At 50.3% G+C, this 71,360-nt stretch overlaps 1 protein-coding gene across 7 annotated transcripts; it reads right to left on the bottom strand.

Annotated features, from left to right (window-relative positions):
- Positions 1-42,007: 42,007 nt before the first annotated feature.
- ACTR3B (actin related protein 3B) lies at positions 42,008-71,059 on the bottom strand. Of its 7 annotated transcripts, none has more exons than XM_066385757.1 (12): positions 70,984-71,059; positions 66,740-66,795; positions 60,192-60,316; positions 59,466-59,576; positions 56,147-56,242; positions 55,226-55,333; positions 53,356-53,499; positions 52,339-52,512; positions 50,875-50,967; positions 44,727-44,852; positions 43,295-43,378; positions 42,008-42,496 (listed from the first exon to the last, which is right to left on the bottom strand). In XM_066385757.1, exons 4-12 carry the CDS (start codon positions 59,535-59,537, stop codon positions 42,401-42,403), a joined length of 993 nt encoding a protein of 330 aa, XP_066241854.1. In that variant the 5' UTR covers positions 59,538-59,576; positions 60,192-60,316; positions 66,740-66,795; positions 70,984-71,059; the 3' UTR covers positions 42,008-42,400. The 7 variants fall into 7 exon arrangements, with proteins under 7 accessions (XP_066241854.1, XP_066241847.1, XP_066241848.1 ...); XM_066385750.1 differs by lacking the exon at positions 70,984-71,059 and adding an exon at positions 70,893-70,977; XM_066385751.1 differs by lacking the exon at positions 70,984-71,059 and adding an exon at positions 70,893-70,977 and having other exon boundaries at positions 42,008-42,481.
- Between the last annotated feature and the right edge of the window lie 301 nt (positions 71,060-71,360).

Raw genomic sequence — 71,360 nt, 5'->3', positions numbered from 1 at the left:
ATGTCTGTGGACAGGCCACCAAGCAGTCCCCCAAGGGCCCAGCTCTCTCGTTCGGGCTTCTGAGCGCCCTGTCAACCCACCCTGTGCCTGGTGCCTTGAGACAGCAACCCTGGAAGCCAGTGATCCCCCACCTACAGCTGGGACTGTCCCTCCCCTGCACCCGGAACTGTTCTCCCTCTGGCGGGAGAGTGGGTGTCCCGAAGATATGTGCCCAGTCCTTACGTTGCCTGTGTCAATGACGGGGACCCGCAAGACGGGCATCCGCCCCCCTCCCAGTCTCCGTGGTCGCCCTCGGAAGCCTCTAAAATGAGGAAGAACCCGGTGGAAGTTTCCACAAGGCTCCATCCTGTCCCTGTTGTAGATGAGTCTCACCTTGCACCAACTGTTCCCTCAGTCACGATAAAGCGAGGCTACACTAAGTCACAATGATGACAACAACAATTCCAAAATCTCATTTGTTTACCCCACAGAAATGCATCTGCCTTCCACATCACATCCTCTGTGACTGTGGGTGACAGTCCAGGAGACCCAACAGGCAGCTCCGGCTTGGGCGGGGGGGAGGGGGACTCAGGAATCTCAGCTGCTGCTCCCGTCTTGTCCCACCCATGAGGCATGAGACCCCAGTGCCCCACGGGGTCCCAGCCCGCAGTCCGGCGGTCCCAGATGAGGGGTGACAGGCAAGCTCTGGGGCAGCTGCGTCCGGCTGGAAACAGCTCGTCCCATGGGCTCACAGCTCATTGACTGGGGTCAGTCACGTGCCCAGCTGCGAGGTCTGGAAGGCTGATCTTCCAGGGGCCCGGGAAGGAGAGCGATGAGTGGCAGTTGTGCTGGCAACGAGAGCCGAGAAGCTGAGAGCAGCATGACCCATCCAGCCCGCCACGCATCGAAGGGTCTATATAGAATACATGCCTCCCGGGCACTGTGAGTCCCCAAAGGTTCCCGACATGAACTGACCATCCCACTGCTTTCTCCCCCCCCACACACACACACACTGTTTCTGCCTGGGGAGTGTGGCTGAGGTCTCTGGACAGAGCCCTGTTCTCTCTGCAGTGATGGTCACCCCAAGAACAGATGTTGTATAAATCAACCCCGGATATAAACTACTCCAAGTCCTCTAGGGCTGGTGCCCGGGCCCTTGCACTGGGCACGGCATGATACCATTGGCCTCCATACCAACCCCACATTAAGACAGTGCATAGGCCTGACCTGTGGTGGCACAGTGGATAAAACGTCAACCTGGCCCTGGCCGGTTGGCTCAGCGGTAGAGCGTTGGCCTGGCGTGCGGGGGACCTGGGTTCGATTCCCGGCCAGGGCACATAGGAGAAGCGCCCATCTGCTTCTCCACCCCCCACTCCTTCCTTTCTGTCTCTCTCTTCCCCTCCCGTAGCCAAGGCTCCATTGGAGCAAAGATGGCCCGGGAGCTGGGGATGGCTCCTTGGCCTCTGCCCCAGGCGCTAGAGTGGCTCTGCTCGCGGCAGAGCGATGCCCTGGAGGGGCAGAGCATCGCCCCCTGGTGGGAGAGCTTTGCCCCTGGTGGGTGTGCCGGGCGGATCCCGGTCGGGCGCATGCGGGAGTCTGTCTGACTGTCTCTCCCTGTTTCCAGCTTCAGAAAAATACAAAAAAAAACACACGTCAATCTGGAATGCTGAGGTCACCGGTTCGAAACCCCATGCCTGCCTGGTTGAGGTATATACAAGAATCTAGTTGATGCTTCTTGCTCCTCACATACCCCCTTGTCTCTCTCTCTCTCAAATCAATAAATAAAATCTTTTTTAAAAAAAAGAAGAGTGCTTTGATGAGTGAAAAATTACCATACTCCCACAGATTGGGAGAGCCTGTGCTTTCCTTTCAGGGCGCTCTGTAAGTTTTGTATCTGAATCTCCAAACACCTGGAGAGACTGGCCAGGCATTGCAGTTGCCGCAGAAACAGAGCTGGGGTGTGGTCACTTAGCAGGGACGTGGTCAAGAGCAGGCCAAGGACACAGCGCCTGAAATGCTCACCTCCTGGTCCCAGCTGGGCCCGCCTGCATGGCATCCTGCATGGCGTGCCCAAGGCCCCCCAGCAATGCAGTGAGGATGATCCATACCATAGACCATCCCATGGGGGAGGCCCAGTATGAATTCATCTTGCTGCTGTTCTTGTTTTGGTTTGGAGGACACCTGAAGCAGAAACATGTCCAGGAAGGTGTACCAGGAAGCCTCGGGGAATGGTGGGATAAGCCTCTCCAACAAACATGGATCACCTCTGACCCCTGCCCTCGGCCGGCTCTGCAGAGTGGGCAGGCCCACCCCCCCACACACACACACACACAGTCCTCCTTTCTTTCCATCCCTGTGAGTCCCCCTTCACTGCTCCTGAAAGAGGACGGTGCCTCCGAGCTTCCGGAAAATGCTGGCCGACTGCTATAAAGCACGGTGCCATCTAAGGGCTGGTGGAATTTACGGAACGCCTTTTATGAAGCTATCCCCAAAGGGTTCAGGATAATGGCCATCAAACTGTGAAACACATGGTGGAACAGATCTGATGTTTAAAGAGGCTGAGACTATAGATTAATGACTTGCCATCATTATCCCTCTAATCATGGGTCTTCAGGAATACTGATAAAATGACTCCCCTGCAATCACTCCCATCCCAGTGATGTCTCGTGGAATTCAATCTGAGCTGATGGCGTGTAATTGGCCAATCAAAATAATGTTTCCAAATAGAGGGGAGTGTTTCAGCTTACGCCGTTCATGTCATAGTCACGGACTACTTGTATGAACTAGTTTGGTATACGCAGCGGAAGAATACACAGTAACACGCCCTCTGAGCAGGAGAGTTGGCGCCCTGGCACCCTTACTTACCTCCGTCATTTTGGACTGTTAAAAGCACAAGTGTTCTGTCTGTGTTGCTTTGTTTGGTGACTTTTTGGCCCTTATCATGGCTCCTAAACGAAAGTCAAAGATATAGAACACATATTCCAAAAATTTATATAGAACCAAAAGGGAACACGGATAGCCTCAGCAATCTTGAAAAGGAAGAATAAAGTGGGAGGTATCACACTTCCAGATATCAAGTTATACTACAAGGCCATTGTACTCAAAACAGCCTGGTACTGGCATAAGAACAGGCATATAGATCAATGGAACAGAACTGAGAACCCAGAAATAAACTCACACTTTTATGGTCAGCTGATATTTGACAAAGGAGGTAAGAGCATACATTGGAGTAAAGACAGCCTCTTCAAAAAATGGTGTTGGGAAAATTGGACAGCTACCTGCAAAAAAATGAAACTAGACCACCAACTTACACCATTCACACAAAAAAACTCAAAATGGATAAAAGACTTAAATGTAAGCCGTAAAACCATAAGCATCTTAGAAGAAAACATAGGCAGTAAGCTCTCTGACATCTCTCGCAGCAATATATTTGCCAATTTATCTCCACAGGGAAGTGAAATAAAAGACAGGATAGAGCCTGGCCTGTGGTGGCGCAGTGGATAAAGCGTCGACCTGGAAATGCTGAGGTCGCCGGTTCGAAACCCTGGGCTTGCCTGGTCAAGGCACATATGGGAGTTGATGCTTCCAGCTCCTCCCCCTCTCCTCTCTCTCTCTCTTTCTCTCCCTCTCCTCTCTAAAAAAAAAAAAAAAAAAAAAAAAAAAGACAGGATAAACAAATGGGACTATATCAAACTAAAAAGCTTCTGCGCATCGCCCCTGGTGGGCGTGCCGGGTGGATCCCGGTCGGGCGCATGCGGGAGTCTGTCTGACTGTCTCTCCCCGTTTCCAGCTTCAGAAATGAAAAAAAAATAAAAAAATAAAAATAAAAAATAAAAAAAATAAAAAGCTTCTGCACAGCTAAAGACAATAAGAACAGAATAAAAAGACAAACTACACAATGGGAGAACATATTTGACAATACGTCTGATAAGGGGTTAATAACCAAAATTTATAAAGAACTTGTAAAACTCAATACCAGAAAGACAAACAATCCAATCAAAAAATGGGCGAAAGAAATTAATAGACATTTCTCCAAAGAGGACATACAGATGGCCAATAGGCATATGAAAAAATGCTCAACATCACTAATCATTAGAGAAATGCAAATTAAAACCACAATGAGATATCACCTCACACCAGTCAGAATGGCGCTCATCAACAAAACAACACAGAATAAGTGCTGGCGAGGATGTGGAGAAAAGGGAACCCTCCTGCACTGCTGGTGGGAATGCAGACTGGTGCAGCCACTGTGGAAAACAGTATGGAGATTCCTCAAAAAATTAAAAATCGAACTGCCTTTTGACCCAGCTATACCACTTTTAGGAATATACCCCGAGAACAACATAGCACTGTTTGAAAAGAAGAAATGTACCCCCATGTTTATGGCAGCATTGTTCACAATAGCGAAGATCTGGAAACAGCCCAAGTGTCCGTCAGTGGACGAGTGGATTAAAAAGCTTTGGTACATATATACTATGGAATACTACTCAGCCATAAGAAATGATGACATCGGATCATTTACAAGAACATGGATGGACCTTGATAACATTTTACTGAGCGAAATAAGTAAATCAGAAAAACTAAGAACTATATGATTCCATACATAGGTGGGACATAAAAATGAGACTCAGAGGACATGGATAAGAATGTGGGGTTACGGGGTGAGGGGGAGGAGAGGGAGAGGGTTGGGGGAGTGGAGGGGCACAAAGAAAACCAGTTAGAAGGTGACGGAAGACAATTTGACTTTGGGTGATGGGAATGCAGCATAATCAAATGTCAAAATAACCTAGAGATGTTTTCTCTGAACATATGTACCCTGATTTATCAATGTCACCCCATTAAAATTAATAAAAAAAAGAAAGCAATCAATAAACAACTAAGGTGCCGCGATTAAGAATTGATGCCTCTCATCTCTCTCCCTTCCTGTCTGTCCCTATCTGTCCCTCTCTCTGTATTTCCCTCTGTCTCTGTCACACACACACAAAAATCTGCTTCTTGGCATGGACTTAACCAGGTGTCCCCAGGGAAGCAGAGCCAAGAGAGACACATGTGCTAGCTGGCCAGGTAGTTGTTGGCCTCTGTTGGTGTGGGGACTGATAAGTCTGATGTCTGCAGGGCTGGAAACCCAGGCAGGAGTTGATCCTGTCGTCTCAAGGTGGGATTCCTCCTTCTCAGGGAAACCTCAGTCTTTGCCGACTGTGTGTGTCTCCACGATATCTGTATGTAGAAGCCCTTGCCCTCCATGCAAAGATATTTGGAGACGGGGGCGTTCGGGAGATAACGAAGGTTAGATAAGGTCGTGAGGGTGGGGCCCTCACAATGGGGTTAGCGCCCTTGTTAGAAGGGACACCAGAAAGCTTGCTCTCTCTGCCACGTGGGGACACAGTCAGAAAGCAGCCATCTGCAAGCCAAGAAGACAGCGCTCACCTAGGAACTGAATCAGCCAATCTTGGACTTCCCAGCCTCCGGAATGGTAAGAACAGAAGTCTATGGAATTTGTCACAGGGCCCTCAGCAGACTGAGACATACTCATAGGCCGTCAGCTGATTGGATGGAGCCTACATACAGTATGGAAGCTCATCATATAAAATAAAATCTCCTCTTTAAAGCCAAATGGTTTTAGATGTTCGCCGTATTGAAAAACACCTCCACGGCAACACCTAGATAGCAGCTGATCACATCACTGGGTGCCACAGCCAGGCCACACTGGCCTCCAACACAAACCATGAGAAAATGCCCTGAGGATGTCTGGGGACAGCCCTGGCAGGTGAGGGGTACAGGGTCATGCAGTCAACCCAGTCAGGAAGGTCCTTGCCATGACCCTAGCTCCTCTGACTTCCAGTGGGACTGCAGGCAAACCCAACCTCTCTGCTTCCACCTCTATAAACTTCCCAAACCGCCATGCCTTGATGGCATATGTAGAGAAGAATTCCAACAAGTACAATAAAGGTGATCGCGTAACAACGCCTCCCACGTACAAAGACACTGCCCTGAACGCTTAGGCTCAACAGCTACCTGGGAGGAAGAAGACACTGTTGTCTTCATTTCACAGGTTAAGGAAATGATAACAACAAGGTTTAAGAATGTGCCCAAGGTTTAGAGAGCTAGTGAGAGGCTGGGAAGACGTATGAACCACTCTGTACACTTTTTGTTCACTTTCAAACTATCCCTCCCTTCTTAAGTCAGCTTGGGCAGATGGAACAAAAAACACCGTAGACTGAGTTGCTTAAAGAACACTTATTGGCCCTGGACAGTTGGCTCAGCGGTAGACCGTCGGCCCAGTGTGTGGAAGTCCCGGGTTCGATTCCCGGCCAGGGCACATAGGAGAGGCACCCATCTGCTTCTCCACTCCTCCCCCTCTTCCTTCCTCTCTGTCTCTCTCTTCCCCTCCCACAAGCCAAGGCTCCATTGGAGCAAAGTTGGCCTGAGTGCTGAGGACAGCTCCATGGCCTCTGCCTCAGGCGCTAGGATGGCTCTGGTTGCAACAGAGCAACACCCCAGATGGGCAGAGTATCGCCCCCTGGTGGGGATGCCGGGTGGATCCTGGTTGGGCACATATGGGAGTCTGTCTTGACTGCCTCTCAGTTTCTCACTTAGGAAAAATACAAAAAGAATAGACACTTATTTCTCACGGTCCAGAGGCTGAGAAGTTCATTATCAAGGTATTAGCCAATTTCGTTTTCTGGTGAGAGCCCTTGTCCTGGTTTTCAGACAGATACTTTCTCCCTGTGTCCTTATATGGTAAGAAGGGACAGGGAAAGAGAGAGGGAGAGAAGGGGGAGAAGAGAAGAGAGGAGGAGAGAGAGGAAGAAAGAGAGAGAGGGAGAGAGAGCTCCAGATTCTTCCTCTTCTTACAAGGACACAAATCCCATCCTGGGCATCTCACCTGCCTGACCTTATCTAAATCCAATCGCTTCCCAGATGGGTTCCTCCTGAGTCTTCAGAAAGGAACGCTTCCTGCTGATACCTTCATTTCAGTGTGTGGAACTTCTGACCCGCGGACACATTGAGATAATAAGTCTGTGTCATTCGGTGCTGCAAACGGTGCAGTTTGTTGGAGCAGCAAATGAAGACCAAGGCTGTCCCCAGGGCAGCTCCAGGAAAGCTCCAGGCCCACATCAGGGATTTGGAGCTCTGGGCCTTTCCGTCCACGTCCAGTTTTTAGCTGGTCTCTCTCTCGGCCCTTCTGAGGGTTCCGTTAGGGGTCTGTCCTGTCCCCACATTACCTCCTCACCCTGTAGGTCTGTTCTTGAAGAGCTAGGATCCTGGCTCGGCTGTGTCTGACTTCTCTGTGAGGTCATCATCCTCACCTTCTCTCCTACACCAGGTCTTGCCCACCCCAGTGAAGGCGTCTCCAGGACAACAAGGCTCACGATGCTTCTGGTCACAGAAAGCTCCTTGGAGGAGGTGAACTTCGACCTGAAAACACTCAGAGGGAGACCCCACCCGCACGGGAAATGGCCTGAGCAACGGCGTCCAGGAGGCGAGATCAAGATGGAAGCAAAGTGGCTCCCATCTCTCTTGGGAAAGGGGAGATAGATGGACCTTAGGAAGCTTGGGGGTGACCAGATTTGTGGGGTGCGGGGGCTTCTCTAGGTAGAGGCAGGGTAAGAAGGTCACCCACCTGGCCAGCTAGAGTGAAGGGCTTACTTCCGAGACACAGACATGGAAAGTCAGAAGGGAAAGCACTTCACGCAGGAAGCACAACAGATGCAAGGCTGGGCGGGCTGGACTGAACAGCAGAGGAGGTGACCTGGGCACATGGAAGACAGGCAGATAATAAATAGGGGCCCTGGCCCTGGCTGGCTGGCTCAAGTGTAGAGCATCGGCCCAGCGTGTGGAAGTCCCAGGTTCGATTCCCAGTCAGGGCACACAGGAGAAGCGCCATCTGCTTCTCCACCCTCTCCTCCCTCTCTTCTCCTTCTGCAGCCAAGGCTCCATTGGAGCAAAGTTGGCCCGGGCTCTGAGGATGGCTCTGTAGCCTCTGCCTCAGGCACGAGAATGGCTCTGATTGCAATGGAGCAATGGCCCAGATGGGCAGAGCATCACCCCCTGGTGGGCGTGCTGGGTGGATCCTGGTCAGGCGCATGCAGGAGTCTGTCTGCTGCCCGCTTCTCACTTCAGAAAAAAAATGGAAAAAATAAAAAGAAGAAGTAGAAAGACGTACAGAATTAAAAGGGAAAGTTACATTTAGCTGAACACCTGCCGCGCTGGGTGTTGCTCCTGTTCTCGTTTGGTCCTCCTAACCTCACACTGCAAGGTGGACAGAACTGCTCCTCCTTCACGAGCAGGCTCAGGGTCGAACAGCTCCGCAGAGGCCAGGCCAGGAGAGGGAACAAGAAAAGCAAAAGAAAGAGAATAGGAAACAGCTTTAGGGATGTATAGTCAAGGAGAAAGTAAAGAGAACCATAGCTGAGTCCTCACGAGGTACACACTTCCTGCCCTGTCCTGCTACGCAGTGTCCCAACCTGCCCCTTGACTCACAGCCATCTGTAGCTTTGCTTCTCCCATCGATATGCATGCACACAAACACGCACCCACAAGCACGCACACACAGGCACTCCCACCCAGAAAGCCTGGGTGGTCCATGGTCTTGTAAAAACTAATTATAGTCGCTTATGAGACGCTTATCACTCACACCTAATTACCAAGTAGCATAAAAGCCATGTAGCATATCATCAATTGCATGTCTGATTAGCTTTGCGGTGAGCCTCACTTACCGTGGACGCTGAGTTCTGCTCCGTGAGCTCGGTCTGTTGCCAGGAGAGCAGCGGGTCAGAAAGGGCTAACATTCCGTCCGGCAGGGTCATGGCCACAGAGACACCCGACGGCAGACAGAGCGGCCAGATGGAGTTTACGGACAGAATTGAGGGGCTAGGCGCAGACCTGGACATGGGGGAGCAAAGCCAGGGCCTTGGGAAGCAGGGCGGGGGGGACACAGGAACAAGGAGGGGAACTGAGCGAGGGCCTAGCTGGGTGGAAAGCACCCCCCCCCCCAGGGCAGGGCAGGGCAGGCAGAAGGGGAGGCCCAAGCAGGGCCAACACGGCCAGGGCACCTGGTCAGCAGGTGGATGTTTAAGAAGCCAAAGGCGATACTGGATCCACAGGACAAACAACGCATTTGAACAGGTTCGGAGGCGGCCCGTGTAGCCTTCGAGCATCGACACTGATGGAACGCACACCTATATCCGCAGCCCTAACGTTCCCGAGAGACAGTGACCCAGACGCCCTTCGGTGAATGAGTAGATACACAAAACATGCTCTACTCCTGCAATGCGATGTTCTTCAGCCTAAACAAGAAACAAAGTCCTTCCTTTCCCCCACCATGAGAACCCCTCATTAAACGTCTCCCAGCAGGCTGACCTATGGTGGTGCAGTGGATAAAGCGTAGACCTGTAATGCTGAGGTCGCCGGTTCAAAACCCCAGGCTGACTAGGTCAAGGCATATAGGAATGGTTCTCCCTCCTTCTCCCCCCAGCCCCTAAAAATCAATAAATAAAATCTTAGAAAAAGAAAAAAACCCACATTTCCCAGCATACCCCTAGAGATTTTACTCTAAATGCACAAAAGAGGAAGAGGATGTTTCAGAAGAAGACAGTGAGTTCAGCTTCAGACTTCAGGGGTGACGGTGCTTCACGACCAGTCAGTGCCCAGTCCCCTTGGGAAAAGGCAGCAGTCCTCACTGGATGATGCTCGTCGTCTTCGGTCCAGGAGGACACAAGGAGCGACCTGGACCCACCTTCGTTTGGGTTCTCCCCTTGTGGTGGCTTCCCTCTCTCAACACCGCCCTTCAACAGCATCAAGGCATGCCTGGCACACAGTAGGCTCTTCGAGGTGCTCTTCTGAATGACGGGGATGCCCTAGGGTTACAGGACATGTGGTCCGCACATGGAGAAGGGTCAGAGGTGACGCAGAAGCACGAGGGACTCCCAGCCTGGCGCCCCCAGCAGCCGCGGGGCTTGCTCTGGGTCGACTTGGAAGCCAGCAGGCCGCGGACTCAGACGTGGCCCCACATGGGTGCCACTCCCTAATGAGGTCCCCCCACAGGCACACATCCGTCACTGTCCCCCCAACAGCGGCTGCACTTCATGCTGGGAGAGAGGATTAAGTTAACGGGAACACATTAAGCGCTGGTGTAAATTAAAAGCCAAATCACTCCGTAATCAAATAGTCATTATTCCAGAAAGGAATGACTCACTTGGGGATACTTTCATCAGTATTTATTGCTCTATTATATGAAAATAGGCTATTTAAGAATAAAAAAATACATTGTATTAAGGAGAAGCCAGTGTTTGGTTCAGACAGGACCACCGAGGTCCTGTGTATATTTCCATCCGCCCCACAGATTCATTCCTCGTGGACCTGGTTTGTACCTTGCCCTCATCTGCAGGAACTGTTAGGGACACAGAGATAGATCAGCCCGCCCCCATGAGGACCTAACAAGCCCACTGTAAACCGGGCATTATTCTCTGCTTTACTCGTTGAAATCAAATGTCACTCCTTGCGTACACCCCGCCTCTCTGAGTCTCAACTCCACCTGCCAAGCTCACTCAGCTTGGTGGCAAGATTCCACTCCTGACGGGCCAGGACTGTGTCCCCGGCACCTTGCTGGCGGCTGGCTGGAAGCCACCCTAGGTTCCCTGTCATGCGACCTCTCCTGATGTCATCTCGTCTGTCCGGGTCTGTCCATGGGGAGAGCCCACGGAGGTCTGCCGGCAAGACAGAAGTCAGATGCTTCTGAAATGGTGTCAGGGAGGTGGCATCACACCATTCTAACTGTGAGAAGTGGTCATGGGGAAGAATCACACCAGCTGTGAGTACCGGGAGGTGGGGAGCGGCCACCACAACGTCCAGCAAGGCAGCTCCTAGGAAACAGCCCATGTCCACTTAAACCACTGATGGCCGGGCAGAAGCCCTAGTCTGCAGCGTCTGTGTGCATTGGCTGAACGCATCCTGCCCTCTCTCTGCACCCCTTTCTCAGCCCTTGGAGCAAGACCCACGGATTGGTGAGCGGGAGGCGGGACGCACAGCTGTGCCTCCTGTCGAGGCCCCTGTCCCACCTCGTGCGAGGTCCTGCTCTCAGCACCGAGGACACATAGGTCAGTAAGACTGTCTTTGAGCCCTGAGGTTGAGCTGGTGGATTTCAGGGAGGAAGATGGTCCACGTCACTGGGCAATCTGTATTTGCTGATTGGCACATACTGCACATGGGCTTCTACCCTTTCCCAGAGACCGGGAAGTAAGGGTGTGATCTTTCCAGATTTTTCAAGGGGATGGCTCCCTGCCCCTCCTGGAAAGACAGGCTCAGGCTGTTAAAGTGGCCAGTGGCTGGGGGGCTCACATCTCAAGGAGCAGAGAAGGAATTTACAATTAGAAGCTCTCAGGACAAGGGGACAGTATTCCTCACCCTGCAATGAGGCAGCAAGCCGTCCAAAGCCCACTTTATCGGTGAAACCTGGACAGTTCGACAAACCATGTCACCCCAATAAATGTTTTGAATTACTTAATTAGTAATTAAAAAAAAAATTTTTTTTCTGAAGTTGGAAACGGGGAGGCAGTCAGACAAACTCCCACATGTGCCCGACCGGGATCCACCCAGCATGCCCACCAGGGGGCGATGCTCTGCCCATCTGGGGCGTCGCTCTGTTGCATCCAGAGCCATTCTAGCAGCTGAGGCAGAGGCCATGGAGCCATCCTCAGTGCACAGGCCAACTTTGCTCCAGTGGAGCCTTGGCTGCGGGAGGGGAAGAGAGAGACAGAGAGGAAGGAGAGGGGGAGGGGTGGAGAAGCAGATGGGCACTTCTCCTGTGTGCCCTGGCTGGGAATCGAACCCGGGACTCCTGCACGCCAGGCCAATGCTCTACCACTGAGCCAACCGGCCAAGGCAAGTAATTAGTAATTTTTTAAAAAATGAAGCTTGGTTAAGTTGACGGGAATGGGAAGGCCTTCTTGAGCTGGACCTCCCGAATCAGATCTATGCCAACGGGCCCGGGACATTGTGTTTGGACAAGTTACCCAAATGTTTCCAGAAGGTACCCCAACTCCCAATCCTTAGATCGAATACTGTACCCTCGATAGCTAGGGACCCGGTGATACAATGGACCGAGCTTGACCGGAGGTCAGTTTTTGGATGAACTCGCTTCCCCCACGAAATAGAGCAGGCCAGGGGAGAACCCGGTAGGGGGACCTCCACTGTCAGAGAACAACATTCTATCGCCTTCTTCGGCGACTCAGGAGTCAGGCAGCATCTCGCCTAGTGACTGGAAGGATGCTCAGAGGTGTTCACGCGGAGTGGGAGGGTTTTCACAAGTAGAGGAGTGGGGCAAGGATGTTGTTTATCCAGCCGAAGAAGAGACGGTTTCAGGCAGGACATATTTGCAGGGAAAGAGACCTGCCTGGTGTAATATCACACAGGCGACCTCTCTAGTGCTAACCGGATGTTTCAGACAGACTGTTTGAAGGTCACATTCTTGGGACAGGCTGACGACTGCCATCCAGTCTCAGTTTGCTGCCCTCGTAGGGAGAAATGACTTCATTCTGGGTAACAGGTTTTGTTTCTTAAATACTGTTAGCTTTCAGAAGATAACACCAAACCAGGAATTCAGAGGAGCCCTAAGTGGGTTTTTTATTATTATTATTATTGTTTTTATTTTTGCTTGTTTTGTATTTTGTTTCAATGAGAAACCACCCAAGAAAATTTATAATCCTTCAAACAGGGACCCTGGATGCCCACACATTGGTAAAGGCATTTTTTTTTATAGAGACAGAGAGAGAGTCAGAGAGAGAGAGGGATAGACAGGGACAGACAGGAATGGAGAGATGAGAAGCATCAATCATTAGTTTTTCATTGCGCATTGCAACATCTTAGTTGTTCATTGATTGCCCTCTCATATGTGCCTTGACCGCAGGCCTTCAGCAGACCAAGTAAACCCTTGCTCGAGCCAGCGACCTTGGGTCCAAGCTGGTGAACTTTTGCTCAAACCAGATGAGCCCGCACTCAAGCTGGCGACCTCAGGGTCTGGAACCTGGGTCCTCAGCATCCCAGTCTGATGCTCTATCCACTGCGCCACCTCCCGGTCAGGCAAAGGAGAGGGGAAATGGTGGAGAAGCAGATGGGTGCTTCTCCTGTGTGCCCTGACCGGGAATCAAACCCAGAACTTCCACATGCCGGGCCAACGCTCTACCGCTGAGCCAACTGGCCAGGGCTATTTTTTTTTAATATTCTGTGTTCCTCTTAGTACATTAAGGGTATGACTTCCCGGGCAGAACAGGAAGATGCTCTTTACAGGCCCAGTAAATCACAGGGTAAGAACTAATTGAAACTTGCCTGCTGCACTTTAGTGGGCTGAGTCTTGCACCAGGAAAGCAATTGGCAGGCAGGCCGGCAATTAAAATGCTAATGCAGGGCTCACCCCTGCTGGTAGCTCTTGCCAAATGCAATGAGAAGCTTCAGCAGAATTCCTAACAGCCAGGCTGGGACTGGACTTAATAAGGAAGCTATATATCCATCATTTATCTATCTATCTATCTATCTATCTATCTATCTATCTATCTATCTATCTATCTATCTATCTATCGGAGCTGCTAGTAACACCAGGGAGACAGAACTAACAAAAACAGTAATAATAATAAAAGAACTGACTTACAACACAAACAAAAGAGACATAATTGTAGAAGCCATCCATTTATCAAAGCTGCAAGTAACACTGTAGAAAAATAATTTTATAATACATGTGTATGAAGCCATGATGCTGGATAGGCTAAGCTGACACGGAGCTGTATGTCAATTTTATCTCAGCTAAACTGGAAATAACACCATAAGAGATGTTTTGCCAATGGGAAAGGACAACCACAAGGATAATAATGAAGGAACTTATCGTTACGATGCAAACAAAGTTCTTCTCAATGATCTGAGGGTCATCAGCTCAGTTGTTTAGAATTTACTGCAACAAAACCAGTGCTGCCTGACCAGGCGGTGGCACAGTAGATAGAGCATCAACCCAGGATGCTGAGGACCCAGGTTTGAAACCCTGAGGTCAACGGAGTGCGGGCTCAACAGGTTGAGCACAGGGTCACTAGCTTGAGCGCAGAACCATCGACATGATCCCAAGGTCACTCACTGGCTTGAGCCCAAGGTCGCTGGCTTGAGCAAGGAGTCACTGGCTCAGCTTTAGCCCCAGGGTCAAGGCACATATGAGAAAGCAAGCAACGAACAACTAAGGTGCCACAACTATAAGATGATGCTTCTCATCTCTCTTCTCTCCCTCTTCCTATCTCTTTCTCTAAAATAAAAAAGAAAGAGAAAGACTTCAGTCTTGACTCTGTGGTAGCGCTTAGTAAACATTTGAATGAATGAATGAGTGAATGAGTGAGTGAATGAATGAATGAGGCAGGTGGTCAGAACCAATCATATGTTACCTACCTGTGACCGTGGGGACCTCATCAAAGTGTAAGGATTTCTACCACAGTCACCGAAGCTCAACTGTCTCACCAGCAGAGCTAGAAACTGTTTTCCTACCCGTCCAATCCACAAAAGTCTCTCCCTCTAGAAACTCTTCCTGGTCACCGGGCGCCAAGAGGAGTCCACCATTTGTTCCATAAAGTTTTCTGGCCATGGTGGGGGTAGGCCATCCTCAAGGTGCCCATTCCACTCTCTCCAGCCCGCTGTCAAATAATGGCAAACTGAAACCACCTCTCTGCCTCCATGCCACCTTCACCTCCCCAGTCCCCACCATACACAGTTACATGCCCGACACATGCTTGAGCAGACATGAGAGAATAAATCCCAGGAGCACTCCCAAAATGATCACCTCACAACCTGGCCCATACTGACAGCGTAATCGGTGGCTCACGGGGATGCTGGACACAGATTTAATACTGTACCATTGGCCCTGGCAGGTCAGCCTGGTGTATGGATGTCCCGGGTTCTATTCCTGGTCAGGGCACACAGGAGAAGTGACCATCTACTTCTCTCCCCCTTCTCTCCCTCTTCCCCTCTTGCAGCCAGTGGCACTGAGGATAGCTCAGTTGGTCCCAGCACATCAGCCTCAGGTGCTTAAAATAGCTCAGTTGATTCAAGCATCGTCCCCTAGTGGGCTTGCTCGGTGGATCCTGGTCGGGGCGCATGTAGGAGTCTGTCTCTCTACTCCCCTCCTTTCACTTAAAAAAAAATAAAATAAAACTGTACGATCTTAGAAAAGGCAAAACATTCTAGAAATGCCAACAGGTACATGTTTTTTCACATCTTCGCCGCACCAAGATTGGGATTTCTTACAGACCTATTGGGGTTTCTTACAGCTGCTGGAACAAACAACCACAGACTCAGGATTTAGAGCAACGCCAATTCTCATATGGTTCTGGAACGTCAGAGGTGTCTACACTGGTGTCGTGGGACCATAGCTGGGGTAGTGGCAGGGCACACACTGTCTGTTCCAGCTTGTAGGGCCGCCTTCCTCACATTCTCTGACTCACGGCCCCTTCCGCTCATCCTCAAAGCCAGCAGTGTAGCATCGAGGGCCACAGGCCCAGCTTCTCTAACCAAATCTCCTGTTGCCTCCCTTCAGTAATAATGACACACACGGTGATGACAGGTGGGACCCCGTCAGAAAATCTGGGACAAACTCCCCAACTTCAGACCCCCTAGTCATCGCATCTGCTAGCTAAGTCTCCTTCACAATAGAATAGTCACAGGACCAGGACCCCTTTGGGGGCCGCTACTGGGTTGACCGTACTGTCCAATGCGACAATGAGCTCCTTCAGACTCTCCACTGTGGGGAACTTGTCCAGAGCCTGGTAATGTGAACAGAGCTCAGCGAAGTCGGCCAAAGGAACGAATGATCAACCTACCCCACATCGGCAGTCACTCCTGAGTTGCTGTGGCTACTGCTGGACCACTCTTTTCATACGAATGTATCCTCCTTGCTTTAGACCTTGTTTTGCGCAGTTGCTTTTACAACAGCAAGGTGTGCGTTTTCATCTCAAAGTTCCCCTTAAACTCTGGCTCTCAATGGTTTTGCAATGAGGATTTATTTATTTATTTATTTCATTTCATCTCATTTCCACCCACTTTCTTTGTTTTTTCCACCCATTCATTCATCCTATGAGTTTCTGCAGAATACCTGTCGCAGGGTCAGCCGGCATCTCGTGGAGAATATCTGTCCCAGTCTGGTGCCTTCCCTCAATCAGAATCACCCCGTATCCTACGCCTGCGCTTGGCTGGTTTAATTATATCATCCCTTCTGCCGGGGAAAGTTTGGGCTAGCAGATAAATCAAAGCAGATTTGTGATGTGTCAGGGACAGACTAACTTCCTGGGAAGAAAACTGCACCTTGCAGATATACGGCTCTCTCAGTCATACGTAAGGCCACCGACAGTACCTTGTGCCTTTGTGAGAAATTCAGAATTTCACGAGAAAAAATTGCCCTGCCGGCAAAGGCATGTTAGCTCATTTCATGAGGTCTGTTTTTTTTTAAAGTATAATATCTTCATCATAAATTTATCCTGGTTAAGCCAAGGAGACTTGCAGTTTTTGATTTGTAGGTCCAAATGTCTTAAATCTCGCTGTGAGCTACGAGTCCCTAAACCTAACAGTGTTTGCTGACAAGGGTAGGAAATCCGGAAGACCCGGACCTTACAGACATTTTTCTCGGCTTTGGCGTTTCCCACCGGGGGCTGTCAAGCTGACATTGCTTTCTTTGATCATTATGTTTGAACATGAGAGTCTAAAAAAAAATAACAGGCAAATGATGTAAGCCCGTCTGTCCTGGGAGGCGGAGACATCGTCAGCAATGCACGAGGGAACAACCATCCTGCTGGTACAAGTGAATGCTACACAGGAAGGCCACCATTTTGTCAAAGATTGTACCATTTACTAGTCCAACAGAAAAAAACAAAACAAATAAAACATGATATACCGCCCTGACCAGTTAGTTCAGTCAGTTAGAGTTTCGTCCCAAAACACCAAGGTTGTGGGTTTGATCCCCGGTCAGGGCACATGTGGGAAGCGACCAATGAACTCACAACTAAGTGGAACAAATGAATGCTTCTCTCTCTCTCTCTCTCTCTCTCCCTCTCTCTCTTTATGTCTCTCTAAAATCAATCAATAAAAAAGAACAAGGAAAAGAAAACTCTACAGTTTTCTTAATTACATCTAGCACTAGATTGATAACAGGGCATAGCTTAAAGATCAGCCAGGTCAAATCCAAGTTTGAGCACAGCTCTGCTGTTTGTTATGCCTATAACCTTGGAAAATCCACTTAGATCCCACAGACTGTGAGTAACCGTCTGCGGGGACGAGATGGGGTTTAGTCCCGGGTCTGACACATAGGAACTTCACAGTGCTTGCCAGTTACTATCAGCAGAAGTGTCCCGTTCCTGGGCAAGGGCACTGCTGTCCCACATGCCTTCCGTGAACAGGGTTCTTGCAAAAAAAAAAATGGCATTTAGATGCTTCCCGCAAGTAATGATACTAATTGCTCTGAAAAGAAATCACATGCTCAACACTGTAATTATGACAACGCTCATGGTGTCCTGGGACGTTGTTCAGAATTACAGATATTATTTTACCTCTCCTGGATAACCAGAGGAGAGATGTCTCATGATTATCCCCAATTTGCTGGTGAGAAAAAAAACTTGAGAACAGAGAAACTAAATAATTTGCCAAGGTCACGCGGCGAGTAGGGAATGAGGGCTCCAACCCAGGCAGTCTGACCACGGACTTCTGTTATTTACTCTCACTGATCTGTTACGTTACACCACCCCCTGCCACCTACGTGGTAGACATTTGGATTTTGTTTCCATCACTCAGGAGAATAAAATGAAGCTTATTACGTTCCGGCATCAGGCAGAGAGATAGTTAGAAAACACTCCATCTGTTTGTGTCTCAATCCAGTCAGGAGATAAGAAAAAGAAATTCAAGAAAGGTGGGGGAAAAAAACAAAACCACTTAAAATGTTTGATTGCCAAGAGCTCTACATGACTTAAAAGAGCCTCCAACAAGAAATAATCGTTGGGGCCCTGGCCGGTTGGCTCAGCGGTAGAGCGTCAGCCTGGCATGTGGGGGACCCGGGTTCGATTCCCGGCCAGGGCACACAGGAGAAGCGCCCATTTGCTTCTCCACCCCCACCCCCTCCTTCCTCCCTGTCTCTCTCTTCCCCTCCCGCAGCCAAGGCTCCACTGGAGCAAAGATGGCCCGGGAGCTGGGGATGGCTCCTTGGCCTCTGCCCCAGGCGCTAGAGTGGCTCTGGTCGCGGCAGAGCGACGCCCGGGAGGGGCAGAGCATCGCCCCCTGGTGGGCAGAGCATCGCCCCTGGTGGGCGTGCCGGGTGGATCCCGGTCGGGCGCATGCGGGAGTCTGTCTGACTGTCTCTCCCTGTTTCCAGCTTCAGAAAAATACAAAAAAAAAGAAATAATCGTTGGATCTCATCTCCAGTTACAAAGGGAAGGATTCCTTCCCTCCGAGCTGCAGCAAAACAGAAAGCCATCCCCGTCAGCCCTGTTATTTTTGTGTGTGTTTTCAATCTGTTAGACTGAAAACAAACCAAAACCCTACCAAAAAAAAGTTATTTCAGATGTCTTACTGCTGTGAAATACAGCCGCATCAGGGACAAGGCTACTTTCGTCTGTTTCCACAGCCGCGCTGCTGGAGAGGCAGCCCCGGGCCGAACAGCAGGCAGGCCAGCACGCGTGGACAGGGTGAGGTTTCTGGGGACACGCGTGCAAGCCGGCGTGGCTGGTTCTGGGAATTCACACACACAAACCCTGGGGATGGGTCCATCCAGGAGGGCAACGCGGGGAGTTGGGGATGTGGGAGCACACGGAGCAGTGGTGGTAATGGTGGTACCCATGGTAGGAGCAGCAATAGTGTACTGCTGTGGTGGTTACAATAGTCGTCACAGTGGTGGTTAACAGTCTAGTGGGAAAAGAGCCAGCACAGGGGCCCCAGACACAACTGAACACGCACAGGCACAGGGCCCCACCCGCTCCTGCCCGGACTCCTCTCCTGAACCCGGGGGAACAGGTTCCTCTTGCTGACTGAGCCTCCCACCGGCCCCCCTGACGGCTGCATCCTGGCCGACCGTCTCTCCTCACCTCTGCTGCTGGCTGGTGGACAGAGCCGTCTCCGGCACGCACCTGGAACACATGCATAGCAACAGGTGCAATTTCTAGCGGGCACCCCCATGCCCCCTGCCCCCAGCTGGATGAACCGCACCCCTCTCGCAGGAGCACCTGATCACCCCAGATATGCAAATGGATGGGGAGGACTGAAAAAAAAAAGAAGCTTAATTTCAAGCCCCAATAACAACCACAAAAACATATTTTTTTAAATTGAGAAGGTTATTTATTTACTCCGCTGCTAAGAGGCTATTACATGCAGAGGGAAGAAAGACTTATTTCAAATAGGTTATGTAGATGTGACACCACAAAAGACAGCTGCAACTAAAAAATAAATTAATTAAAATAATGTGATGATTCTGTTGGAGAGCCACTTACATGCCTCTGCTGAGAGTGGCATGTAATCGTCGACCTCAGTTCCAGATCGGAGCCCAAATCACCCTGTGCTTGGTTCTTCACTGGAATGTCCCACGGCGCTGTCCTGTGGTTGCCTGGCCAGGGTCAGGGACCAGGTCCCCACCACACTTTGCTCTGAACACTTCTCTACCCAGGACATGGGGAGAGAGCCGGAGCCAAATCCAGCACCTCCCCAAGCAGACCCAATGACGTGAATGGCTCAAGTGTTTGAATATTGCCGTGTCCGAGGGGAAGCCCATGTCGCCAGCACAGATCTCCCAGAAAGCCAGGAGCAGCCATGTGATCTCAATGGGTCTTCAGCCCAGCTATGACTGTGTGTCATCCGATGGCCAGGGTCCTTTTTGGAGCAGATAGGAACAGAAATAGTCTAGGTGTCTGTGGCTGCTGATACTTGGCACACAGGAGCAACAATAACCAACCACCTTCCCGTTTGTACTTCCCGACACGTAGAAATGGAGCCACAGAATTTCGAGGGACGTAGGGGCTCACCCATTTCTCCGCTGCCCGAAAGGAAAGTTATCTGTCCCGTCCCCCCCCCGCTGCCCCGGGTGTGTGTGCTCCACTCCCTTGGTTCAAACAAATACTGCGCAAAGTTAACCAGGAAGACTTTATTCGAGACTATTGCAATGAAGGAGAGAGACCAGAACTCTGCTTGAGCCCAACTCCACTGGACCGAAGGGTGGGGGCGGCGGGGGGTTAAGAGTTGGAACTAAAGGGGGGGAAGGGGGAATAGCAGAGTCCGTCTGTGTGCCAACTGTTTTTGCCAAAAAGGAAAGGAACCATCTACCTTTACCAAAGGAGGGAGCTCTGAACCTAGAGCCAGGTGTCCTCAGAAATTAGGCTCCTGCCCTTGATGTCTATGTACATTTCAAAGAGATGGCTGTAGGTCCCTGAGGCAGACCACCCTGGGTTGTGAAAACCAGCAGAAGGCATTCAGAAGGTTCATGTCTCACACAGGTGTAGAGAAAGCACCTGTTACAAGTTTCTAAGTAAACGCTCCCTGAGAGGAAGTCGTGAGGGGGCCAATAATCTGGAAGCATTTTGTATCCCATATTTAGTTGTCTCGGTCACCTCTCCAGCCTTCTTCCTTAGGCTCTCTTCTCCACATCTCACCTCCTGGAGTAGAAGAACTGCAGGGAGAGGAAGGAGACACGATGTGGAAGGGGAACCAGCATACGAAGGAGTCCAGGCAGAGGGCAGAGGCGGGGTCCGATGAGCAGGGGGTTTTACGGATGGTGGGCGTGGAAGCCATGTCAACCCGCACACATGGCACATCCCTCCCGAAGCCGAGCTCGCCAGGCCTGTGCAGCCCAGATGTGGCCCTTGCTGTCATAGTTTGACACCAGGGCACCCAGGGGCCATTCAGGAGTGCCCTCAGATCCAGGCAGGGGGATCAGATGCTCAGAATAGTCTGAGCACAGTGTGGCCAAGGAGGAGAGTAAGCCAGGAGCCAGCAGACCAAACTGTGCGTGTGCACATTTGTGTGTGTGTGCACTTGGGCATAGATGTTGGTGCACGTGCATGTGTACAAGTGTGTGTATGTGAGAAGTATGTTGTGTGCAAGGAGTGCATGCATGCACATGGGAGGTGTGTGCATGTGTGCAGATGCATATGAGTGTGTGCATGACCATGGGTGTGTGTGTGTGTGTGTGTGTGTGTGTCTGAACAGCCAGGAAGGAAGAAGAGGAAAACATTTAGAAGCACTTACTTTGGCCAGAAAACCATGTCTGAAAGCAATCTGGCCGGAAGTGAATTAATCAACACGGTAATCTTTATTTCAAAAATTAATAACCCCATCTCTGGTTTTCCACGTATCTCAGCCATGATGAAAATTTGCACGCAGTTAGCTGATTTAGAAAGCAGCCCGGGGTGCAGGAGGAAAGGACCAGGCAAAGGCAGAGCAACCAACACCAGGGTGTGTGACTGCATCACCAACGCCATCTGCAGCTGCTGCTCCATTCCGCTGGAACCTTCTGAGAAGAAGCCCGAACACACCTCAGCGTGTCCCTGACCTGAGAGGTGAGAGGGAGGAGCCCCCTGCATAGGCTCCACCTTCCAATGGGCTAATGGGGCCGCCGGGATGTCAGAGGGCCTTTTCCGTTTGCACAGACATGAGTGTTTCCTGCACCAGATGTGAGAGGGTCACCCAGGGCACGGAGCCCCGGGCAACATGTCAGGTCACCCACCCGAGGACAGCAGGAATGCCTGCTCAGCACCACCGCTGGCATGGCGGGGCCTGGACTCAGAGCCAGGCCTGGGGGTGCCAGGCAATGTACCAGCGGGTCTGAGGAATCAGGATTTGTTAACTGTGCATTCCTGTGTGTGGTGAGGGCCGGCAAGACAGGGACCAGAGTGGATGGAGTCAAGTGGGCAAGAGGCTGCCGAGATGCAGGGGGGTGGGGGGAGACAGCATGATAGAAACTGAGGACAACAGGGACACAGAGGAGCTGAGTTGCTAGTGCCCCCACTTGGGCGTGGTTTGGCAGGTCCTCACCAAGCAGGCCGAGGGCCCCGCCCCAGGCTGTGTTAAAAGGCCGTCTGGGCCCGGGCGCTGGGGATGGCTCTGTGGCCTCTGCCCCAGGCGCTAGAGTGGCTCTGGTCGCAACATGGCGACGCCCAGGATGGGCAGAGCATCGCCCCCTGGTGGGCAGAGCATCAACCCATGGTGGGCGCGCCGGGTGGATCCCGGTCGGGCGCATGCGGGAGTCTGTCTGACTGTCTCTCCCTGTTTCCAGCTTCAGAAAAATGAAAAAAAAAAAAAAAAAAAAAAAGGCCGTCTGTAGGTTAAAAACACTTTAGGAAGGCCCTGGCCGGTTGGCTCAGTGGTAGAGCGTCAGCCTGGCGTGCAGAAGTCCCGGGTTCGATTCCCGGCCAGGGCACACAGGAGAAGCGCCCATTTGCTTCTTCACCCCTCCCCCTCTCCTTCCTCTCTGTCTCTCTCTTCCCCTCCCGCAGCCAAGGCTCCATTGGAGCAAAGATGGCCCGGGCGCTGGGGATGGCTCCTTGGCCTCTGCCCCAGGCGCTAGAGTGGCTTTGGTCGTGACAGAGCGACGCCCCAGAGGGGCAGAGCATCGCCCCCTGGTGGGCAGAGTGTCGCCCCCTGGTGGGCGTGCCGGGTGGATCCTGGTCGGGTGTATGCGGGAGTCTGTCTGTCTCTCTGTGTTTCCAGCTTCAGAAAAATACAAAAAAACAAACAAACAAAAAAAAACACTTTAGAAAAATAGAAATTAAATTTGCCTAGTAGATGATGTGGTGTGGAGGAAGAGAAGTGACACATGTACGTGCGCGCACACACACATGCACACACGCATGTACGCACACGACACGTAAGGTAAGGTCTTTGCTCATTATCTATGGAATGCACACTGAGCCTGGGAGTGCCATTGGGCCACAGAAACCATATTAAATATGAGAACCCCATTAACACCATCCACGTGGGAGGTCAGGCCACCTGGCGGGTCAGACGAGCCACAGCCTCTCAGCATGCGATTAGAGGAGAGAAAATCACTATCATGAGCATTTTTTTTTCCGGTCCGGGCTTCTCCATGAGATAATTGATAATGCGTCAAGCCTCGCCTTTGAGACATTCGTCTTAGCCCTGTGCTCAACAGAAAAACTTTCCCAGCCTGCCCAGCTGAGGCCCGCAGCAAAGCAGTGATTTATCTCAACATTTGCATTTAAACCAAGTGGCATTAAAACCCTTGTAGGCGGCCCTGGCCAGTTGGCTCAGTGGTAGAGCGTCGGCCTGGCGTGAAGGAGTCCCCGGTTTGATTCCCGGCCAGGGCACACAGGAGAAGTGCCCATCTGCTTCTCTACCCCTCCCCCTCTCCTTCCTCTCTGTCTCTCTCTTCCCCTCCCGCAGCTAAGGCTCCACTGGAGCAAAGTTGGCCCGGGCGCTGAGGATGGCTCTGTGGCCTCTGCCTCGGGGGCTACAATGGCTCTGACTGCGGCAGAGCAACGCCCCAAGGTGGGCAGAGCGGCCCTGGCCGGTTGGCTCAGCGGTAGAGCGTCGGCCTGGCGTGCAGGGGACCCGGGTTCGATTCCCGGCCAGGGCACATAGGAGAAGCGCCCATTTGCTTCTCCACCCCCCCTTTCCTCTCTGTCTCTCTCTTCCCCTCCCGCAGCCAAGGCTCCATTGGAGCAAAAGATAGCCCAGGTGCTGGGGACGGCTCCTTGGCCTCTGCCCCAGGCGCTAGAGTGGCTCTGGTCACGACAGAGTGACACCCCGGGGGGGCAGAGCATCGCCCCCTGGTGGGCAGAGCATAGCCCCTGGTGGGCGTGCCAGGTGGATCCTGGTCAGGCGCATGCGGGAGTCTGACTGTCTATCACCATTTCCAGCTTCAGAAAAATACAAAAAAAAAAAAAAAAGATGGGCAGAGCATCAACCCCTGGTAGGCATGCCGGGTGGATCCCGGTCGGGCGCATCCATGAGTCTGTCTGACTGCATCCCCGTTACCAACTTCAGGGGAAAAAAAAAAATCCCTTGGAGGCGCTGCCCTGGCCAGCCGTTGAGGATACCACAAAGCCGAGGGCAACGCCATCTCAGCCTGGATCCCAATAAGGAGACAGCTGGCTTGATTGTGTGTGCTGTCCAGACACAAGTCTCACACCATGAAGAAAACATAACAACTGGGGGTGTGGCTTTCTGTCAACAGCGATGTCAACCTCAAGCAATGATGAGCCAAGAAAAGGCCCTCTGCTATTGCTGTACTCTGTCCGTCTGTCCGGTGAGAGCACACAGTTTTCCTGGAATTGTACGTAAAGCAGGAACGTGCAATTTCGACGGCCCTGCTTACGGACATATGGCGTGTCCCTAAGTGCCAGTGTATTTGCAGTGAGAGGGCCTCACTTGACTCCAGCAAACAGGCGGCTTCTAGTATCTACCAGTCTGAAGTGTTCTTTCTATTCAAGGGAGCACCCCCTTGGGTGACCTTTAACTAATGGTGAAATATAATCCCAGGTACATCCAAGGGGATGACCGATGACCATTTGCTCTTCTAGGATGAGAAGCCATTTCCCTGGAGCTCACTGAGAGCCAGGAATCCATGTTTACTGTTTAATTGCCAGTTTTAACCACAGCTCATGCAACTTGGAAGGCAGATTGGAAACAATGTAGCCGGTGGGTGCCTCTGTCAGATTCTGACCCTGCCGCCCCATGTCCATGGCAGGTGCTCACTTGTTACTGCTCATCACAACCACACAGTAGGTCCCACAACCTATGCTTCCCTCCTGCATGCTGAGACAGACCAGGGAGAATGAGACAGAAGTATTTCGTGAAGACCATGCATGCTGCTCCCCCAGGGTGGCCCACAGCTACAAAGAGGGTAACCGTGAAAGCAGCACAGTCCTGAGGTCAGCCTTGCATCTGGTTTGCACCATCTGGGAGGTGCTATGGGGTTCGGGCTCCTGGGAGGTCCCTTTGGACACATTCCCACTTGAACTCTTGGAACCAGAAGGCAGCTCAGCAGCCATCAGAACTTCTCATTTTAGGAAGGAGGAGTCAGCCCAGCTCAGTGACGGCAAGAGAGACAAGCAGGCCCTGGCTGGTTGGCTTAGCAGCAGAGCGTCAGCCTGGCATGTGGAAGTTCTGGGTTCAATTCCTGGCGAGGGCACACAGGAGAAGCACCCATCTGCTCCTCCACCCCTCCCCCTCTCCTTTCCTTCCTCTCTGTCTCTCTCTTCCCCTCCCGCAGCCAAGGCTCCACTGGAGCAAAGTTGGCCTGGGCGCTGAGGATGGCTCCATGGCCTCTGCCTCAGGCTCTAGAATGGCTCCGGTTGCAATGGAGCAACGCCCTAGATGGGCAGAGCATCACCCGTAGTGGGCATGCCGGGTGGATCCCGATCAGGCGCATGCGGGAGTCTGTCTCTCTGCCTCCCCACTTCTAACTTCAGAAAAATACACACACAAAAAAAGAAACAAGCAGGACCTGAAGATGGCAGCGGAGTAGGCAGACGCACAGACTCCCAGCTCACACCACCGAACTGGATTACAAACTAATTTATGAACAATCAGCGTGAAAAACCAAATCTGGACTACAAGAACAACTCTCAAAAACCAAGGAGCAAAGAAGAAGCCACAACAAACCGGGTAGGGAGCGCTTGAATCTCCCCTGCTTACAGGAACGGGGGGGGGGGGGGGTGAGGCTGGACTCTCACTCCAAGGAAAAGAGCAGTAAATACTGCTCACAACCATTTGCCTGGAGACCAGGGAATGAGGTGTGTTGAAAGGGCTGGCTTGTCTGCCAAAAAGAAAGGGGAGAGAGAGAGACAGACGGTGAGGGGCAGAGGAATGCAGGGTATGACCTGAAGAGCTGACTCATTCAGTGCTGGAGGTGGCCATAGCTGGAGGAGAGGCTGATCCTTCCACCAAACAAAAGTCAAAGTGCTTCCAGGGCACAGATCTCCAGACATCTCTCCAGCTTCAATCAGCGCAACAAGACACAGCTGAAAACAAAAAGTGGGGAGGAGGGGCAGTAACTCAGGTCTCCATGGAGATCTGAGATACACCTCCTCCTACTGAAGCTGAGAAAGCAACCCGCCCCCAGAGAGATTAACTGGCAGAAGAGGACTTCAGAGCCTCAGGTCACACCCACTGCATTCCTGGATAGTTTCAAATAAGCCCCCTGCTGAGATCAGCAAACAAGACAATCACCTGTAAAGAAAACAAACAAATCAAGACTTCAAAATGGCCCAAATCCAAAAGTGGATTACAAATAATAGCTGATGCCAACCCAAGAAGACCTAGAAATAACACAATTGAAAACTGGAGGCAGACAACACCAAGCCTAGACTCAACCAGCTGGACAAACAAAACACTCAAACACACAGATACAATGAGAAGACAGAGAAGTGCAATTCAAATGAAACCACAAGAGAAACATCCAGGAAATGAACTGAGTGATATGGAAATAACCAAACTTCCAGATCCGGAGTTCAAAATAATGATTGTAAGAATGCTTAGGGATCTTAGAACAACAATGGATGGTCATTATAAACACCTAAGTAAAGAAATAGCAAGTAGCCTGACCAGGCGGTGGAGCAGTGGATAGAGTGTTGGACTGGGATGCGGAAGACCCAGGTTTGAGACACCGAGGTCACCAGCTTGAGAGTGGGCTCATCTGGTTTGAACAAAAAATTCACCAGCTTGGACCCAAGGTCGCTGGCTCAAGCAAGGGGTTACTCGGTCTGCTGAAGGCCCGTGGTCAAGGCACATATGAGAAAGCAATCAATGAACAACTAAGGTGTCACAATGCACAACGAAAAACTAATGATTGATGCTTCTCATCTCTCTCCATTCCTGTCTGTCTGTCCCTGTCTATCCCTCACTCTGACTCTCTCTCTGTCTCTGTAAAAAAAAAAAAAAAAAAAAGAAATAGCGTATAAAAAAGGATATTGAAATATTAAAAAAGAATCAGTCAGAGATGACAAATACAATATCAGAAATGAAGGCCACAATGGAAGGAATGAAAAACAGGATGGATAGAGCTGAGGATAGAAGCAGCAAGTTGGAGGAAACTGGAATGAAGGCATGAAAGGAGAGAAGAGCCTGACCAGGCGGTGGCGCAGTGGATAGAGCACCGGACTGGGATGCAGAAGCACCCAGGTTCGAGACCCTGAGGTGGCCAGCTTGAGCACGGGCTCATCTGGCTTAAGCAAAAAGCTCACTAGCTTGCACCCAAGGTCACTGGCTTGAGCAAGGGGTTACTTGGTCTGCTGTAGCCCCACGGTCAAGACACATATTAGAGGGCAATCAATGAGCAACTAAGGTGTCGCAATGAAAATATGATTGATGCTTCTCATCCCTCTCCGTTCCTGTCTGTCTATCCTTCTCTCTGACTCTCTCTGTACCTGTAAAATAAAGAAAGAAAGAAAGAAAATTAAAAAAAAAAAGCAGAGAAGAAAAAAGAAGAGACTCAAAAAGTCTGAGGAAACTCTTAGAGAGCTCTGTGACAACATAAAGAAAAATAACATCTGCATCATAGGGGTTCCTGAAGAAGAAGAGAAAGAACAAGGGATAGAGACTTCGTTCAATCATACCATAGCTGAAAACTTCCCTAAATTAATGCAGGAGAAACTCTCACAACTTCAAGAAGCACAGAGAACTCCATTAAAGAGAAATCCAAAGAAATCTACACCAAGCCACATCATAATTAAAATACCAAAGCTAAGTGATAAAGAGAAAATATTAAAAGCTGCTAGAGGAAAAAAGGCTATCACCTACAATGGAGCCCCCATAAGGATGACATCAGACTTCTCAACAGAAACACTTGAGGCCAGAAGAGAATGGCAAGAAATATTCAAAGTAATGCAGAACAAGAACCTACAACCAAGACTACTTTATCCAGCAATGCTATCATTTAAAATTGAAGGAGAAATAAAAAGCTTTCCAAACCAAAAAAAACCTCAAGGAATTCATTACAACCAAACCAATGCTGCAGGAAATGTTAAGGGGCATGGTGTAAACAGATCGAAGTGGGAAAAGAATATAGCAAAAGAGGAATACAGCTTTAAAGAATAAAATGGCAATAAACAACTACATATCAATAATAACCTTAAATGTAAATGGATTAAATGATCCAATCAAAAGACATAGGGTAGCTGCACAAGAGACACACCTTAAAACAAAAGATGCACATAGACTGAAGGTAAAAGGATGGAAAAAAACATTTCATGCAAATGGAAATGAAAAAAAAAAGCTGGGGTAGCAATACTTATATCAGACAAAATGGACTTTAAAACAAAGAATATAGTAAGAGATAAAGAAGGCCACTACAGCCTGACCAGGTGGTGGCACAGTGGATAGAGCGTCAGACTGGGATGCGGTAGACCCGGTTCGAGACCCCGAGGTCGCCAGGTTGAGCACAGGCTCATCTGGTTTGAGCAAAAATTCACCAACTTGGACCCAAGGTCGCTGGCTCAAGCAAGGAGTTAAGGCCCATGGTCAAAGCACATATGAGAAAGCAATCAATGAACAACTAAGGTGTCGCAAGGCACAACAAAAAACTAATGATTGATGCTTCTCATCTCTCCATTCTTGTCTGTCTGTCCCTGTCTATCCCTCACTCTGACTCTCTGTCTCTGTAAAAAAATAAAAAATAATAAAAAAAAATTTTTTAAAAGGCCACTACATAATGATAAAGGGAGCAATCCAACAGGAAGATATAACCGTTATAAATATCTACGCACCTATTATAGGAGCACCTAAATATATAAAGCAGATGTTGATGGATATAAAGTGCGAGATCAACAGCAATACTATAATAGTAGGGGATTTTAATACCCTACTAACATCGCTACATAGATCCTCAAGAAAGAAAATTAACAAAGAAACAGCAGACTTAAAGGATACACTAGATCAACTCGATTTAATAGATCTCTTCAGAATCTTTCACCCTAAAGCAGCAGAATATACATTCTTTTCAAGGGCTCATGGTACATTCTCTAGGACAGACCACATGTTAGGGCACAAAAGTGGTCTCAACAAATTTAAGAAGATTGAAATCATATCAAGCACTTTCTCTGATCACAATGGCATGAAACTAGAAATCAACCACAACAGAAAAGCTCAAAAATTCTCAAACACATGGAAACGAAACAGCACGTTGTTAAATAACAAATGGATTAAGAATGAGATCAAAGAAGAAATTTAAAAATTCCTAGAAACAAATGATAATAAGCATACAACAACTCAAAATTTATGGGACACAGCGAAAGCAGTACTGAGAGGGAAGTTCATAATACTACCGGCACACTTTAAGAAGCTAGGAAAAGCTCAAATAAACAACTTAACCCTGCATCTAAAAGAACTAGAAAAAGAACAGCAAGTAAAACCCAAATGTAGTAGAAGGAAGGAAATAATAAAGATCAGAGCAGAAATAAATGACATAGAGGCTAAAGAAACAATACAGAGGATCAATGAAACTAGGAGATGGTTCTTTGAAAAGGCAAACAAGATCGCTGAACCTTTAACTAGACTCACCAAGAAAAAAAGAGAGATGACTCAAATAAATAAAATTAGAAATGAGAGTGGAGAAATAACAACTGACACAACAGAAATACAAAATATTGTAAGAAAATACTATGAAGAACTGTATGCCAAAAAACTAGACAACCTAGATGAAATGGACAAATTCCTTGAAACATATAATCTTCCAAAATTAATCTGGAAGAATCAGAAAATCTTAACAGACTGATTACACCAAATGAGATCAAAACAGTTATCAAAAAACTCCCAAAAAAGAAAAGCCATGGGCCAGATGGCTTCACAAGTGAATTCTACCAAATATTCAAAGATTCTCAAGCTATTTCAAAAAATTCAAGAGGAAGGAAGACTTCCAAGCTCCTTTTATGAGGTGAGCATAATTCTGATTCCAAAACCAGGCAAAGACAACACAAAGAAAGAAAATTATAGGCCAATATCCCTGATGAATTTAGATGCTAAAATCCTCAACAAAATTTTAGCAAACCGGATCCAACAATATATGGAAAAAATCATACACCATGATCAAGTGGGATTTATTCTGGGGAGGCAAGGCTGGTACAATATTCGCAAATCAATCAATGTGATTCATCACATAAACAAAAGGAAGGAGAAAAACGACATGATAATTTCAATAGATGCAGAAAAAGCATTTGATAAAATCCAGCACCCATTCATGATCAAAACTCTCAGCAAAGTGGGAATACAGGGAACATACCTCAACATGATAAAAGCCATCTATGGCAAACCCACTGCCAACATCATACTCAATGGGCAAAAAATAAAAGCAATCCCCTTAAGATCAGGAACAAGCCTAACCAGGCGGTGGCGCAGTGTAGATAGAGCGTCAGACTGGGATGCGGAAGACTCAGGTTCGAGATCCCCAGGTCGCCAGCTTGAGCACCGGCTCATCTGGCTTGAGCAAAGCTCACCAGCTTGGACCCAAGGTTGCTGGCTTGAGCAAGGGGTTACTTGGTCTGCTGTAGCCCCACAATCAAGGTACATATAAGAAAGCAATCAATTAACAACTAAGGTGTCCCAATGAAAAACTGATGATTGATGCTTCTCATCTCTCTTCATTCCTGTCTGTCTGTCCCTATCTATCCCTCTCTCTGACTCTCTCTCTGTCTCTAAATAAAAATAAACACATAGAAAAACATAAATTAAAAAATAATAAATAAATAAATAAATAAAAAGATCAGGACAAGGCAGGGGTGCCCCCTTTCACCACTCTTATTCAACATAGTCCTGGAAGTCCTAGCCACAGCAATCAGACAAGAAGAAGATAAAAAAGGCATTCAAGTTAGAAAAAAAGAAGTAAAACTATCATTATTTGCAGATGATATGATATTGTATATAGAAAACCCTAAAGTCTCAGTCAAAAAAACTACTGGACTTGATAAAGGAATTCAGCAAAGTGGCAGAATATAAAATTAATACTCAGAAATCAGAGGCATTTTTATACACAAGCAATGAACAGTCAGAAAGAGAAATTAAGGAAACAATCCCCTTCACTATTACAACCCAAAAAATAAAGTACTTAGGAGTACATTTAACCAAGGAAACTAAAGACTTGTACTCGGAAAATTATAAAACATTGATAAAAGAAATCAAGGAAGCCCTGGTCGGTTGGCTCAGTGGTAGAGTGTCGGCCTGGCGTGCAGGAGTCCGGGGTTCGATTCCCGTCCAGGGCACATGGGAGAGGCACCCATCTGCTTCTCCACCCTTCCCCCTCTCCTTCCTCTCTGTCTTTCTCTTCCCCTCCCGCAGCCAAAGCTCCATTGGAGCAAAGTTGGCCCGGGCGCTGAGGATGGCTCTGTGGCCTCTGCCTCGGGCGTTAGAATGGCTCTGATTGCAGCAGAGCGACACCCCAGATGGGCAGAGCATCGCCCCCTAGTGGGCGTGACAGGTAGATCCCGGTCGGGCGCATGCGGGAGTCTGTCTGACTGCCTCCCCTTTTCCAACTTCAGAAAAATACAAAAAAAAAAAAAAGAAAAAAAAAGAAATCAAGGAAGATACAAACAAGTGGAAGCATATACCATGCTCATAGTTAGAAAGAATAAACATCATTAAAATGTCTATATTACCCAAAGCAATTTATAAATTCAATGCAATACCAATTAAAATACCAATGACATACTTTAAAGACATAGATCACATATTCCAAAAATTTATATGGAACCAAAAGAGAACATGAATAGCCTCAGCAATCTTAAAAAATAAAGGGGGAGGCCCTAGCCGGTTGGCTCAGTGGTAGAGCGTCGGCCTGGCGTGCGGGGGACCCAGGTTCGATTCCCGGCCAAGGCACACAGGAGAAGCGCCCATCTGCTTCTCCACCCCCCACTTCCTCTCTGTCTCTCTCTTCCCCTCCCGCAGCCAAGGCTCCATTGGAGCAAAGATGGCCCGGGTGCTGGGGATGGCTCCTTGGCCTCTGCCCCAGGCGCTAGAGTGGCTCTGGTCGCGGCAGAGCGACGCCCCGGAGGGGCAGAGCATCACCCCCTGGTGGGCAGAGCGTCGCCCCTGTTGGGTGTGCTGGGTGGATCCTGGTCGGGCGCATGCGGGTGTCTGTCTGACTGTCTCTCCCCATTTCCAGCTTCAGAAAAGAAAAAAATAAAATAAAATAAAAATAAAAGAATAAAGGGGGAGGTATCACACTTCTGGATATCAAGTTATACTACAAGGCCATTGTACTCAAAACAGCCTGGTACTGGCATAAGAACAGGCACACAGATCAATGGAACAGAACGGAGAACCCAGAAATAAACCCAAAGTTCTATGGACAACTGATATTTGACAAAGGAGGTAAGAAAATACAATGAGTAAAGACAGACTCTTCAACAAATGGTGTTGACAACTGATATTTGACAAAGGAGGTAAGGAAATACAATGAGTAAAGACAGACTCTTCAACAAATGGTGTTGGGAAAATTGGACAGCTACCTGCAAAAAAATGAAACTAGACCACCAACTTACACCATTTACAAAAATAAACTCAAAATGGATAAAAGACTTAAATGTAAGCCATAAAACCATAAGCATCTTAGAAGAAAACATAGGCAGTAAGCTCTCCGACATCTCTCGCAGCGATATATTTGCTGATTTATCTCCACAGGCAAGTGAAATAAAAGACAGGATAAACAGCCTGACCAGGTGGTGGAGCAGTGGATAGAGCGTCGGACTGGGATGCAGAAGGACCCAGGTTCAAGACCCCGAGCTCACCAGCTTGAGTGCAGGCTCATCTGGCTTGAGCAAAGAGCTCACCAGCTTGGACCCAAGGTCGCTGGCTCCAGCAGGGGGTTACTCGGTCTGCTGAAGGCCCACGGTCAAGGCACATGTGAGAAAGCAATCAATGAACAACTAAGAAGTCGCAACGCACAACGAGAAACTGATGATTGATGCTTCTCATCTCTCTCCATTCCTGTCTGTCTGTCCCTGTCTATCTCTGCCTCTGTAAAAAAAAAAAAAAAAAGACAGGATAAACAAATGGGACTATATCAAACTAAAAAGCTTTTGCACAGCCAAAGACAATAAGAACAGAATAAAAGGACAAACTACGCAATGGGAGAACATATTTGACAATATGTCTGGTAAGGGGTTAATAACCAAAATTTATAAAGAACTTGTAAATCTCAACACCAGAAAGACAAAAAATCCAATCAAGAAATGGGCAAAAGAAATGAATAGACACTTCTCTAAAGAGGACATACAGATGGCCAATAGGCATATGAAAAAATGCTCAACATCACTAATCATTAGAGAAATGCAAATTAAAACCACAATGAGATATCACCTCACACCAGTCAGAATGGTGCTCATCAACAAAACAACACAGAATAAGTGCTGGCGAGGATGTGGAGAAAAGGGAACCCTCCTGCACTGCTGGTGGGAATGCAGACTGGTGCAGCCTCTATGGAAAACAGTATGGAGATTCCTCAAAAAATTGAAAATCGAACTGCCTTTTGACCCAGCTATACCACTTTTAGGAATATACCCCAAGAACACCATAGACTTACTCCAAAAGGAGAAATGCAACCCCATGTTTATAGCACCATTGTTCACAATAGCAAAGATCTGGAAACAGCCCAAGTGTCCGTCAGAGGACAAGAGGATTAAAAAGCTTTGGTAAATATATACTATGGAATACTACTCAGCCATAAGAAATGATGACATCGGGTCATTTACAACAACATGGATGAACCTTGACAACATTTATAGGGAGTGAAATAAGTAAATCAGAAAAAACTAAGAACTATATGAACCCATAATACATAGATGGGACATAAAAATGAGACTCAGAGACATGGACAAGAGTGTGATAGTAACAGGGGGTGGGGTGGGGGAGTGGGGACGGGGCGAGGAAGGAGAGAGGAGGGGTGGGGGGAAGAGAGGGGCACAAAGCAAACCAGATAGAAGGTGACGGAAGACAATTTGACTTTGGGTGAAGGGTATACAGCATAATCAAATGTCACAATAATCTGGAGATGTTTTCTCGGAACATATGTACCCTGATTTATCAATGTCACTGCATTAAAATTAATAAAAATAAGAAGAAGAAAAAAAGAAACAAGCAAAGGCTAAGTGTCTGACCTCCAGCCTAGGCTCCCTTTCCTAGAGCCAGAGCTGGGGAATAGGGCCATAATGCCTCAGACCCCCCTCTCTTGGACTCTGTGTCCACTGGCCTCAGCCTGGGCTGCTAAAATACTAAAATTAGTTTCAGAATTGAATACCCAACTTAGCTCCGAGTTTTCTGAGAAGTAGGCGTAAGGATAAAGAAGCATAAAAGAAATGAGTTTGCTAAGGAACAGCGTAAGCTTGCAGGAGACACAGGTAACCTAATTTGACTGAGCAAGTAATCTTTGCATGTGCAGAAGGACTGGTTAACAGGCCATATGCCAAAGCCACACACACATCACCGTTCAATAACCCATTCACACACCACATCCTCATCAGGGTCCCTTCACAGCGAGACGGGGAAGAAATGGGCGGCGGGGACCCCTTGCATCAGTAAGCTATGCGTTCTCAGAACCCTGTCAGAGGACTCCAATGGGAGCCTCTGGAGGCACCATTCGAGGGGGCAGCTGCCCGGTGTCCTGTCTCTGAGCTGGTCTGGCAGGTTTCTGTCTGGTCACTCAGCTGATACCTTTCTCTACCGCGAGTGCTGCTCACACTGCCCCTTGTCCTGCAGTCACCGTGCACACACGATCGTCCTGCTGGCTGGCCGGCCCTCCCTCCTCATCCAGGGTCGTGTCCACAGGGTGCAGCCCCCCCCCCCCCGCCCCGCTCCCCTTTTAAGCTGCAGCCTCTGCTGTGCTCAGAGTCCAGGCCTGCCAGCTCCTGCCCTCCCAGCAGGTGGATTTGGGGAGAAGTTTCCCAGCTGAGGCTGCTGGGTGGACCCAAGTGTGGCATTTGCCTCTGGGTTCTTGTTCCAAGGATTTGAGAGGGTTTCATAGGCACCTTCGCTCTGAAGGTCAAATGGCAAAAGTCTGCTGTCACATGATGTCATTTGGCTCGTTACCTTGTGCCATGACAAGCTGCTAAAATCCCCAGACAAGGGTTTATGTAGGGAGTTGGTCCTCCATCTCTGCCGATTTTCAGCTCAGAACTGACCTTGAGGGGCGATAATGAGTCCCAGCCACACTCACTCTGCAGTCACCAGCTGCAGCCAGGACACTGGCCAGGCCCAGAACCGAGTCCATCAGCGGTGTTGGCACGCCCTCTGGCGTCCACCTCTTGGAATAGCAGCCTGCCTGCAAGCCTGCGGCCCAGGGTGGGGTGCATGGTCGCACCTGGACACCCAGGGCTCCCCTCTCTGGAAGCCTGAGGGGTCAGAGCCCAGGGAGGGAAGACAAGGGAGGACTGAGCACCCAGAAGAGGCGCACCCCCCCCCCACAGCTCGCTTTACATCCTCCATTTTGGGACCAGGGTCAGAGGCAAAGAAATACACTGGAGTTCACACGATGCACAAATGAGGCCCCAGGAGTTAAATTCCAGACTCCAGTTTCTCTCAGAGCTGGAAATAACTATCTTAACCACATCAGAGGAGGACGGATGGACGGTGTGAGTGGGCTTGAGAGACTGTGCGGTGGACATGCTCCGGACCTTATACTGTGCTCACTAGTGAGCGTGCTATGCAGGCAGTAAGGGACACGGTGCATCAGGGAGGCGTTCTGAACACGTGTTTGGTTTCACTCCCAGAATAGGAATAGTGTGGGATGGGGCAGGCAGAGGTGGGACAGACACAGGCTCCCTGCTGCCATCCCCTAAGCTGTTTCGAAGATGTCCACTTGGGTTCAGAAAGCCAGCAAGCCGATTCTTTCCACGCCTGTGGACGCGGATGTCAGAGCCCGCTATGCTAGTGTCCCCTTTGGTGACCAGCTCCTCTTGCGAGGTCTTCATCCCTTCCTATTCGTGGGGATGTGTTTGCTTCATTTTTTTTCTTTTTTTTGTATTTTTCTGAAGTTGGAAAAGGGGAGGCAGTCAGACTCATGCATGCACCCGACCTGGATCCACCTGGCATGCCCACCTGGGGGCAATGCTCTGCCCATCTGGGGCATCGCTCTGCTGCAACCAGAGCCATTCTAGCACCTGAGGCAGAGGCCACAGAGCCATCTTCAGCGCCCAGGACAACCTTGCTCCAATGGAGCCTTGGCTGCAAGAGGGGAAGAGAGAGACAGAGAGGAAGGAGAGGGGGAGGGGTGGAGAAGCAGATGGGCACTTCTCCTGTGTGCCCTGGCTGGGAATCGAACCCAGGATTCCTGCACGCCAGGCCGACGCTCTACCACTGAGCCAACCGGCCAGGGCCTGCTTCATTTTTCTTGTTAGCATTTAAAAAACTTAACTTCCATCCTGACCAGGAGGTGGCGCAGTGGATAAGAGTATTGGACGCAGAGGACCCGGTTCGAAACCCTGAGGTCGCCAACTTGAGCTTGGGCTCATCTGGCTTGAGCAAGGCTCACCAGATTGAACCCAAGGACGCTGGCTTGAGCAAGGGGGTCACTCGGTCTGCTGTAGCATCCTGGTTAAGGCACATATGAGAAAGCAGTCAATGAACTAAGGTGCCACAATGAAAAATTGATGCTTCTCATCTCTCCATTCCTGTCTGCCCGTCCCTGTCTGTCCCTCTCTTTGTCTCTGTCACACACACAAAAAAAATTTAACCTCCTATCTGGGGCTGCAGTTCATCTAAAAGCTCCTTTTTTATCCACGGCATCATTTGTGATTTCAATCGTCCTCCAGCAAGCCAGCATGTGTGAACACATACGCACGTGCACACATACACACACACATCACTGATCTCAATCCCCGCCCCCCTCACCCCCGGCCCTCTCTCCTTTCTGGTTAAAAACTCAATTCTTCCTTCACCATCATCACTGGGACTACCTAGTTGATGTAACCCGGGCACCAAACGCACAGTGGAACTGAAAACTGGTGGGATGCTGAGCGTGCCCTATTTGCCCTGAGTGCCAGGCTGTGCTGGCTGCCCCCTCACGGGTGCTGGTGTCAGGAGAGCCACTGACCCCCGATGTCCAGGTCCCTTTGCATCTCAACCTCTGCGGTCATTCCCTGGAGCTCATCTGCCCACCAGCCTCATTCTCAGCTGTCGGGACCAGAGGAGCCCATAACCACCGCCTCCACGGGTGTGTGGGCCCGCCTCACCAGCTGGCGAGGAGAGCACACGGGACGGGTCTGAGAGCAACACGGAACAAGAGCACAGCAACCGTGATGCCAGAGTCTGAGCGCAGGGTGTCCTCGTGCCCCAAACCCTGCTGTGCCGCTATGAGCCAATGACACAAAGTGAACCTCATGGAAGATCACTACCATCAGGCCACGGCTGCCGCCCACGGATGAGAGCAGTGGGAAGGCAACGGCAGCCGGAATGTGCCCAGCAGAGAACGGCGTGGCATTTCTCTGCAGTGAGCACTCATGGAGCCAGACAGCTGACCTGACCCCTTCCTATCGAAAAGACAGCCAACACCATATCCTTTATTTTCCTCATCAGTCCTTAGCTTGGTCATTATTAATGTTTTACATAATTTAAAGCCCTAGTGTCAATTAAATTATCAGTCCTCTTTTACTAATTGAAAATTTTTTAAACTCTTTTTAACAAATACCATTAAAACATAAGATGTGACTGGACACACACACACATACACACACAGGAATGAATCCACAGCACCATTCGCGAAACGCAGTTGTAAAACCTGAGAGGTCAACCTGCGAGAAACAAACATCTACTTAGTTGGAGACATATCACAGGATAGAAAGAACTAGTATTTTGCCTGACTTGTAGTGGCGCAGTGGATAAAGCATTGACCTGGAACTCTGAGGTCGCCAGTTTGAAACCCTGGGCTTGCCTGCTCAGGGCACATATGGAAGTTGATTCTTCCTGCTCCTCCCCCCTTTCTCTCTCTCTCTCATCAATCTTGGCCCTGGCCGGTTGGCTCAGTGGTAGAGCGTCAGCGTGGCGTGCGGGAGTCCCGGGTTCGATCCCCGGCCAGGGCACACAGGAGAAGCGCCCATCTGCTTCTCCACCCCTCCCCCTCTCCTTCCTTTCTGTCTCTCTTCCCCTCCCGCAGCCAAGGCTCCATTGGAGCAAAGTTGGCCCGGGCGCTGAGGATGGCTCTGTGGCCTCTGCCTCAGGCGCTAGAATGGCTCTGATTGCGGCAGAGCAACGCCCCAGATGGACAGAGCATCGCCCCCTGGTGGGTATGCTGGGTGGATCCCGGTCAGGTGCATGCAGGAGTCTGTCTGACTGCCTCCCCGTTTCCAACCTCAGAAAAAAATACAAAAAATAAAATAAAATAAAATAAAAAATAAATAAAATCTTTTTTAGCCTGACCTGTGGTGGTCAGTGGATAAAGCGTCGACATGGAACACTGAGGTCACCGGTTCGAAACCCTGCACTGTGTGGTCAAGGTACATATGGGAGTTGATGCTTCCTGTTCTTCCCCATCTCTCTCTCTCTCTCTCTTTCTCTCCCTCTCTCCCCCTCTGTAAAATTAATAAATAATTTTTTTAAAAAAATCTTTTTTAAAAAAAGAATTAGTATTTTAACACTAAAAAAATTCTTCCATGACACCAAAATCAAGCAAGTTTCTTTAAAAAAAAATGTATTTCCATCTGACCCAGTGAAATGGATGTAATTGTCAAAGTCCCACACAATTGTTTTTGCCAATCTATTTCTCTTTAACAATCCTGACAGTTACTTTGAAAAGAAACATCATGAAATATTCTCCAATTAGGTCAAAAATTATTTAACAGATAAATATTCTTCGCGGGCAGGCTGGCTGGCGGTAGCGAACGAGCCGTGAACTTGATCGACTTCAACAGCCTGTTCGGCACAATCATCATTTTTACAAACGAGATGGAAGGGAGGGGTCATAAAGAATTAATCACAGAACGATTGGTGCTTCCGTCACATGAGAGCTCATTATTCGTATGGGTTCAGTCACACAGGAAACTCACTAGAACTCCTGAGACATACCCTTCTTTCTGCAAAATTCCTGTGGGGCAACTTCTGCCCCTGGGCTCACACTGCAGAGGGTCATCATGGTAGAGGGCATTCAATAAAAGCAGGAGCTGCCCTGGCCAGATAGCTCAGTCGGATGGAGCAGTGTTCCAGAGCGCAAAGGTTGCAGGTTCGATTTCCGGTCTGGTCACTCTCTTTCTCAAAATAAAGTGGGAGCTGGAGCCCCCAGAAACAGCTGAGGGAGCGCCCCACATAAAATCGAGAAAGGTTCCCACAGGCGCGTTGTCAGGAGCCGCCCCTACCTCGCAGCCACCTGTCATCCCGAAGACAGCCCTGGTAAACATTCGCGTGCCTGTCACCAGGTTTTAAGGGACAGTGTCCTCATAACGTTCTTACCGTCATGAAGCTGCGTTCGTATCTACACCTGTGAAACAGGGCAAGGCCACTTCCTACACCGCCAAGGTGCAAGAGTTCTAAAAACTGTCGGCTTCTAATCTCAGTGTTTGTTAAAGGGCGCATTGTTTGGGACATCGTTACAGAAAACTGTTTGCTGAGGCATGTCACCATAAGAGACTGCTGTTACCTCGACATCATTATACCATGATCTGTTTCAATCTGGAGAAAAGGTCTGTGCAGGTTTTCTTAAAATAACAAGCACAACGAGCATTCGTCCTCCTGACAGTAGTGGGTGAACAGGACAGCGCCCCTGGTCCTTGTTGCAGTGAGCCCCGTCTCCTCACAGCCGCAGGACCGAGCCAGGTCTCACAGAGGCGGGGAGGGAGGGTAAGGGGCCGCTGGAGTTCAAATTTAGACCTTTTCTGAACCTGAAGCCCCCCCTACTGCCCACAGCGGGTGAGCACCCCCTGCCCTGGAGACTGGCACCACCCACAAGGGCTGATTCACCTGCTGGTCTGGCACAGGCCCAGCCAGGGCTGAGGGCCCTGTCCTGAACTGGTCACATTCTAACCATATCTTCCATAAACATACATGTTATGCTTAAAAGCGAATGCCCTGATCCAGAGCTGTAGGCTGACGAACATGAAGTATAATCTCCAACATCATATCCAAACTAGGACAGTGGGAGCTGCAGAAGCTCTGTGGTCTAAGGACAGGTTCTACCAGTTCTAACAGGACCACTGCTAGTGAAACAGGGTCCCTGTCCCGGGACCATTTGAGGAGCTGCCCAAAACGGGAAGCGAGTGTGATGCCTCTGAGGGCCATGACCAGAGTCACCGAAGTGACCAGTAGTGACCTGCACAAGCACATTATTCTGGGGGTTTGCAGAGACCCCAACCAACAACATTCCTGAACATGCTCATGCAGAGCAGAGGCAAAAATGACGAGAAGTACAGAGCGGGTTGAGGCAAAGGGCCCAATGGAGAGAAGACACAAAACCAGGTGGTAAGACTGGGCTGGGGCCTCTGGGTAGGCAGCCGGTCTCGGAACAGGATAGGAAGCAGGCTGCAGCCTCAGAGGACATCACTGTCACAGGCTGCATGTGTGGAGTGCATGCAGCACAGACCCACCGGGAGCCGGTCAGGATCAAATGGCTGAAGACCACGGAAGACCGGCACAGCCCAGCGACCCTGGGAAGCGGAAGCAGCAAACCCCTGAGAGCAGAGGGACTGGGTGATCCGAGACTCTCCGGGGCAGGCGAGGGTCCAGGGTCACTGACAATCGGAACGTGGTAGGGACAGCGCGGGGACCCGGATCTCCCTGTGCCGAGCGGAGAACTGACGGTGGGAGTCCCGTACTTGCTTCTAAACCTCAATAGAAAACCAAACGCTTCTTGACACAAGCACATTTTTTTTTTTTTTCTTTTTGCATTTTTCTGAAGCTGGAAACAGGGAGAGACAGTCAGACAGACTCCCGCATGCGCCCGACCGGGATCCACCCGGCACGCCCACCATGGGGGGTACGCTCTGCCCACCAGGGGGCGATGCTCTGCCCATCCTGGGCGTCGCCATGTTGCGACCCTCCTGGGCGTTGCCATGTTGCGACCAGAGCCACTCTAGCGCCTGGGGCAGAGGCCACAGAGCCATCCCCAGCGCCCGGGCCATCTTTGCTCCAATGGAGCCTTGGCTGCGGGAGGGGAAGAGAGAGACAGAGAGGAAGGCGCGGCGGAGGGGTGGAGAAGCAAATGGGCGCTTCTCCTATGTGCCCTGGCCGGGAATCGAACCCGGGTCCTCCGCACGCTAGGCCGACGCTCTACCGCTGAGCCAACTGGCCAGGGCGACACAAGCACATTTTGAGAGAATAAAACATCCTTCACATTGTGGAATGGATACTATACATACCAGTTTAAAAAGGAATGTAAACATCGTATGGAATAAAGTTCAATCTCATAATTTAGCAAATTCCCTTCCCTGCCAGTGAGCTACTTCCTGAGTGAACAGCCGAGTATTTTACGGAAAAGCTTCAAGTCCTGAATTCCGAATTCCCAGTCAGGGAGGCTGGAAACCACGGAGAGCAACCCAACGCCACCCTAAACCATTGTGACGCGGTCACCACTCCACTTTCAATGATAGAGTGGCCACTGTGGAGCAGGCAGTCCACATCGTTGTAGGACTTTTCCTTCCACAACCTGGGTGTTAGTCTCAGACTGTCCACTGGTGGGAAGCGGGTCTCAGTGTTCTTCCAAAGGGACATGGGCTCACAGGAAACACACGAGAGCACCACAGCACAATGCGGAGTCCTGACCACGAGTCTGACCGCCTCATTCCACACTCACCCACGGCCAACCGGCCTCCACAGCGCAGCTCCCGACGGCCACACAAGGACAGGGAAGGCACATCCCTGGGGAGGGAGAACTCTCACACAACACTCCACAGTGTGTAAACCTCAGGTCACCCCAACAAAGAGCAGCTGCTTCCTAGCACGTACATGGCAGAACACGGCTGCCCAGCGTGGCTGTGCCTGCGGCTGGGCATTTATCATGCGCTCCAGGGACCCTTGTACCTGCTCGGGCTCATCAGCCAACCAGTTGCACCAAACACCACAAAACACAGAAGGACAGAAAATATAAACATCAGTTTGTATTTCAACATTGGTAACATTTTATTTACAAAAATAGGCTGGGAGGAACAGGGTTTGCAGCCCCACTTTCTTTCTGGGGGCGAGGACGACTATTGTGCACCATGCCACGCCACGCCACGTTCGAGGCTGCTTCTCCTGACAATATTCAGAGTCACAGCAAAACTCCTCCAGAGTCACACTGGCGGCCAGAAGCTCAGGTGGGAGGAGGGGACGAGGGCAGGACAGTGCTGACAGCAGCACACGGGGGCTCGCACCAACCTGACGCTGGGTGCCACATGCACTGGGTGACACGAGCCCACTCCTCCACACGGACACTGAATGCCACATGACAGGGCCGATGTGTCTCCAGGTTCTAAAGGACACAAGCTCAGCCACAGGACACTCCTGGGTGGCAACGGCAAGGCCAACACTAAGACATGACTCCGAAGACGGGGTTGTGACGGCAGATGCTGGGGCCGCACTCCTCGTAGTCCTTCTTGCTGTGGCAGACCTGGAAGAACTCGGGCTGAGGGGACAGCACACGGGAAGCCACTCAGTACACAGCACCGCCGCTCACCTGGCCTCCTTCCCCAGATGTGCACCAGGTCTGAACAGCTACATGGTGCTTTCCTACATTTGTTAAAAATCTATTCAGGCCCTGGTCGGCTGGCTCAGTGGTAGAGCATCAGCCCAGCATGTGGATGTCCCAGGTTCGATTCCTGGCCAGAAAAAACAGAAGTGCCCATTTGCTTCTCTACCCCTCCAACTCTCACTTCTCTCCCCTCCCCCCCAGCCATGGCTCAATTAGAGCAAGTTGGCCCCGGGCACTGAGGATGGCTCCATGGCCACTACCTCAGGTGCTAAGAGAGCTCTGTTGCTGAGCAACGAAGCAATGCCCCAGATGGGCAGAGCATCACCTCCTAGTAGGCTTGCCGGGTGAATCCCAGTCAGAGTGCATGCAGGAGTCTCTCTGCCTCCCTTCCTCTCACTGAATAAAAAAAACCAAAAAACTATCCAGCCTCTACTTAGGACCAGCTGTGTGCTCCCCCTATGAATTAGCAATTCATTATCTAGTCACACATTTGAGAAGAAAAAGTAATAATTACTTGAAAAGTCATGGGAATTAATGATCAATGCAGACGTTTTCATTTACATTTGTGTTTCACTTATTTACAGTCACCCCTAATTAGCAAGGAGACTTGAGAACTCAAACGACCATGTTTTCTATCTCAGAATTAAATGTGACTATTCAGAGCCATGCACACTATCTAACCTTCATGGGACCGTATCTGCCCCAGCACAGGGCTGCCTGGGGGGGACTTACGGTGGAGGCGAGCATGGAGCCTCCGAACCACACAGCGTAGCGCTGCATGTGGTGCGTGATCACCTGCACCTCCACCGGCCTGGGCTGCAAGGCAAGGGGCACAGTCACTCCAGTGCCGAAGATGTCCTGCCAGTAACTCTTCCACCACCCACAGACGTGACTGCCTCCCACCCTGACAACACAGGCCCTTCACATCCACGGCCCTCTGTGGTAGCATCAGCCACACGCTGTCCCAGGAAGGAAGGTTCTCAGACAATCGGGCCGCCAAAGCCCAGCCCCAGGACCCTCAGCCCCAGCGCCCACCTCAGTGTCAGGCTCCCCCTCCCCCAGCCCTGGCCAGCTGGGGCAGCACAGAGAACACAACAGGCAAGTCGGGAAGGGCTTCTCTCTCACATCATGAAAGGTATTTAGAAAAGGGGAACCCTAAGTAACTGACCCAGATCACTCTTCTTACTGCACAGACTCGGTGTTCTAGCATTCCAGCAGTAATCTCAGTAACACCAAGTGTGCGGGAAACACTGAGAGTGGCCATCGGCCACCGTGTGATCCCAGCAGGTGAGGACATCATAAGCTCCCGTTAACCTGACACAGCTGAGTGAGCACAGCTGGTGAAGGCCCACTGCCTGGGAGGGAGGTCACTGCTCCCTGCTCCTGTCAAGTAGTTCGGTTTAATGGGCACAGTCCAGGAAGACAGTAGGGATCCTCAGAGTCAGGAGCCCATCTCCACGAGACCTGGTCACTGCATGCATGTCTGAGCTCTTTGGCACACGTGGGCCACGGAGGGCACAAAACGGGTGCTGCTGCTGCCTCAGTAGGGTTTTCAGTGAGAACTACACCTGGGAACAAGTTCAGAGAGCAAACCCCTTTCTGTGACTTAATGGTGTGGCGAATAAAGTGACTTGGGGCCCTGGCTGGTTGGCTCAGTGGCAGAGCGCTGGCCCGGCATGTGGAAGTCCTGGGTTTGATTCCTGGCCAGAGCACACAGGAGAAGCACCCATCTGCTTCTCCACCCTTCCACCTCTCCTTCCTCTCTCTCTCCTCCCCTCCCGCAGCCGAGGCTCCATTGGAACAAAGTTGGCCCGGGCGCTGAGGATGGCTCCATGGCCTCCGTCTCAGGCGCTAGAATGGCTTCCGCCGCAACAGAGCAACGCCCCCTGGTGAGCAGAGCATCGCCCCCCTGGTGGGCATGCCAGGTGGATCCTGGTCAGGTGCATGCAGAAGTCTGTCTGCCTGCCTCCCCACTTCTCAATTCAGAAAAATAGAAAAACAAAAGAAAGTGACTTGGACAGCTTCTTAACCTCATGCTGCCCAGACAAGTTGAGCCCCTTCAGCTAGGTGCTAAGGAGTGAGCCCAGCCGGCACAAACACAGACCCTGGCCCCACCCCATCCTCCCCCTCCCTGCCCTGCACCCACTGGGCCAGCCCCACCTACCTTTATTCTGCCCCCACTGAGCTCCTCACTGAGCCTCAGCCTGGCGTCCACCACTCTCTTTAAGTCTCTCTGCAGCCTACGTCCAAAGTCCCTGAACATGGTCGAGCCGCCTGACAGAACAACGTTCTAGAAGACAAAGCAGAGGTTTCCTCAGTGACCTACCGCACAGCTGCCTGCTGGTGAGTGACATGTTTCAGTGACCACAGCAGGGTCCTTGCCATCGAAGAAGGGTGCACTGCCTTCTCCTGGGTCACACATGCTTCCCCTCGGTTTTCGGTTCCTTTCCTCAGTTACAACCGAGGGGACACAGCCCTCCTGCCCCCGGTGCTCGCTGTACCCATGTGGGGACCAACATAGAGCTCAGGAGCCCGGGCCTCTCGGACACTGCAGCAGAAGGTGAAGCAGACTGGTGAACAGACAGGCCCGTAGCCAAGTCTGGGGCCATCAGGGGAACCCGGGATTTAACGATACTGGACAGTCCAGCAGAGGAGAAGGTCTGGAGACAGCATTAGCACATTCCAGAGCCACGATTGCACGGGAGAACACGTCAGCCCACACCTACCCCCCCACACCCTCCAATGGCTCCCCAGGCCTCTCGGGACAGAAGCCAGACTGTCCCCACAGCTCGCAGCCGATGGGGGCTGGGACGCAGGCTGCACACTGCACAGCACCAGCGTGGCTGCACACTCAGGCCGCAGTAGCCGCCCTGTCCCCCGGCCATACCTGCACTTCGGACTTCCGGTGCAACCCAGGAGCTAGGAGGGCTTTTAGTTTCTAGCAGGTTGGGGGGAAAAATCAACCAAAGAATAACATTTCATGACACATGAAATTTAAATTTCAGTGTCCACCACAGCTTTACATGAAGACAACAGCCAGCCCTGCTCACACAGCCCAGTGTTTATAAGCAGGCCCTTCAATTCCTGAAGCAATGATGGCGCCACCCCCCCCACACACACCCCAGGACAGAGGTTTCTATGTGCCCTCCCCACCTTGGCCTCCCTCCCCTCGCCTGGCCACCTAGCTCCCTGCAGGACTCAGGCCTGGCGGACCACAGAGCCCTCTGCCTCCTGAAGCTCCTGCGCAGGTGCTGTCTGAACCATGCCCTTCCCATGACAACATACGTGACCTCACCCCGCCCCAAACCCCACTCTGGTCCCAGGCACCTACACTGTGCACTTTGCTCATTTATTTACTTTTTTGTTTTTTGCTCATACAGGAGTATAATCTCCAGGTTGGCGGGACATTTCTGCCTTTGCTGGTCATCACTGACCCCGCAGGGCCCAGAACGATGACCAGCACACGGCAAGTTCCCTGTAAATACTGTCCAATGGATAAATGAACTGACGGGCCTCGTGGGGCCCACCGGACCATGGAGGACTTGGACTGGGAGTCCACAGTGCTTGAGACCTACTGACCCACGTGAGCACATCAGTCAGAAAGCACCTGCCCCAGCGGTCAGTGCACCCCCAGATCAGAACCAGCTTTGTAAAAGAGCGGCTCTGACGACAGGAGGCCAAGGGTCTTTGCCCTGGGAAGAAGGAAACCTCCCCCTCAACTAAAAAGTAGCCAAAACCTAAACACAGGAAAAGCTCTGGGCTCTGAAAGAGAAGCAGGATGGAGCACTGAGTCTCACTAGAAACAATGTTTTTTGGAGAATGTTAATCACTTAAGCTTACAACACTAAGTTAATAGGGTACAAAGTATAAAATGTAGCACTGTATTCCTATCCATCTATATTTCAGAAAGACAAACAAACAGGAAGACAAAGTAACAACTACAAGCAGTGATGACAGAGAGACTTCTGTTCTCTTATGAAAACTTAGGTGCTTCTCAAATTTTCTAAATGTATTTTAAAATAATCTTTGCTCACTGTAGATTGTAATTTTTTTTTTTTTTTTTACTAACACAGGGTTTTGACAACGGAGCCCTCCTACCTGCTCAGTGGCTACAACTCCCTCTCTGTGGTGAGCGTGACCAAGCCCTCTGCTCAGCAAGTTCACTGTGCCACCGGATTCCTGGCAGCCCCGAACCACCTGGTAGCATGACTTGGCCGCAGACACGCTTGCTTCGGGATGCGAAACGGAAATGCCAGCCGTAAGCGAGCCCTACGATGGCACGGTCCTAGCTGCACGCCAGAATAGCTCACAGTGCGGGCCTCACACCCGCCAGCCGCGCACGTGCAAGTCGGGATACTCTGCTAACAGCAAGTCCACTTACTTAACCCTCAATCCGACCTTTAACATCACAAACGTCCCATGCTGCCGTGCGGACTGTGTCTGTCACTCTGGAGGCTCTCGTCTGGGCCCGACAGACATGCAGTGCCACCTACAGACCACCCTGGCGAACGGTGACCAACACTCCACTCACTGCAGACACATGACTGCAGACCACCCACAGGAGTCTGCACTGACCAGCAAAGGTTAGAGGGCAGCGCATCACAAGCTCTGGCAGCCACCCTGTACTGTGTTATGGAAGGCTCTCTTTCTTTAGGAACAAGGGCTCGTACACTTGAAATAAGCCTACAGACTGTGACCCAGCACAGCTACAATGCTGCTTCTAAGACACGAGATCCTCTAGGACCCGAAGTCCCAGGGGAGACGCAGCAAGTCTGGACACTGGGGATCCACAGCTACAACAGCCATCCCACAGCGTTGCCTGCACGGCTCCCCCCGCCCCACGACCCTCTTCTTCCCCCAACCGCTGTAACTCGGCTTCTGCTCACTGCCTCACCGAGAACCCCCCGCCACATCCCACCCCTCAGCAGCTGACGGCCGGGAGAGCCAACACAAGGGTTCCCAGGGCGAGTGGGACCAGCCTCAGACTGCAGGGCCAGCACCTGCCGGGTTTCTGGCCTGCCCTGTGAACACTGGACTTGCTGGACCGAAAACAGGCCAATTCCTTAGAATAACCCTTATACAGACACAAAACTCGAGGGAGACGTGGACGTGGACAGAGACGGAGCGATGGCATCCTGCCGACTGCTTCTCTGGAGACTCCAACTGACACTCTCCTCCATGTCCTGTTCTGCCCGTCCCTTAAAATCAGACCTTCCTGGGGGTTCCACCCAGTCCACTTGTCCCCTCACCTGCACTCCCCTTGGCGACAGCCACCTGAAGCATAATGAGCACCCTCACAAGTCTAACCCAGACCTTCTTCCTGAACCTGTGTCTGCAGACGCCAGCACCCACAACTCCTCCGTCCTCCTGCATGCCCTGCTTAGTAAATGATACCCCCTCTCCTATGTGTGCTCTTTCCCCTTATCACACATCACATGTGACCGGCCTTACCCTCACTACCCTCTACCTACCCAGCTCCTCTGCATCCACACCACCTCCCCACATGGGGGTGGCCTGTGGTACCCCCGGTACTTCCTCCTGCCTTCCCAGGGCAACTCAAGCACGTTCCTAAACCTAAGTCAGATGTCACTTCCAGTGCAAACCCCCAATGCCCTTAGGATTAAGCCTAGCTCCACACTAGGCCCCCAAGTGGGCCTGCCGGTCTCTCCGAACCCCACTTGGTCCAGTCAGCTTCCAGCCCCGCTGTGAGCACACCCCAGGCCCACGCCCACCACCCCATTTTCAATGTCCGGCCCAGGGAAGCCGTGCTCCCCCACCCCCAGGGGTGGGGACAGGCAGCATCCTCTGATGGGATGCTCCGGCCCAGGAAGTCCCCCGGCCGTCAGGACGCAAAGTGGACCTGAGCTGCCCCACGTGGCAGCCAGGAGCCCCACATGGCCATTTTGGTTTAAATTTAAAGTAAACAAAAGTTTAAACACTGTCCCTCGATGGCCATGGGAGCTAGTGGTGATGGCATTCAACGCCATAGAACATTTCCTCAGCGTAAGCATGGCTCGGACGTGCCCGCCCGGGGCTGCTCTTCACCCCCCATCAAGGGAGACGCCCACCTGATGTGCTGAGGCTCCCGCGGAGGGCATGCTCGTGTGTGCCCCACCTGTGACCCTGGTGGCAGTGGCGAGGCTGGGCACCCAGTGCTGCTTGGAGGACATTCACTCTGCGTGGTCGGCAGAAGAATGCCTGGACTCCGTCACTGTCAGCACAATGCCCTTCCGCATGGGGCACGGCCAGCTCAGTGGCTAGCATCACTTCCATCACCAGGACAACACAAACCTGCCACATTTGGTCCCTCGGCAGAAAGCTCAAGTAGAGCTGTGGGGACAGGTGTGGGGAGTTGGGCAGGCTGAACAAAGGTCTGGAACCTTCTCTGCCCCCTGCCATCCAGAGCAGCCAGCTACCTGTCCACCTGTGAGTCTCCAATCAGGATCTCACCTGAATAAAAGGCCTATGTGAAAAGGGTTGAAAACCCCCCAGTGCCTGACCAGGCAGTGGCGCAGTAGATAGAGCATTGGACTGGGATGCGGAGGACCCAGGTTCGAGAGCCCAAGATCGCCAGCTTGAGCGCGGTTCATCTAAACAAAAAGCTCACCAGCTTGGACCCAAGGTGACTGGCTCCAGCAAAGGGTTACTCGGTCTGCTGAAGGCCCGTGGTCAAGGCACATATGAGAAAGCAATCAATGAACAATTAAGGTGTCGCAACAAAAAACTGATGATTGATGCTTCTCATCTCTCTCCGTTCTTATCTGTCTGTCCCTGTCTATTCCTCTGACTCTATCTCTGTCCCTGTAAAAAAAAAAAAAAAAGAAAGAAAACCCCCCAATGACACATAGAAATATGTATTTTTCTCTGTTAAATGGTAAAGACAGTAGTTGAACTCTATAACTCAATTACTCTGCAACCTGCTTCTGATTTAGCAGGCAGGAACACAGTTATAGTACACCTGCCCAGTTCAAGAATTTTGTTACAGAAAGGTCATTTGTTTAACCATAGCAACATATATTTAATCTATTTGACAAACATAATGAATAAGAATTTTTTAAAGAACTTTTTTTTAAATTATTTTTTTATTTATTCATTTTAGAGGAGAGACAGACAGACAGACAGACAGAAGGGGGGGAGGAGCAGGAAGCTTCAATCCCATATGTGCCTTGACCGTGCAAGCCCAGGGTTTTGAACCGGCAACCTCAGCATTCCAGGTCAATGCTTTATCCACTGCGCCACCACAGGTCAGGCAATGAGTAAGAATTTTAACAACATCCAACCCACAGCTCGAGCAGGTTTAACAGTTTTATCACTGCCCCCCCCCCCCCCAAACACAGCTGGTTACCCACCACCTTCTCTGCCTCTGGGCCTCACCCAGGCAATTTCATCTGGCTGCTCAGCCCTCAGTCTGGATAGTGAACCCCCCTCAGCGGGCCTGTGCTCCCCCCAGCTCTGCAGAGCAAGCCCTCGGACTCCACTCCACCTGCCCCTTCTCTCAGTCACCCTAATCTGCACAAGTCACTTTAATAACATTTAGCTTATAGTGGCTCCTATTAAAATTGTTCTGGCATTATTTTTAGCTTTTTTATCAGCTCTTGAAAACAAGAACCATCCCTCATACATCCTTAAACCCTCTGACTGACTGAACGACCGTGTCATGTAGCTGCAAGCATTCGGAGAGCAGGGTAAACAGTTCGGAGATAAAGGCACCCAGGTCACAACAAGGAATGCTATCCTGCAGTCCGGCAGGACAGTGACAGGTGACCCAGGTGCTCTCCGCACTCCTGTCAGCTGCACATACAATCACCTGGGACGCCTCAAATATCCAGGGCCGGCCCGGCCCAATTCCAGTAACATCTTGTGTTGCGGGGGGCAGGGGGGACACCTGCCTACTTTGACACTCCTGGGGGTGATGCCTGGGGCTGATGCTCACATGCTTTGTTTGTGGAATGACCTGGCCTTTGGGGACATCACCACAAAGATGTGGCTCTCACAGATAGGGACTAGATTCATCAGGGTGATCACTTAGTAAGCTGTATAATGTCCAGTTACAAACACAGCTTTCCAGATCAGAATTAAAGGTACTAGAATACCTTCATTAAACGCTTCTGCTTTATTGAGCCCAAACATTTAAGGCAGCCACACTCCAACAGAAACCTTTTGTCATGACCCTGGCCTCTGACCAACCCTGTAAAGACAGGCGATAACAGAGTCAGCACACTGCCAATAACAGCCTGCTCCAGCGTGGTGGGCATGAACTGTGGGACGGGCTCACAGCACACACACCCCCTCCCCCCACCCGCGGCGCCTACCTTATATAGCGGACGGCGCACGTCGATGGGACAGTTCTGTATCACCTCATCAACCACGTCCGAGATGGATTCCATAAAGTCTGGGTTGGCAAACTACATTTTATATAAACACAAAAGAAATATGACACATTTCTCTCAGTAGGACAAAATACAAACACGTTTTAAAACGTTAACTTTGGCAAACACAGAATTTACTCCGCCTTTACGCACGTCGCATGGGAATGAGAGAGTCAGATGCACCCCACATGCACGCACGTACAGGGAGGACAGCCTGCCCCCCAGGGATGAGGTGTGCAGTGCAGGGGAGGAAGATGCCGCGCAGAACGAAGGCAGACCAGCCCTGCGCTATAGACACATGGGCTCGCGAGGATGGGACAGTGTGAAGAGCTCACATGACACACGTAGATGGATGAGGAACACAATGAGTGTAAAACGCACACATCAGCCATGAACACAAATTTATGAAAACAGTTAATGACAGGGGTCACTGCACGGTGGCTTTAACATGGAACGATGTGATTGCATTTGTGTTACTGAGGAAGGAAACCGTCTTAGACTCAATTCCCTAAGTTAAATAAGCTCAAGTGTAAACAACTCAATTACAGAACATCTGAAATACGTTTTACAGATCAAGGAGGGCATTAGATCCAAGGCTGTGAGGGGAGCAACAGCTATTGCTCGTGGCTGCTCACTGCCGTGGCCAGTGTCCTGTCCACTTCGAATCAGGCGGGTCAAGGGCATGAGCGGACAAGCGCGATGAAGACAGTACTGCACGCTCTGCGCCACCTCCCTGCACAAAGGTCACACGCACACCTACATGTGGGCCGCAGTCTGCACCCTACCTACCAAATACAAACGGAATCAGGCAGGAAAATGGATCAAGATATTTTTCAATGCATTTCACTTAAACTTTGACATGCTGCCCCTTAATTACTGCTTCTACAGTAGTCATCATGACAACACAGCGATGGCTGTGCTCCGCAGACAGCTAGCCACAGAGAGGCCAGTCCGCCCACAGAAGCCCGAGCCGGAGCAGGGATCCACGCCGGTGTCCCGGCTCAGAAACTGGCACTGCGAAGGACGATCAGAGGAGCGGGGAAAGATGTGTTCTCCCACTCTGATCCAGAGGCAACATGCATCCGGGCCTGAGACTGACTCATGTCCCTGCTAGTCAGGGTCATCTCAGCTCCGTCATCCCCTTTGCTCTCCAGACTCCTTCCCAAGCACCCGGATGTCCTTGGTCGGTGATTTTCACCAACACTCACGTCTATGGTGCGGCCAAGGGGACAACCATGCAAAGACTGACCGCCCGGGGATATGGGCTATTAGGATCGCCGGGATGCCCTGTGCACCAGCTGTCCTCCTGCAGGGCAGTCCCTGAGACCTGACCTTGGTGTACACGGTATAGGTTGGGGGGTACAGTATTGCTCCACACACGCCACCCCCAGAGAGCCAGCCTCTCACCTCCGGGTGAAAGAAGATCTCAGGTCCTAGGAACCGCTCGTAGCCCACATCCACGATGAACTTCTTCTGGTTGATGGCATTGATGCCCGTGTACTGCTTGATCCACTTCCGGGGGTCCACGTCGTACTTGGTGAACTCCCTGACAATGTCAGGGCAAATGTAACAGTACTTCTCCTGGGGGCACATACACAGAGACGTCATTGGGCATTACCAACCAGCCCAGAGCCTCCTCCAACAGACACCCCGTGACCCCAAGCATTAAGCATACCCTGAACTGAGTCCTGCCCCCACACTAACTCCACTGTGGATGTGCTATGGAGCCCCACACTCCACCGTCTTCTGTAGCAGATGTGACTATGCTTTGACGTCTGACAGGGGAAGTTGCTTTCTTTGCACCTCAGCGTGAATCTCACACTAAGTGAGCAAGTGGACATTTAAATATGCAGCCCATCTGCCTTCCTGCCTCGGTGATTAATTCCAAAGCTTGCTGTAACTTTCTTGCAAGGTAACCAGTCCGGTAAATACGGGTGGGCTGCAATGACTCCAGACCCGGGAAAGGACCGTTCTAAACTGCAGAGCCGGGGGCACACACCACACACATGGGCACTGGAGATGTGTCTGCTGCTGACCGACTGTCCACACTGCAGCTCCCCTCACGGCTCCTGCTCTACAACTAAGCCATGGGGGGAGACGCAGAGACAGTTCAGGAAACTGGAGGCTCCATCTAGCTAGGCAACGCTGGGACTCGCTCGCGCCTATGCAGGCCACCTCGCGGCACCCATGTTCAGAGGACTGGGCTGAGGACTAAGCCCCTTTCTGAGCTCAAGCGAGTGGTACACAGACCAAGCCCACAAGCGCAGGGAAGCGAAGGGAATGGAGGGAAAGGGAGGGGAGGGAAGGCGAGAAGAGGGGAGAGAAAGGAAGGAGGTGGGAACAGGGCAGCGGCAGCAAGGGAAGTGTCCAGACACTCTCTCTCTCTCTCACCCCCAAACCAGCCCGGTTCCCGTCTGTTTTTACCTTGATGGCCTTTGCGGTCTCCAGGGACTGCTCAGGAGGGATTCCCACCTCCCTCTCCCTTAGCAGCTGTTGAATGAAATACGTAATATCTCTACCTGCAATCGGGATGTGTTTGATGCAGCTTCCGATTACGTAACCCTCAGCCTAGGGAGGGAGAGGGGGCCAGGTGAGCTGCTGCAGCGACACGCCCCAGCAGCTGTATCACCGTACCTCTCAGAGCCCACTAGCCCCTCAGCGGAGGTCCTTAGAGGGGCTGCATCCGCAACTCCGTTAGCATGGCCTCCTTTCTCCATAAGCAACCAAAATGCTGCTTTTGTTAGGAACATGCAGAGAAAAACCACATGGGATAGCGCACTTCCAAAAAGTAACGCTGCCTGACCTGTGGTGGCTCAGTGGATAAAGCGACAACCTGGAAACGCTGAGGTCGCCGGTTCAAAACCCTGGGCTTGCCTAGTCAAGGCACATATGGGAGTTGATGCTTCTTGTTCCTCCCCCTTCTCTCTCTCTCTCTCTCTCTCTCTCTCTCTCTCTCCCCTCTCTATAATGAATAAATAAAATCTTTAAAAAAAAAAAAAAGTAACGCTACTTAAAAATCAACAATTGCCTGACCAGGCAGTGGCACAGTGGATAGAGCATCAGACTGGGATGTGGAGGACCCAGGTTTGAGACCCTGAGGTCGCCAGCTTGAGCGCGGGCTCATCTGGTTTGAGCTAAAGCTTACCAGCTTGGACCCAAGGTCGCTGGCTCCAGCAAGGGGTTACTCAGTCTGCTGTAGGCCCACGGTCAAGGCACACATGAGAAAGCAATCAATGAACAACTAAGGTGTCACAACAAAAAACTAATGATTGATGCTTCTCATCTCTCTCTGTTCCTGTCTGTCTGTCCCTATCTATCCCTCTCTCTGACTCTCTCTGTCTCTGTAAAAAAAAATAATAATAATAAAAATCAACAATTTGGTTAAGGAGTTAAAGCATTAGACATGATTCCTTCAACTTTCTGAAATGAAATGACTATTTTTTTAATTAAAGCAAATGAATTATTTAAAAAAATAACACACCCTAGTTTTTGGAAGGAGCTATTCAGACACACACCCTGCCTGTGCAGATGTGTGACAGATGTAACCACCCAGGGACGGGGCTGCTCTGGGCTGAGGACCCGAAGGGGACCAGGAGGGGGGCACCAGTGTGACTGTCCCCTGCCACCCCCCTCATACAGTTTCCGTTTATTTTTTAAATAAAAGAGCTTTAAACAATTCATTTAGTTTATCTGACCAAAAAAGGAAAGAAAGAAATAGAAGTCTCTTAAAGCCCCAGTTAGGAATCAACTAATAGTCTGAAATTTAAAACCAGAAAGTGACATTAAGGAGCACTCACAAGTCCAAACATACGCCCTCTCCATCCTGGCTCCTGAGTACGTTTTCAAACAGCAGCAACAACTTCCCTAAAGCGTGAGCTGGTTCAAGTCACCCACGCCTTGTCACAGAACAGAGAAGCCTTCAAATGGCCACGCACCACGCCTACAAGTTGGATGCCCGCGATAACAGGTCTATCCCCACAGCTCAGAGGGAAGCAGGAAACCCTCTTGGTGACCAGGACACCGGGGATGAGGGACAGCCTTGGAGACCCCACACAAGGGCTGGCACCTGACAGCAGAAACTGCCGCTGCGAATTGACACCCACCAACACCAGTGACGGTGGGCACTGTGCTGCTGCTCCCCGTCTACCTGCTTTAAAAACTCATTACCATTTACAGGTATAGCTATGACTTTTAAAAGTGGCATTTTAATCCCGGAAGGGTTTTTCTGCCTTTCACTGGCTCCCTTACCTCCAATCAGGAGGCCTACAGAGAGAAGCACGGACATTCTGCTTACCACTGGGATGGCATGGGTGACACCGTCCCCGCTGTCGATGATGATCCCGGTCAACGTGCGCTCGCCAACCTGCCGAGAGGTCCAAGAGGCTGCCAGGGCCAGCACTGCCTAGACAGAGGCGTGTACGCTGTCAGCATGGCAGGCTTTCTGAAGTCTCCTGCGTGCTTGCTCTCAAATGCGAGCAGTAAGGTCTTCCTTTATGCAATTGGGTGGACTTACTCCTTCCTTCCCCACCCTTCACCTTCTCCCCCAAATTCAAATTCCAAACCAGAGGAGGAACATACAAATTCTATAAACTTAAATCGGAGGACTCAAGTTTTCAATAAATCAATTTTTTGCAAAGACAGGCCAGTGAGACAGGATTTTACTGTGGAATCAGAAACGTCATCTCATCAACCGGCTCCCACTGTGGGCCCACGCACAGGCTGCAGTGTGGCCACGCCAGCGGTCTGTGGGGGGCAGAGCACCAGGCCACACACCCAGCAACCCGCTCTGACACTGGTTCTCAACCAGGGCAGTTTGGTTCTCCCCTCCCCGGGAAGGGGACACTGGGGAAACCCTGGTGTCATTTTCTGTCACCTATGGGGGAGAGGAGGCTGGTGGTGGTGCTTCTTCCAGTGGGGAGGCCAGAGATGCTGCCAATCACCCTCCCATGCACAGGGTGGCCCCCACAGAGAACTGCCCCCCATGAAGAGCTACCTGGCCAAGGCCCTGAGGCTGGGAGACCACAGTCAGAGACGAATGGGGGTTGTGTGTGAGAGTGTGTGTGTGTGTGTGTGTGTGTGTGCGCGCGCGCGCTGAGGCGTGGACAGAGGAAAAACACACAGCACCACCTTAAACACAGAGCCTCTGGAATCACTGTTTCCTCCACTCTGAGACAGCTAAGGCCTTTGGGAATCATAAAAATAACTTTGCTTTTACCTGAACTGCAATGTAGAGTCCGGGGACATTGAAAGATTCAAACATAATTTCTGCAAGGTACTCCCTATTTTCTGGTGTGTTCAGTGGAGGCTCCGTCTATAAGAGAAAAGTCGCTACATTCAGTGCTCACCCAGGCTCCCTGTAATTACCTCAGAGCCACAGAAGTCACCCCAAAAGCCTGCGCACAAGGATGCTGAGCGACATCCCCCCAGCAGAGCGGGAGCAGAGCAGACCCTGAGTGAGTCAGCCTTCAAGGTAGCCGAGCGCAGACCTCTCTCCACACTGCTGCTCTTGGTGACCACCCAAACCAAGGACAAGGTGCAAGAAAACAAACTCTTTTATCTTGGAAAACATAACACCTGAACCCCCTACCACGAAACAGACCTGTACCATGTTGCCAGGGGCAACAAAACCTCAGCCAAGGTGAGTCAGGGTACCAGAAAACCGGAGCTGTCAGACCTCAGGAGAACGATGGCGTTCTCTAGAGAGCACAGGTGGTCAGCACCCACTCGGGGAAAGGAGCACAGTTTGAGCAGAAGAGCTGCAGAAACCCCCCACCCCACCCCACTGGCCACCAGAGCCTAGGAGCAAGGACACACAGACAGACAAACGTCTCCGCCATCAGCTGCAAGGAACAAAGTCCAGAGCAGAGGGCTTCACCCAGACACTGCCCCTCCCCCACCTGAGCCCACACACACGCTGCTGGGCCAGGAAGACGTCTCCTCATCCAGAGACGAGGAAAGGGCACAGGGAAACTGGCCAAAGACCATAGAAGAAGCTAAAGAAAAAGGGAAGAGAGAAAAGTCGTAGGAAAAAACAAGTGGCAGCCAAGACGAATGCCCAGAAAAATAGAAAGCAGATAAAAACTGCAGCCAGAGACATTTCAAAAAACTCAAGAATCCATTTAAAAATAACGGCCATTATCAAATAGGGGGGCAGGACAGGATTCAGAAAGGTAAAAACGGTAAATAAACCTGCTTTTTGTCATTCAGCAGTATGTTCCATGGCAGTAAGTATGGATACACATCACATATTTAAAGCTGCAAAAGAGAAAATAAGAATAAATAAAAATCCTCTGGGCCTTTTGGCAAAAAAAACCCACATCACCCTTTGTCACTACGTCCCCCAAAACTCCTATGTTGAGCCTCCAAACCCGAGTGTGACTATATCTGGAGATGGGGTCTCCAGGAAGGTAAAGTTGAGTGTAAGGATGGGGCCCCAATTCAACAGCACTCATGTCTTTAATCAGAACATAAAGAGACACCAGAGAGCTCTCTCTCTGTCACATGGACAGAGGACAGGTCCCGCGAGGACTGACAAGAAAACAGCCATCTACAAGCCTGGAGGACAGGTCTCCCCAGAAACCAACCTTCACAGCACCTTAACCTTGGACCTGAAGCTTCCAGCACTGTGAGAAATCACATGTCTGCTGTTTGAGCCGCCAGCCGGTGCTGCTGTGTCATGGCAGCTCGGGCCAACTAAGACCCCCTTACAGCAGGGAAAGTGCAGACAGCCCCAGCCAGGGCACACCCACCCTTACCACTGGGACACGGCCACACTGACAGAGTCTCTATGGCAGGAAGGTGTGACCCAACAATTCCACATCTGACCACATTATCAATCGGGTGTGTGGCCAAAACAAACATCTTCAAATATATGAGAACTTGGAGAATTGGTTCCCATGAGCCATACACGAATTATCTGTTAGAAGAGAAACTTGAGCCAAACAAGAAAAATGTGGGAAACAAAAAGACTTACAACGAGCATTTAATCCATTTACAGGGATCACATTATAAAGCAGAATGTAAACGCCATAAATTAAAGCAGCAGAAATAATATCAAGTTGAGAGAGGCAGACAGCAGACAGAAAAGAGAGAAAGTAAGGACAGTGACATCCTCTTATGAGGAAATCAAGATGCTGTTTTAAACTGATCAAGTATCAGAAACTAATCTCATACCAGAAGAGATAACCTATACCAACTAAAGACACCTATGACGTTTTTTCTCACCTTGAGCAAGCATCCTAGCACCTTAACAAGTTAACTTTATAAACAAGGCATTTAAACCAGTCAAGGGGACAGGCATCAAGAGTGAAGGGTTAAAGGACAAAGGGGGAAGGAGCAGCCTCCCGAGGGCCCCCTCCATTCCACTGTCTCCGAACACAGACGTGCGGCAGGGGCTGCGGGAGCCAGTGTGAGGATGGCCTCCCTGGGATGGGGGCCACGTGCTGAACACAAGAGCAGAGGTCCCTGGTGACACCAGGGTGCTGCCCGAAAAGCACGGGGCTCCCTACCACAAATCCAACCACAATGAAGCCCCTCACTGGTTCCCACAATTCTGTGACTTGCCCCACACACTGTAGCATCTGTGAAGGATCTCACATTGCTCCTCCATCGCGACCCCACGAACTGACAGTTCAGGGCCTAAAGCTCAGAGATGTACCCCTGTTGTCACCCCTCAGCCATATATTGTGTTTTGAATTTTACAAACGAATCGACTTGCAAAATTCAAAACACAATACGTATAATATGGCGTTTTCTTATCTTGAATAAACTTGAGTAGTTTTGAGCATTCATTGCATGTATTCATTTCTGGCGATGGGACTGCAGCTTTTCCACATTCACATCAGACACTTCCCACTCTTTCCTGGCAAGCGTTTTATCTTACGAGCCTCTATGTGCCAGCTGGACCAGCAAAGACCTCAGGAAACGCCCCATGGGCCATGGGCACCTGCCCCACAGGCCCGGGCGCCGGCGTCCCTCACCGCGCAGCAGGAGGACAGCCCCAGACGCTGGAGCTGCTGCAGAGGGAAACGCTGGGCACGGCACCTGCTCCAACATCCGATCTGACAAGCAGTTATGCGACGTGCTAGGAAAGGAAATATGCCAAGCGTGCCAGGTGGGGACCTGTGATTCGTTTTGGCTACAGAGACAAAGCCACTCAGACATACCGTCGGCTTCCCGGCTCCACGAATTTTTTTTTTTTTAGAAAGTGGTTTTTTTTTTTAATTGATTCATTTTAGAGATGAGAGAGAGAGACAGAGAGAGATGAGAGACAGAGAGAGAGAAGTGGGGGAGGAGCAGGAAGCATCAACTCCCATATGTGCCTTGACCAGGCAAGCCCAGGGTTTCGAACCGGCGACCTCAGCATTTCCAGGTCGACGCTTTATCCACTGCGCCACCACAGGTCAGGCCCCGCTCCACGAATTTGACATGAGCCACTGGAGACGCAAAGGGGGACATGCGGTGTCTGCAGCCACAGGGCCCACACCTGCGATTCCGCGTGGGGAGACGCAGCCCTGTTGGCTGCAGTTACTCACCATTAAGAAGTAATGGTCCTCAGGTTCAGCTCGAAGGTATTTAAAAATCACTTGTTCCATGAACCGCTCCATCAGATCCCAGTCTTCGATGATTCCATGTCTGATCGGCCACTAATGCAAGAGAAACCAGGCAGGTCAGGCTCCAGGCCCCACCAGCGAGAGTGACACCCTAACGGCATGGCCTGGCCTGGGGTGTCTGACTCATCACAGAGTCAAGGTGTCCTCCACGGGGAGTGAACGTTAATTCACGTGGAGAAGCAACAGGCGCCTTTGCAGAAAGACTGTTACATAACTCTTTATCCCCCATCGCCACCCCCCTCTGAGTACAAAGAGCTACGGAATGACAGGTAGAGGGTGAAGCCCACCCACCAAACCATTCGACCAGGAGCTTTTATGTTTCAGAACGGCTCCTCAAATAAGTTGAGAGTTGCTCTTTCCATTCATCAATGTGCAAGCTGAGTGACAGGCTGATGAGTCACCCTGTGATGAGTCACCTGTCACAGCAGAGCCTGCCCTCACGTGAAACCCAGCACCTGAGGCCAGGCTGCATCTTGGGGCTTTGAACACCCACTCAATGCCCCACGTCACCAACAACAGCAGGAAAACCTCCCTTTCACATGGGGACAGGATGGAACCCCACGCGCAGGTATCTGTCCAGGTGAGCTCCCTACCACTTGCCGCCCTCTCCCGAGCTGCTAGTCCTGGCCATGCCCCACCGGGCCTCACCTTTGTGGCATAAGTGGGCTTGTCTATAGCTTCATCCCCGATGAAGAAGTCCAGGTCGTCCACTCCCCTCAGCACTTTCCTCTGCGCTTGGTCAACCACCTTTGCTGACTCTCTGATGGCGATACCTTAAAAAAAAGAAAAAGAAGAAAAAAAAAAGCACAAGATTTCCATCACTCTCCATGTTTATATAAATAATTCAGAAATGATACTATACTCCCTACATAGATGCAAGTAACCCTTCAATGTTCGGGGTTTTCAGTCTGGGGTGGAGAATGTTCACAGAGAAGACACGATCGCAGAGCACAAAATAAAGCTACCACTGCATCCCAGCATACTGTTAGCAAGGCACAGGGAACGTAGCTGGTCTGCCTCCAATGCTGACGTCAGCGACGTTACTAAATTTCTCAGCTTATCAGAAAAGAAAATCCCACATGACAGGGAAATGCTCTTGAAACAAACATCAATAGATTCCAAACTTTAAAATACAACAGAAAAGACAAAATTAAAAATGTAATACAGAAGAGGAGAATTAACTGAATAGTAACGCCCGTGTGCCCTTATATTTCTTTAATAAAACTCTGCACTAGGTAGATTGAAAATATCTTTTTAGTCTTGTTACAGAAGAAAAAGAACTGACTTCTCATTGAAAGGAAAAATTAGGATGCTGCTTGTTAATCTCTACCACAAAAAGTACTGTAATCAAAGTGTACTATGTAAAAATATTAAAGGCTTTTGATACACTACTTTAGTAAGAGCTTAGCCTTGACATCTGGGAATATACTGAACTGTAAAAATTACCTAAAACCTCCCTCCAGAATTGAACCCATGAAGAAATCCAGAAACCTGCACAAAGATTCAGTTCCCCATCGAAGTCCCTAACCGCGGGTGGCTCTCTAAGTTTCTGTAAATGCATCGTCATCAAGTTTACTATAAAATAACTGAGTAAGCACATATGACTATTTTTTTAAGACCATTTTATTTTTTTATTTTTTATTTATTCATTTTTAGAGAGGAGAGAGAGAGAAAGAGAGGGAGGAGGGAGGAGCAGGAAGCATCAACTCCCATATGTGCCTTGACCAGACAAGTGCAGGGTTTTGAACCGGCAACCTCAGTGTTTCCAGGTCGAAGCTTTATTCACTGTGCCACCAGAGGTCAGGCCATATGACTTTTTTAAAAAAGGATGTTCTGAAACCCCCAGTTTATTCTATATGAAGAATGGCACGAAGCTGTGAGGGTGAGGTGACTCCTTTTCTCAGAAAGGCGCCCCGAAATGACGGGCTAGAGAGGCGACCGCTCTGCCACCTCCCTTCGCTCCAGCTCATTAGGAAAGGTGGCGCAGATTCAAAGCACAGGGCCATACAGGCAGGTGTGACGTGCTAGACAAAGAGCCTGGAGAGTGTCCCCATCAGCACAGCAGGAGCATACCTGGGACCTGGAGAGGACGGTGGGCCACGACCCACCACAGCAACCTGCAGAGATCAATCAAGCACCCTCCAAAAACTGAACATGCCATTCAATGGCACACTGAGAGACACCGCACAGAGCCACGCGAGGCACAGGTTAGGTATTTCAGTGCCTGCCACGGACCTCAGGGATCCTCACACGGTGGGCCGGGACTGTGAGTGACAGATCCTATCCTCTGGGCAAGATCAAACCCAAGTATGCGTGGATCTGCACATCCCAGCTGGCTGCATGTATGTGGCATGGCCATGCAGTGGCCTATCTGCAGCCACGGACAAGAATGACGGGGGCTCCACGGACTGACCTAGGAGGTCACTGGGCTGCAATGATGATAAGAAAGGCACATGAAACAGTGTAGTGGTTTGTAGCGCCAGGGTAACAACGCACGTCTGTGTACTCTGCTGCACACGCAACGAGTCTCAGGAAGGAAGGAGGCTACCAGAAACGGGGGTTGCAATCTACGAGGGGAGCTACTCTACAGGTTAAAACCACTAAAAAATAAACTTGCCGCACCAGCCAGCGACTGCACGCCACAGTGCTTACCCAGAGAAATGAGAACTTACGTCCACACAAAAAACCTGTCCACAGTCTTCCCAGCAACTATCTGTAACGGTTAAAGCGGCAAACACCAAGACGCCCTCAACAGGTGGAAGTGTAAGCAACTGTGGCTCCTCCACACACTGGAACACACCCGGCAAGAAAAAAGAGCAACTCCTAACACAGGCAACCAGGACAGACCTCCGGGGCACAATGCCAAGTGAAAGAGGCACCCTCGAAAGGACACATACTGTACAGTTCCACTTATGTAACATTATGAAAATAACAAAGTTATGGAGATGGAGACAGATGAGGGGATGTCAGAGGTCAGGAACTGTGGGAGGGAAAGTGTAAGCGTAATTATGAGAGGCCAGGACTGGGAGATCTCCATGGTGATAAAATCATTCCTACCTTGCTTACAGGCACCCACGCACCCATCCACCCACACACCCACGCCCGTTTCCTAGTGTTGATACTGGAGTAGGTAATGTTAGGTGTAACAACTCCTGCGAATCTGTAACTGTTTTGAAGTAAAATGTTTTAAAGCAAAGGAAATAGTTTGGAAATTATTTAAACAAATTCAAAAATAAAACACCTCAGCCAGGTGTAATGATGAATCGAAACTAACAAGATTAAACCTGAAAATACAAACATTTTGCATTTATAAGAAAAGCTGTATGGGCATAGGGCACATGTGGTGCCAAGAGGGAGGCTATTGTTCACACGCTAAAAAGTCATCCAAGGGCAAATCTAACAGCGGTCATCAGGGACAGCATGTCCAAGGAAGACTACAGCCAAAGATTTCAAATTCTGCATCTTTAAGAACACTTGCTAGAACAGCTGACAGGACCAAAAGTTTGAAAATTTTGATTAAAAAATGGACACAGGCCCTGGCCGGTTGGCTCAGCGGTAGAGCGTCGGCCTAGCGTGCGGAGGACCCGGGTTCGATTCCCGGCCAGGGCACATAGGAGAAGCGCCCATTTGCTTCTCCACCCCTCCGCTGCGCTTTCCTCTCTGTCTCTCTCTTCCCCTCCCGCAGCCAAGGCTCCATTGGAGCAAAGATGGCCCGGGCGCTGAGCATGGCTCTGTGGCCTCTGCCTCAGGTGCTAGAGTGGCTCTGGTTGCAATATGGCGACGCCCAGGATGGGCAGAGCATCGCCCCCTGGGGGGGCAGAGCACCGCCCCTGGTGGGCGTGCCGGGTGGATCCCGGTCGGGCGCATGCGGGAGTCTGTCAGACTGTCTCTCCCTGTTTCCAGCTTCAGAAAAATGAAAAAAAAAAAAAAAAGGACACAAAAAGAAATAGAGCCTGCCCTGGGGTGGGCAGTGGACAGAGAGTCAACCTGGAAAGCTGAAGTTACCAGTTCAAAACCCTGCACTTGCGAGAAGCAATCAATGAACAGCTCAAGTGAAGCAACTATGAGTTGATGCTTCTTGTCCCCAGACCCCCTCCTCTCTCTGTAAAATCAATAACTAAAATAAAATAAAATAAAATAAAATAAAATAAAATAAAATAAAATAAAATAAAAACAAAACAGAAAAGAAAGCCATCGCTGGGCTCAGTCTCTGTCTGCAGTCTGGACCTCTCCCCGAGTTATCAAACCTTTACCCACTTGCCTACTGGACCTTTACACCTGAACCCTCCAAACACCAAAACGTCAACCCTGGCCAGTTGGCTCAGTGGTAGAGCGTCGGCCTGGTGTGCAGAAGTCCCGGGTTCGATTCCCGGCCAGGGCACACAGGAGAAGCGCCCATCTGCTTCTCCACCCCTCCCCCTCTCCTTCCTCTCTGTCTCTCTCTTCCCCTCCCGCAGCCAAGGCTCCATTGGAGCAACACTGGCCCGGGTGCTGGGGATGGTTCCGTGGCCTCTGCCTCAGGCACTAGAGTGGCTCTGGTCACAACAGAGTGACGCCCCAGATGGGCAGAGCATCGCCCCCTGGTGGGCATGCCGGGTGGATCCTGGTCAGGTGCATGCGGGAGTCTGTCTGACTGCCTCCCCGTTTCCAACTTCAGAAAAATACAAAAAAAAAAAAATACAAAAAAAATTTAAAAAATAGAAACAAACACCAAACATCTGCAACATACCTTCTTCCTCCCAACCCTCACTGCCCTCCCACATCCGCCTTCTAGGAACTGATCACAGGTACCCTCCTCTTCTGAAACTTGTCCGTGATTCCCAATATTCTCTGACAACTTAAAGTAAAACAAAAGGTAGGGAAACCCTTTCTTCAAATAAGCAAGCAGATTCTGTAGGGAGGCCTAGACAGACCAGACCATGCAGAGCTGCCCTGAAGGCAGGACGGGGCTCAGCACCTCGCTCTGCGCCAACAGGGCTGCCAACAGCCCACTTCTTCTCTATCCCCCTCTGACATTTTTACCATCTCTCCAGCTTCCACCACCGCAAAGCTCTTGCAGCACCAATCTTAGAGGGCCCTGACCGGGGACAGGGAACAAAACCCTGCTCATAACGGGCCTCCATTCCCCTCCCCACTATGTGATAGGTTAAAGGGCACAGACAGAACGCTGCTGACAGTTTTTTTTGTTTTGTTTTGTTTTTCTGAAGCTGGAAACAGGGAGAGACAGTCAGACAGACTCCCGCATGCGCCGCCTGACCGGTATCCACCCGGCACGCCCACCATGGGGCGATGCTCTGCCCATCCTGGGCGTCGCCATGTTGCAACCAGAGCCACTCTGGCGCCTGAGGCAGAGGCCACAGAGCCATCCCCAGCGCCTGGGCCATCTTTGCTCCAATGGAGCCTTGGCTGCGGAAGGGGAAGAAAGAGACAGAGAGGAAAGCGCGGCGGAGGGGTGGAGAAGCAAATGGGCGCTTCTCCTGTGTGCCCTGGCCGGGAATCGAACCCGGGTTCTCCGCACGCTAGGCCGACGCTCTACCGCTGAGCCAACCGGCCAGGGCCGCTGACAGTTTTTAATGCCAAAGCTTTAGCGCACGAAATGTCAGGTCAGCCTCTCACAGCCGTGGCACTTAACAAGGTTAAAACCTAATTGGCTTTGAAGAGACAGAAAGACCATTTTATCAATTTGGCATGGAACGGTCAAGTTCTGGGGCATTCGCAATAACAAAATTCACAAAAGACTGGTCTATCCCTCAGAATGCCAGCTGTTATGGAGTGAACAGTCCCCTCAGCTGTCTTATGCTGAAACTTTATCACCTAGTGTGATCCTATTGGGAGAGAAGGCCTGTAGTAAGTGAGGTCATGAGGGTGGGGCCCTAATCCAATGACTGTTGTCCTTCTAAGAGGAAGAGACACCGGAGCTCCCCCTCTCAGCCACAGACAGAGAAAAGGCCACGTGAGGGCAGAGCAGGAAGCCACCACATGCAGACCAAGAGCAAGACCTCACCGGAAACCAACCCTGATGGCACCTGATCTCGGACTCCCAGTCCCCCCATCTGTGATACAAACGAATCCACCAAATGATGAATTTAAAATGAGGGTGCAGCAGACCAATCATGTCTATTGACAGAAACACCCAGGGTATCAAAGTACTCAGACCTGGAAAATCAAACCCGTGATCAGTCAGTCACCCAGCAAGCAGGGAACTGGCAGGAGGCAACTTCAATGCTCTCAAGGCATCTGGAGTCCACTTTCTAGTGATCCAAATGCCCACATTCGTTCACCAAAACATCTTTCATCTTCCCTTGAATAAAGCCTAAACAAGCTCCTTGACTGCACCATCACTCAGCTGCCCAAATCCTTACTGGTCAGGAGAGCCTGTCATTACCACACCATTGGCCAAATGACAGTTTCTAAGATCACAACTTATCATACCAGAGCCACAGGTAGGAGGCAGACGTTCACCTCACCCTGGACTGAGATTCCTTATTCTCTCAGTAAACTGTCTCCAAATAATAACCCAGAACTTAAATAGTTTCAGAAAAGAATTCAACCGTATCAGCAACTGCCCTGACCCCGGAAACTCCCGTGGGAAACAGAAAGGTGGTAGGATGCACTCTTGCCCAAATGGGAGGGCCCTTCTTCCTTTTAGTTTATCCTTCTCCATTGACTAAAAATTAAACAAGAACAAAACACTTCTGAATACAATAAAACAGTCCTCAGGCCTCTTCATTTCAAAAAAAGAAAACAAGCCTTTCAAAAGACAAAGTGAATGCAATGGATATGCAGTCCACAAAGGTACGAAGTTAATAAAACCGTCCTGACTCACAAATTACAAATCAATCTTAGAGAGACATGTAGACTTCTTCTAAATGACTCAGACGTTTATGACTGAATGAAAGGCCCCAACCAACCATCTCAGCTAAGATGCCAATGACAGTGACAAAGACCATAATGGAAGAGAATCAAAAAACAAGAAAGTTGGGGTTTTCTGTGTTTTTTTTAAGTCACAGCCGCAGCCAGTAGTTAACATTGAGAATTGAGGTGTAAAAATAAATAAATAACCCTCCCTAGGAACCAGAACAACCTTCTAAATGAAGATGGCAGGTAAATTCATGTACCTGGGGAAAAAACCAAAGTGGAATGCTTATAACTCTGAGAAACAGTCCTTTATCAACCCGAGGGCGGGTTTTACTTACATGAAGGAATAATGAACTGTGGCTCTGTGTTGCCTGCGTAGCCAAGCTTGGTATACCTGAAAGCACAAAGTCATCGACACAGGTTTAGGTAACAGTATTTGCCTCTATACCCTACCAAGGTATCTTATTATATATAAGCTCTCCAAAGCCCTAGCCAGTTGGCTCAGTGGCAGAGCGCCATCCCAGAGTGTGGATGTCCCAGGTTCAATTCTCAGTCAGGGCACACAGAAGTGACCATCTGCTTCTCCACTCTTCCTCCTCCTCCGTCTGTCTGTCTCTCTCTCTCTCTTCCTCTCCCATAGCCATGACTTGACTGGTTTGAATGCATTGGCCCTGGGCACTGAGGATGGCTTCATGGAGCCTCCACCTCAGGTGCCAAATATAGCTCCATTATGAGCATGGCCCCAGATGGGCAGAGCATCGGCCCCAGATGGGGGTTGCCAGGTAGATCCCGGTCAGGGAACATGTGGGAGTCTATCTCTCCTCCTCTCACTTGGAAAAAGGAGAAAAATAAATAAAAAATTTAAAATATACATAAGCTAGGAATCTGAGGAACAATGTTCTTAAACTATGACTCAAAATCCAGAAACAATAAAAAAGATACATAAATCTGGTTACTTTAAAAGAGAAAAAATTGCCTGGCAAAAAACAAATGCTACATAGGCAAGATGTATCTGCAACTTACATTGCAAAGGGTTCATATCCCTATGTGCAGAAAAGAGTTAACAGGGACTAGCCTGCTATCCTTAGGAAGGCCTGCTTGCCAGCACTACCTTTGTCTGGCATCTGGGAACTCAGATTTCAGAAGGGTCCCCACCATTCCCTAAATGATGAGTGGTTCTCAGTGTGCCCAAACCATGCGAACAATATGCTGAACATCTGCATTCCTTCAGGAACTCTGGAATTTCGACGTGTGCTGGACAGAGGGTCAGTGACCGGCCCCCAGGAGAAGCATCCTGCAGAGCCCGAGATGAGCTTGCTGGTTGTGCTGTAACAGATCCATGTGACTCCAAGGACGCCAGCAGCTTGCTCCTGGGTTCCTCCCGACCCTCCTCATATGCCTTTTCTCTTGTCTGTTTTTGCTTTGTAACCTTTCTATAGACTCCTGTGATTGTTCCTAGCAAATCACTTAATCGGGGGGGGGGGGGGGGGGGTACGAGAGACCCTGAACACACCCAAATATATGAAGTACTTCTAAAAATAAACAAGGTGGGCCCTGGCTGGGTAGTCAGTTGCTTAGAGCATCGACCTAATATGTCAAGATGTTGTGGGTTTGATCCCTGGTCAGGACACACACAAGAATCAACCAGTCAATGCATAAATAAAACAATAAATTAGTATTTCTCTCTCTCTCCTTCTTCTCTCTATAAAGTCAATTAAATTTTTTTTTTTAATTTAAATGCTACTTAGTACACTGTCTACTAAATCATTGGTGTCTGTCCTGTATAGTTCAGTGTGAATTTTTCTTTTAGAATTTAGTACCAAAAAAGCTTTCATCTGAGCCTGACCAGGCGGTGGCGCAGTGGATAGAGCATTGGACTGGGATGCGGCGGACCCAGGTTTGAGACCCCGAGGTCGCCAGCTTGAGCGCGGGCTCATCTTCTGGTTTGAGCAAGGCTCACCTCAAGCAAGGGGTTACTCAGTCTGCTGAAGGCCCATGGTCAAAGCACATATGAGAGAGCAATCAATGAACAACTAAGGTGTCGTAACGAAAAACTGATGATTGATGCTTCTCATCTCTCTCCGTTCCTGTCCGTCTGTCCCTATCTGTGTCTCTCTCTGTCACTGTAAAAATAAATTAATTAATTAAAAAAAAAAAAAAAGCTTTCATCTGAGAAACTGGTATTTCTCTTCCTTCCTAAGGAAAGGAATTACATAATGACAATGACGCTTCATCATTTTGTCAAAGGAAGACTAAGACCCAAATGCGAGGCCTAATTCCAGCACCACAGGTCAACAACTCCTTAGAAGGACTCCCAATACCCATTCTTTTCCTGGGTCCTAATTATTTTTAATCTGCATTTACCCATTTTTTAAAAAATCCTACTTTGAAACCATGTTAGCTCTCTGGGAAATATGCTTTAAAGTAAACTGAGGTTCTTCCAGGCTGCTCCCTCAGGCAGTTCACTGGACACTGGGAATTCACAACTGACTCTAGCCCTGTCCATAATAGAATATGCCCATCCCCTGGGGAGATTCTAACACCTCCAAGTCTCGACATCAAAACTTAGGACAGCCTGAAGATGCTAACGTGACCCGGGGCCCCAAAGCAATGATGTTCTGAAGTTCTGTCTCCAAAAGAGCTGAGCTAAATTTACCCCTTACCACAGAAGGTCAAAACGGAGCACTACATTTTAGAAATGTACAAGAACGATGAGTCAAGTCCCTAATATTAAAGGTGACCAACGGCCTGACCAGGCGGTGGAGCAGTGGATAGAGCGTCGGACTGGGATGTAGAGGACCCAGGTTCGAGACCCCGAGGTCGCTGGCTTGAGAGGGGGCTCATCTGGTTTGAGCACAGCTCACCAGCTTGAACTCAAGGTTGCTGGCTTAAGCAAGGGGTCACTCAGTCTGCTGTAGTCCCCAGTCAAGACACATATGAGAAAGCAATCAATGAACAACTAAGGTGTCGCAATGAAGAATTGATGCTTCTCATCTCTCCCTTCCTGTCTGTCCCTCTCTCTGTCTCTGTCACAAAACAAATAAACAAACAAACAAAAGGTGACAAATATTGTGAGCATTGTGCTACTACCACCAAGAAACGCTTTGGATTTCAACAGTTTGACAGGACCAAAAAGTACAAAGGCAAGAGCTTCACATGCAAATGAGGGGAAGAAAAAGACTTTGACTTGTTGCCTTCACAATTGACACCACCAGACCTCAGGTGGGCTTGGGGTGGAACACTAGATTTGTGGGAGAAGGGAGCTGACAACTGGGGGGGGGGGGTGTTAATACCAATGCAGACTTTTTTGGCTTGTTCTTGGGCACCAAAAGGATCGCTAAAATAAAGAGCCACAATACTTTTGGTACAATGTATATTTCAAAAAGAATTAGTTCAAGCAAAAAGGCAGGTGTGTTTTTTTTCCCCAGCCTGTAACCACAACTGGTGGCTTCAGCAACCAAAGTTGGGGTGGGGGGGATGTCAGTAGAAGATGGGCTACAGCAGATTAACCGAAGACACCCCCTCAAGGTTGTCAAGGAAACCAAACCACGTGCATTTTTGTCCAGAAAAAAAGTCTATTATTATTCTTATTATTATCATCATTATTATCCCATCCTGAAAAGACATTTAAGAGACTACATTCCTTTCCAGGCTATTTTATCCACTTCTTCACCTCACAAGCAAGCAGGCAATCTTGGATTTCTCAGCTACAAGCTAGAGCTAGAGAGTCACTAAGCACCTTCCAGAATTCAGCTAAGCTTGGGCCAGTGACAGCACCGGAAATTTCCAAAGGTCCCTTTTTGCATACCTGAACGACATCCAAAAGAATTACACCCAAAAAGTAAAGGAGTTGGTGGAGAGGAAATAGAATCTATACCAGACACAGGCTTTCCCAAATTTAGATTTTCTGTTTTACAAAATGGAGCAGCCCCTCCCCTTTTTCCCCCTCTTTCTTTCTTTTTTGCATTTTTTTTTTTTTTTTTTAAGGGAAAAGGCAAGTCTCCGCAAACTCCAGCAAGAGCTGAGGCCGAGCGCGCCGCTGGGCGCTGGGGGTCAGCAGAGCGCGACGCAGAGACGGCGCCCGGCTGCTAACCGGCTGCAGCGACCTCCTCGCGCTCAGCGGCGAAGGATGCTCAGCCACGAGCAGCGGCGTGCGCGCGGTGGCCCCGGAGAGGCCCGCACCGGAGAGGACGCGTGCTAAGGGCGTTGGGAGCGAAGGGCACCGTTAGGGACACCGGAGGGTCTCCAGCCACCTGCACAGAAACGGGGTATCCCCGGGAGCGGCGGAGAGGCCCGGGAACCCCCGCCCCGGAGAGGAGGGGGCGGCGAGGGAGCTCTCCCGGTGTAGGTGAGCGGCCTCCGCGCGCGGCGCTTCCCGGCGCGGGCCGCCTCCACCTGCGCGGGGCTCGGCAGAGACCCGGCACCGGGGACCCGGGCGCAGGTGAGAGAGGGCCGAAAGCAGGGCAGGAGCGCGGCGTCGGCGGCGCTTACCCAGTGCCGCAGTCCACCACGCACGGAGGCAGGGACCCCGCCATGCTCGGCACGAGCGCCGCTCGGCTTGGCCCCGCAACCGTCAGCTCGCCGCGCTCGCCCCGCGTAGTCCGCGCTCGCGAGCTGCCGCCACCGTAGGAGTCCGGATGCTCGGCGATTGCCCACGTGACGCGGCCCCGGCCGGCCAATCAGGCCGCGAGCACGCCCCGCCCCTCTCGGCGCCCTCCCGCCATCTTTAGTGCTGGCAGAGAGCCTCATTGCCCACACCTCCAACCTCCCAACGCCTAAGATTGGGGACTATTTTTAACTGATTTACAATGAACGTGACCTGCTTACTGTGGCCTGGCTCCTTCTCAGCCTGTAAGTCCCGGCTCCAATGTCACCTTCTCCAGGAAGTTGTCCCCTCCCAGGACCTTACTCTCTATCCCAACAATCTTGCTTTCATTCACAAAACTTAAAGCAAAGTTA

The sequence above is a fragment of the Saccopteryx leptura genome, chromosome 5, assembly GCF_036850995.1.
Source record: "Saccopteryx leptura isolate mSacLep1 chromosome 5, mSacLep1_pri_phased_curated, whole genome shotgun sequence".
Taxonomy (NCBI): Eukaryota; Metazoa; Chordata; class Mammalia; order Chiroptera; family Emballonuridae; genus Saccopteryx; species Saccopteryx leptura.
This window is presented reverse-complemented; position numbering and strand designations above follow the sequence as displayed.

Excerpts from the sequence above, each read along its gene's own strand:
- ACTR3B (XM_066385750.1), bottom strand. The coding sequence starts at position 70,936 with ATGGCGGGGTCCCTGCCTCCGTGCGTGGTGGACTGCGGCACTGG. Across the intron at positions 66,796-70,892 it reads GTGGTGGACTGCGGCACTGG|GTATACCAAGCTTGGCTACG; the intron begins GTAAGCGCCGCC and ends TTGTGCTTTCAG. Across the intron at positions 43,379-44,726 it reads TCAGTGGGGGCAGAATAAAG|CCCAGGCCGGTGGAGGTGCA; the intron begins GTAGGTGGGGCT and ends CTTGCCTTGCAG.